At 44.2% G+C, this 70,179-nt stretch overlaps 3 protein-coding genes and 2 pseudogenes across 8 annotated transcripts in view; 1 reads left to right on the top strand and 4 right to left on the bottom strand.

Annotated features, from left to right (window-relative positions):
- The window catches only part of HEBP1 (heme binding protein 1), a 23,040-nt gene extending 21,736 nt beyond the window's left edge, over positions 1 to 1,304 (bottom strand). The window contains exon 1 of the mRNA XM_084879985.1: positions 967 to 1,304. Coding sequence (XP_084736111.1) covers positions 967 to 1,044 — 78 coding nt within the window. The 5' untranslated portion in view covers positions 1,045 to 1,304. The remainder of the gene's footprint in view (positions 1 to 966) is intronic.
- A 2,061-nt stretch (positions 1,305 to 3,365) lies between these two features.
- On the bottom strand, positions 3,366 to 4,086 carry LOC311620496 (ras-related protein Rab-9A-like; annotated as a pseudogene). Its single transcript has one exon. The product of its transcript is annotated as a ras-related protein Rab-9A-like (transcript).
- A 16,641-nt stretch (positions 4,087 to 20,727) lies between these two features.
- Positions 20,728 to 23,807, bottom strand: LOC311619755 (ATP synthase subunit alpha, mitochondrial-like; annotated as a pseudogene). Its single transcript has 2 exons — positions 22,617 to 23,807; positions 20,728 to 21,119 (listed from the first exon to the last, which is right to left on the bottom strand). The product of its transcript is annotated as an ATP synthase subunit alpha, mitochondrial-like (transcript).
- A 1,554-nt stretch (positions 23,808 to 25,361) lies between these two features.
- FAM234B (family with sequence similarity 234 member B) lies at positions 25,362 to 52,505 on the top strand. Of its 3 annotated transcripts, none has more exons than XM_084876992.1 (13): positions 25,362 to 25,458; positions 32,772 to 33,170; positions 34,145 to 34,243; positions 38,177 to 38,365; positions 39,371 to 39,501; positions 40,724 to 40,868; positions 41,250 to 41,391; positions 42,419 to 42,562; positions 42,725 to 42,806; positions 45,211 to 45,366; positions 46,963 to 47,080; positions 48,968 to 49,188; positions 49,976 to 52,505. In XM_084876992.1, exons 1-13 carry the CDS (start codon positions 25,422 to 25,424, stop codon positions 49,979 to 49,981), a joined length of 1,869 nt encoding a protein of 622 aa, XP_084733118.1. In that variant the 5' UTR covers positions 25,362 to 25,421; the 3' UTR covers positions 49,982 to 52,505. The 3 variants fall into 3 exon arrangements, with proteins under 3 accessions (XP_084733118.1, XP_084733117.1, XP_084733119.1); XM_084876991.1 differs by having other exon boundaries at positions 40,721 to 40,868; XM_084876993.1 differs by lacking the exon at positions 25,362 to 25,458 and adding an exon at positions 25,475 to 25,609 and having other exon boundaries at positions 40,721 to 40,868.
- A 500-nt stretch (positions 52,506 to 53,005) lies between these two features.
- Positions 53,006 to 63,405, bottom strand: GSG1 (germ cell associated 1). Of its 2 annotated transcripts, XM_084876994.1 has the most exons (5): positions 62,197 to 63,405; positions 59,505 to 59,835; positions 57,200 to 57,370; positions 56,352 to 56,504; positions 53,006 to 53,643 (listed from the first exon to the last, which is right to left on the bottom strand). In XM_084876994.1, exons 1-5 carry the CDS (start codon positions 62,203 to 62,205, stop codon positions 53,525 to 53,527), a joined length of 783 nt encoding a protein of 260 aa, XP_084733120.1. In that variant the 5' UTR covers positions 62,206 to 63,405; the 3' UTR covers positions 53,006 to 53,524. The 2 variants fall into 2 exon arrangements, with proteins under 2 accessions (XP_084733120.1, XP_084733121.1); XM_084876995.1 differs by lacking the exon at positions 53,006 to 53,643 and having other exon boundaries at positions 55,601 to 56,504; positions 57,323 to 57,370.
- Positions 63,406 to 70,179: the final 6,774 nt, after the last annotated feature.

Below are 70,179 nucleotides of genomic sequence, written 5' to 3'. Positions count from 1 at the left end.
GCTGAGTTCCCAGGCATTTGAATGTCCCCCTTGTTCAGGGCTAAACTGCTCATCCTCTAGCTGAGGAGACAAATACAGACAGGTGAGGTGACAGCCTCTGGCTATGGCTGCTTGGAGAATCCAGAATCCAGTTGAGGGTCTTTTGTGTGATGATCACTGTACTAGGTACCAGAACTTTAGCCCCCAGACAACACAGTCCTTGAACAAACGAGACACTGTGTTGGAAGCTGAGTATACAGCCACTAAGGGCACAAAGCACCCGTCGGAAAGGAAATGATCATCTAGTGGCAGACTCCTTGTTTTGAGGGGGCAGTCCTTTTTTTTTTTTTTTTTTTGCCTGGGTTAGCAGTGATGTCAGTCTCAGGGGAACACAGCAGTTATGCCCTACTCACTCATCCTGAATTGTAGGCACCCAACTCTGGGAGTTTTACTGGGCCTTTGCACATGCTTTCTCTTTTCTGTGCACTCCTGCACGTTCCTGAGGCCCAGCCCACCACACTTCCTCCTTGAAGGCTCATCTCCACCCCCAGGGGGAATGACTGCTTCTCCCCTGTGCTCCGGCCTTGCACATTTACCACTATCTTGTTCTTAAGCATGTGTCTTAAGGACAGCAGTTTTTTAGTCCTTTCTACCACCGAGAGTTTCTCAGCAAACCAAAGTTCAAATGGATGCATTCAACAGGCGCTGTCCACCTCGCCCAGCTGGGATTCTCCCCGCCGACCAACCTCGCCGGCGTGTGTCCCCCTCCCTGCAGCAGAGCCCCGAGCCCCGAGCACCGGACCTCTCCCTCCCCTCCTTCCCAGCCCAAGCCCTGGGCCATGGAGGGCCGTGCCCAGGGCAGAAGCCACAACGCGCAACCTGGGGCGCATTTCCGTCCCACCGGCCCCCTCAGAACCCGCTCCAGCCCCTCCAGGGTGCGCGGAGGGTGGGGTGGGGGCAGCCCCCCTGCACGCCCTGCGGGCCTACCTTGGCCCCTTTGCTCAGGACCTGCCAAGGCCACGTCTCTACGCTCCCGAACAACGAGTTCCTGATCATGCCCAGCATGGTGTCGCCGCGGCAATCGGGACACACGAGCGGACGTGGGGTGGCGGTGGCAACCGGGTGACCAAGGGGCGACCAGTGCAAACTGGCGGCGTGAAAGGGGCGGGAGGGCGGGGCGCCTCGGGCTCCGCCCTCGGAACAGCGCCTGGTGGGGACGACCCGGGACACTGGGCGGGGAAGAGGCGGGAAGAGCCGCGCTCCGCCTCTGCCTGGAATGCCTCCAGGTCCTGGGAAAGTCCCCCAGGCAGCCTTCTCCGCTGAGTCTGACTGGTTTGTGGGACATCTGTCTGCAAACTGATTGTCTCTCTCCCATTTCCGCCCCCCACCCCCACCCCATCCTCTAAAAAAGGATTTAGGCTGGGGTGGTGTAGAACTTCCTACCCCCCCCCCCCCCCCCCCATCCTCTGTTCACCACTGTGGCCTCTCTCATGTACCTGGGAGCCAAACTTGGAGGGCAGCCCTCTCTTCCCCGCCCTCCACCCCACCCTTCCATTCTTTGCGTGCTTTTCTGAGCCTCCGCCCTAAGGCTCCGTCAGGTCCAGGGCCGGTACTGCGCCTTCCAGATTCACAGTCTTGTTAATCACCGCAGCCCCCCTCACCCCCACAAACATATGACTGCCACATCTCCACCGACAGATATTCTTAAGTTTGTCACTCTCCCCCACTCCCACTTCTGGATGATTGAAAAAAGCATCTTAACTAGCTCTGCACTTAGCAGTATTTCCCCTCTCATCTGTTTTAATCACAGATTCTACATTAATTTTCCAAAGCATGGCTTTGTTCATTCACTCCTTCTATTCTAAATCTTCTAACCAATGCCATTACCATTCACTGAGTGCCTACTGTCCCTGCCAAAGGTTTCACAAGTATAATTTCTACTCACACAACTAAACAAATATTTTACTTCTAGGGAGGAACTCGAAGCTCAAAATAATTAAGTGACTTTCCCAAGGTCAAAAACCAGTGTGCAGCTTGGGCAGGATTTGGATCTCACTCTGGTGTCAATGTCCATCACACTTTTATTGCACACTTTCGCCCCACCTGCTACCTGTCCACATATATTCTCTGTATATTCCTGACTGCCACACTGATGCCTCCTAGGACATCTCCCCCCTCTGACTCATGCCTTGAAATCTGACTTCTCTGAAAGTACTTAAAAAAAAAAATAAGGGGGACATTCAATAATAATATATATATATATTATTGATTTGTGAAAAATCAATAATATATATATATATATATATATATATATATATATATTATTGATTTTTCACAGAGAGGAAGAGAGAGTTAGAAACATTTATCAGCTGCCTCTTGTATACCTGGGCATGCCCACAGTCAAGGTACATGCCCTTGACCAGAATCGAACCTGGGACCCTTCAGTCCGCAGGCCGATGCTCTATCCACTGAGCCAAACCGGTTTCAGCTAAAAATACAACTTTTATTGTGCCTCCAGGAACACTGGGTCAGGTCCTTCTGTCTGAACTCGTGCTATCTTGTTTATTCTTCTCACAAGGCAGCGCTGAACCAAGGCTGAGGGACTTCCTGCTGTACGTGCATCTGAAGAGAAGGAACATTGAACTTGAGCCAGGTAGTGAGGATCAATAATGGCGATACTGATAACCTCTAGTTTTGTGGTAACAGATATTAACTTAATTAACTGCATACAAAAAAGGTTTGCTTTTTGACAAATAGATATTTGCTGATTGCTATAAAATAAATGGCCATTTAATTATTTTATATTTTCTTTTTTTTGCACTCAATTTTAATCTTTAATATCTAACATAATTGCTGTAGGAAACTTGCCCCTGAACCAGGAATAGATGCTAATTACATTATATATATATATATATATATATATATATATATATAGTCGTTCTCCATTTTCCCAGGAAAAGAATTTCTGGAATATTCAAGTGTTTTGTTTTAATCACAAAGTCAAAGTCTTGGTCATCTCGTTTGTTAGCTCTGTAACTTACATATTTAAATTAAATGTTATTAGACAACCCTTACAACTTATAAATGTAAGATGCCATTGCTGAGTAAGATTCTTTGAGTGAATGTGTCCCTTTTCCCACACACGTATAGAGCAGCAATATGATTAGTTTAATTTTATGAATATATGATCTATTGCTGCAAATACTAGTTCTCCTCTCCCCATGTGTGTGTGTGTGTGTGTGTGTGTGTGTGTGTGAGAGAGAGAGAGAGAGAGAGAGAGAGAGAGAGAGAGAGAGAAAGAGAGAGAGAGAGAGAGAGAGAGAGAGAGAGAGAGAGAGAGAGAGAGAGAGAGAGAGAGAGAGATGGTTAAACCTCTCTCATCAGGATCAACAGCAAGAGGAGCGGGGTTTGGGCTTTCAGTGCAGACTGACGGTGTTGGTCTGAGGTCTGAATCAAGTGATCTGACTCTTTGAACTACTTCCTCAAAGGTCACTGCCGCATTTGTGGCATCTTTTGCACTTGTTTTGAAGTAAGGGTAGTCGCTGTTGTCCCTGCACCAGGCTTGGGCTTCTTCTGCAGACACCTGCCATTCGTTTATGTCAATCTTGTTACCCAAAATCATAAGAGGAAAGCTTTCAGGCTCTTTTACATCAGTGTAATACATGCATTGTTTCTTCCAGTTACTCAAGTTCTGGGAGCGCTGAGAATCATCGACACTAAAAGTGAGCAGGCAACAGTCAGAACCTCTATAAAAAGGTGTTCTCAGGCTTCGGAATCTCTCCTGAACTGGCCGTGTCCCAAATCTGCATGGTCACAAAGTGTCCATCTAGCTCTTTATTTTAAAATTCCACACCTATTGTATGGTAGAGCTGGGTATCAAACTTATTAGTCACATATCTGTTCAATAGAGAACTCTTCCCAATTCCATCATCTCTAAGGAGAATTATTTTAAAAAGTGATGATTTTCCTGCCATTATTAGTCTTAAGATCTCTGACTTCAGAACCCTTAGTTGTTCAGTTCAAACATCATCATTATCTCTCAGTCTCTTGGGAAAATTCACTTAGATGTGGACAACAGGGAGAAAGCAATTCACCACTGCACCAGGCTCCTCATAGGAATGCATGCAATTTCTGGGAGTCCATGAAGGAGCTGCAGGGGGATAGGCACCTAGAATCATATGTGAAATAAGGATGAGTGCAGGGATGGAAGCACGTGAGCTGGAGCTTATCTCTCGCTGCCATACCCAGGATGCCCGGGAGCTCTGACCTGGCCCGGCCAGGGCACCGAGGAGAGCCAGACAGTCGGACATGGCTGCAAAGGTGCTTCCCGAGCCCAACTCCTGCTGCTCCCGCCCAGTGCTGAGGGAACAACATGGTGACAAGCCCATTTGATATTTTCTTGACTCTAAGATGCCATTGATTATAAGAGACACTGTATTTTATGTGCCACCAAGAAAGAAAACAAATGCTACCAAGTAAACTATGACATTCAATTGACTTGAAAGCATCCAGAGACCTCAACGTGTGAACTGGCACACAGCTTACAATTCGTAAGATTGTATGTTGCTTTGTAAGAGTTCCTGAGTATCTTTCCTGCTCACAGCCACATCGTCTCCTTTACAGACTAATCTCTTAAAGGGCAAAGATGGATTTTCCTTTAGCTTTGAACTCACTCGCCACACCTATGAGTTGCTTAATAACTGTGGAATGATTAACAAGACTTCTTGGTATTAGATCTAATTATCTATTTTAGTTACTGAACTAGGTACAGCGAAATGGACCTATTACTCAGCATAGTCAAGTAGCAAAGGCATTTGGGAATCAGAAGACATTGGGTCAGAAGATCTGGATTGCAACCTGACTCTGTTCTTCTGTGACTAGTGTCTTTTCTGCAAATTTCCTAACCTCTGCAGGCCTCATTTTCTACATCTGCAATATTGGGGTAATAAGGTCACCTCACAGTGCAGATGGGAGGATTAAAGGAGCTCAGGAACTTAAAAGCGCTCTGTATTCGGTTAGGGGATGAACTCTCTCCACTCCCAAGGTCAAGTTGGTTCTGCTACCAAGAACTGAACCCAGCTGCTTCAAGAGCGTTGCATGGATACATCACTTTAAAGCACAGATTACTAGGTATTTTCCTTCATCTGAAGGCTTTGATATGTTGTGAAATGCTTTCTTTTGCAATTTATTAGGTATTATGATTGAACTAGAGGCCTGGTGCATGAAATTCGTGCACTGGAAGGGGTTGTTCCTTAGCTCAGCCTGCACTGTCTCCAATCTGGGTCCCTTTGGGGGGATGTCTGACTGCTGGTTAAGGCCCTGTGCCATCAGGCCTAAACTGGCAGTTGGACATCCCTCTCACAATCTGAGACTGCTGGTTCCCAACTGCTCACCTGCCTGCCTGATTTTCCTAACTGCTTCTGCCTGCCAGCCTGATCACCCCCTAACCACTCCCCTGCTGGCTTGGTCATACCTAACTGCCCTCCCCTGCAGGCCTGGTCCCCCCTGCAACTGCCCTTTCCTGCTGGCAGCTGTCTTGTGATCATATGGGCATGGCTATCTTGTGGGAGGGCGTGATGGTCAATCTGCAAGTTACCTTTTTATTATGTAGTATTATATAGGATACTGCTGAGTGTGTATGTGTGTGGTGTGTGTGTGTGTACTGTGGACAAAAGAAATTATATATGTTGTTATGCAATGGTTTTAAGAATAATTTTAGCCGAAACCGGTTTGGCTCAGCGGTAGAGCGTCGGTCTGCAGACTGAAAGGTCCCAGGTTCGATTCTGGTCAAGGGCATGTACGTTGTTTGCGGGCACATCCCCAGTAGGGGGTGTGCAAGAGGCAGCTGGTCCATGTTTCTCTCTCATCGACGTTTCTAGCTCTCTATCTCTCTCCCTTCCTCTCTGTAAAAAATCAATAAAATATATTTAAAAAAAGAATAAAATTAGCCAGTAAGCATTGTAAGTGCTCTGCTTGGTTTATCTCATTTAACCTTGACAGTAATCTTGGAAGGAAGGTACTATTATTTTCCCAATATTGTAGATTAGGAAATTGTGGCATAGAGAGGCTTGATTATCCAGCTAAGAGCAGACAGCCAATAATGGTGAGGGCAGATTACAAAGGCAGGTATTATAGGGCCAATCAAGCTGCTCTTTTTATTTTTATTTTTATTTTTTATTGATATATTTTATTGATTTTGTACAGAGAGGAAGGGAGAGAGATAGAGAGTCAGAAACATCGATGAGAGAGAGTCATCGATCAGCTGCCTCTTGCACACCCCCACTGGGGATATGCCCGCAACCAAGGTACATGCCCTTGACCGGAATCGAACCCGGGACCTTTCAGTCCCCAAGCCGACGCTCTATCCATTGAGCCAAACCGGTTTCGGCTCAAGCTGCTCTTAATGCTTCTCTAAGCACCTAGGGCAGCAGGGCAGGAAGTATGAACCCAAACTCCCAAATCCCTGAGTACTGAAGAGGGTGGGAAAGAAGACACTAGGGGACTTCACAGTTCATCAGAGCAATTGCTGCTGCTGCTTGTAGTTGTTTCCCTGGAAATAATACCCAGGAAGAGAGATTAGTTCAAGGGATCTCAGGTGAGAGGTGGGGGCTGGTATCTGCAGCAGAAGAACCTACTCAAAATATGGAGCTTGATGGGCAAGGCACTCAGAAGCAGAGTAGACCTTGCCTAGAGGGAAGTAATGGAGGTGGTAATATCTATGTGCAAAGCAGGACAAAGCAGAACCCTATCAACAAAGTTGTATGCATGTTAAATGGTCTACTAAAAAGTTACAAGGGCAGGAATGCAAGACCAGGGGCTGTGGGAAGAGAGGCTGCTGAAGAAAGTGTTAGAGAGCAAAGTCAGCCCTGAGAAAAGAGGAAGATTTTGAAGAAAAAGACTTTAGGGGAAGGTTCCCTTCCTGATACATGAGATGATTTTCCCTTTTGTCTGACTCTTTCCTCTAGAATGTACACATCATAAGAGGAGGAACCTTGATCAGTAATCTGTCCCCAGTTCTTAGAATCATGTCAGCTCTAGCTGGTTTGGCTCAGGTGGATAAAGCCTCCACCTGAAGACTAAAGGGTTCCGGGTTCAATTCCAGTCAAAGGCACAAACCCAGGTTGGGGTCTTGATCCCCAGTGGGGAGCATGGAGGAGGCAGCAGATCAATGATTCTCTCTCTTCATTGTTTCTCTCTCTTTCTCTCCATCTCCCTTCCTCTCTGAAATCAATAAAAAAAAAATATATTAATAAAAAGAGAATCACACCAGAAATATAAGCTCTCAATAAGCATTTGCTGAATGAATGAAAGAGGGATGGTGTGGGAGGGGCAGGCTATAGGAAGGAAGGCAACATGAACAGGATTATTGGAGAGCGTGTGTGTGTGTGTATGTGTGTGTGTGTGTGTGTGTGTGTGTGTGTGTGTGTGTGTGTTAGCATCTAGGGTTTTGTCCTACACCAAATACATTTTATTTTAGAAGGGAGAAGGAAAAAATATGTAAAATTTGCTTATATTTGAAACTTAGAGGCTGATCACAATCAGCAATTTTAGAGAAAAAGAGGAATCAAAAGAGAGGAACTTCATTATGTCCATAACTCAATTGTAACATCAGCTATTTAATTTTGATGACAGAGTCTATATTAAAATTGCAGCTAGAATGGTAGAAGGATCTAGTTCCCTCTTACATCTTAGATCATAGCCCCAGCTTTCTTTTCCGCTGGATTTTTCTGATGCCTTTCCCATATTTTGTTTTTAACTTTTTCTGAGTTTGGAGCACACATATTTGAACTACGGACAAAGAATCCTACCTCTGCCTATACGTTCTTTAATGTACTCTGTATCTGAAAGCACACTTTTCATTTGCAGAGATCCATCCATAAATGTATAATCAGTATCAGAGAAGTTTCCAAATCGATCTGTGAAATCCAAAGTTAATAGAGGGTCAGGATTATCTTTAGGGGTAGCATACTCCTCTTGACTCAGCTCCTACTGAGCAATGAGAGATTCATTTTCAAGTGGTCAAAACAATATGCAGTAGAACATCTCCACTATATGTGCCCTTATACAGAGCAGAGTTTCACTTTGTGATCTAATCTGAAAACTTTTTCTTTTAAAAGGTGAGTTTAGTAATTTCACATTAGGTACAAGACTAATGTTTGGTTGCAAAATCTTAAGTTATATTTTCTGTTTTCACAATTTATAGCATCTTTGCTTTTTGTGTGTTTCTTCTGTAAACACTAAAGTATTTGTGTTTCTGTACAAGTGGTTTCCTTTATAACTATGTTAATTATAGCACTTCAATTCACCTGTATTTCTTGATATAATGCTTATTAACTCCCTACAATGACCAGTAATAAATTTAGAATATTGGTTTTCCATCTCCCTCTTTGAATTAGTGTGTTAGAGCTGCTGTAACAAAGTACCACAAATGGGGTGGCTTAAGCAAGAGAAATTTATTGTCTTATAAATTTGGAGGCTAGAAGTTCAAGATCAAGGTGTTGGCAGGGTTGGTTTCTTCTGAGGTTTGGGAGGAAAAGGTCTATTGTAGGCCTCTTTTCTAGTTTCTGATGATCTCAGACAAAAGAAGGAAGGATGGAGCAGAAAAGGAGGAAAAGATAACCCAAGAACACTTCACTGAGTTGATCCCACTGTGGGGAGCTAGAGGTTAATCCTTCTTGGGATTCTTTGGGAAGCGATGTAGAGTGCATGTGAGAATTGTCTGCTTGAGAAGGAAGAAGGGAATGTTTATCACTCACTCCTATTCTTGTATGAGTGTGGCCCAGGTGGTATTAACTTTCTTGCATTTCCAGTTTTTAGAAAAGTTATTCTGTTTTTTTATCTGCTAAAGTTTAGTTTTTTTTTTAAAGTATCATAAACTTATGGACTTTACCATATATTATATGTTTTTATTGCAATCATTATTCTTATTGATAATGTTCCATATTTGGCTATTGGGAGCCCTTTCAAACTGTTTCAATTTTGACCATTGCAAGTTTCTTCACATTGGTTCCTGTGACCTTTCAAAGTGACCCCAGTGGACTTCAATAGCACCCTTGTTTCCTAGAAGGAGTAGGTATTTCATCTTATTCCTGCTCCCAAGGAATGCATCCATTTCCCCAAGAAGCCCAGGTTATTTTTCTTGAGAAAAGTATTTAGAGATTACAATCTGGGCACTAGGGGTCCTCATTGGGCTGGTCATTGCTTCAAGGCTTTTTCCCTTGATAGAGCTAGAAATATGTATTCTACGAAAAAGGAAAATACGTCATGAGTTAATACTCATATTTCCAATTCAAATACAATGTTATAGTTTTCTTTAACTTCTTTGATTTTATATTTATATCTTTTTACTCTTACTCATGAACATAATTACTTAATTTCTTGAGCTTATTCTGTGTGTATATATGGTAGTTTCAAACAGCATTACAGATTTCTTAGTTTCATTATAATAGTTTCATACTATTGATATTAGTACTATGACTTCTGCATGGAATTTAAGATTCTTTTTGCAATTCTAGTTTTCCTTTTGGAATGTATTCCACTAGGATGGTATAGTGCAATAGCTGAATTTTAAATTATCAAATTAATTCTTCTCTATATAGTTAATCTATCAACATGATATATTTGACATTTTGTTTTCCATTTTCAAGGATTGATATTCTATTTTGAGTTAGTTTTGTTTTAAAACTATTTAAATGGTTTCTAAGTTAAAAGCTATAAAGCAAAGTATATTCAGAGAAGTTAATTTCTGACTCTATTCTTTCTACCTGTCCTTCCTCCATTTTCTATTACATTTTAATATATTCTTCCATTTTTGAAAATTTGTGCATTTTTTCATATTTTCTCCATTTTTAGGTAAAAAGTGGAGTCTGTATACTTTATCCTGCACTTGCTTTTTTCACCTAACCACACATCAGTGAATTCACTCCATACGATGTGAATTCCTTTCTACATCTGCATAGTTCTCCATTGTGTGAATTTATAAATTGAATACAGTACCAATAGATTTGGAATTGTTACACCCAGACTTTGTGATCCCCAAGGACCACCAGGGAGCCCAGTCCGATGCAATAAACAAAAGAGCCTTTTCCATGCTAGCATGGGCTCTGTCCCACTCATGCCGGCAGCATGGTGGAAGAGCGCGAATTTCGCCAAGTCCTGGGGTTTTACTCCAGTGGAGATGTCACTGCTTTGGCTGACCCCGATTGGGTTAGGGTCCAGCCAATGGAGGATAACTCCACCCTGCCCCACAGTGGAGTCAGGAGTTTTATCCTCGCCCTCCCTGCTCTCTCAGAATCAGTAACTAGAAGGATCGAATTGTCACATTTTGCAATAGGGAAGGCTGCAGAGGGACTAGGTTTTAGGGGGAATATCAGGAGTTTGGTTGAGGATACATTTTGTTTGAGATGCCTAGTAAACATCCACAGAGAGTTATGAATAGACAGTTTCGTCTGTATGAGTCTGGAGTTCAAAAGCAAGATCCAGACTAGACGTGTCACTTGGAAGTTAATGGGGAAGCATGGTGAAGAAATGGAGGAGTCCATGCTTCAGGCCCATCTGCTTTCTCCTGTTTTTATAAACTCCTCATTCTGGCTGAGAGTTTGGTTGCCTGATTTTATTTGCTGGTCCCCTATTCCACCGATTTCCCTGGTGAACACAGAAATAGTCATTGCCTTAAAGCAGAGTAGGGAAGAAGCAAAAGGAAGTGTAGTTGTTGCCACTAACCTACTTCTCTCTGCAATCGTCTGCCCCAGCCTATAGCCAACCCCTGCCCCACCCCCTTCAGGTGTACTGTTTTCATCTCCCCAGAAGTTTCTTACTGTCCACGTCATTAGCTTCTGGAATTCATGTTCCCTTTAAGCTTTTCCTTTTTGGATTCTTGGGAAGGGAGTCAGCAGTCTGCCAGGTTTCCATCTTTACAGGAACCAGAATTTATGTTTGATTTTTAATCAAACAAGGAAAACAAATATTTATTTATTTTTAAGAGTAAAAATATGGGGACGCTGTGGTTTATCATCTCTTTCAAACATCCTATGAAAACATAACAAAGAGATTGAACCTGATTAGAGTCAAGTCGAGGTAAACAGAGATTCAACAAAGCTGGAAACTGCATACTGGGTCAGAAAATGAAAAACTGTTAGAAAAAAAAGTCTTCTATGTAAAGAAATGTTATAACAAAAATTCTGAAATTCTACCACAAATAAACTTGTGTAATGTCTCCTCAGGAGATACCTTCCCTGTCTAAATATGCAAGAGTAAAGATATCAAAGTTCACCACGGACTATTTCATAGAAAAGTTACAGTCAATGTAAAGTACAATCACCTATTAAAATACACAGGAGAGGTAGATTATAAAATTAAACAAGATAACATAATCTGAAGGTAAAATTTTAAAAAGCTATTAGAAAAGTATTTCAATGGAAATGTTGTTGGCAAGTTAGATGTGAGCAAAGCAAGGACGATGGGCCAAATACAAAAGATCACCAGGGTGGAAAGCCCCAGGTACCTAGCAACGGAAGATCAATTGTAGGGTGGGACCTCACCTCCAGGGTGACCTTTCCTCCCCTAGCATATTGCTGGTCTTGTGGTTTGGACACCCTGACTTTCCTTCCTAGAGATAATATCTAGGCCTCAGTTGTATTTTAGCTCCAGGCCCAGATAAGCAATAAAACCAGCCATGCTGAAGCCAGGGCCCCTGCCCTGTTGCCAGCCAATCAATCAGTGGAGACCACAACCCCGAAAGGACACACCTGGAAAACTACTGAATATTCTAGTAAGATCTTCCCCCTGGAACCTTTGCTAAAATCACCACCCTTAAAACCCTTAGGACAGAGGACCCAGGGAAAAATCTTAATAGAATATTCAGCAGTTTTTCCAGGTGTGTCCTTTCAGGATTGTGGTCTCCATTGATTGATTGGCTGGCACCAGGGCAGGGGTCATTATTTGATGCTGCTGGTCCCGAGGCTGGTTCTCGGCTTATCTGGGCCTGGAGCTAAAATACCACCGAAGCCTAAATGTTATCTCTAGGGAGGAAAGGTCAGGGGGTCCAAACCACAAGACCAACAATAAGCTAGGGTAAGAAAGTCACCCTGGAGGTGAGGTCCCACCCTACAATTGATCTTCTGTTGCTAGGCAACCTGGGGCTTCCACCCTGGTGACCTTCTGTACTTGGCCCATTGTCCTTGCTCTGCTCACATATGTCTAATTGCCTCCCACACATGTAGATTTGGTGTCTGGTAAGAACCTGCTTCCTGGTTCAGAAATGGCATATACTTGTGTCTTTTCATGGCAAAGTGGGGAGTGGGCTCTAAAAGAGATAGAGTCTCCTTTATCAGGGCACTAATCCCATCCATAAGGGTTTTCCCTCATGCCCTAATCACCCCCTAAAGACCTCACCTCAAAATATCATCACACTGGGGATTAGGTTTTAACATACAAATTTGGGGGAGGGGAGAAGACAAACATTCAGTCCATTGAATATATGTATGAGACATTTTTACATGTACACACATACACACACATTCTCATGTTAATACATTTAGATCTATGTCATTATTTTAGGTAGTTGAAATGTATTTTGTACATTTTTATTTTATTGAAATGACACACAAAAAGATAACATTGAAATGAATCATACCTTCTTGGTTCTTTTAAAATGAAAACATAAATATAGGGGTGGGGCCAAATTAGGTTTACAGTTGTGAATACACAAAAGTTTATTCTTGAATTATTATTATTATTATTATTTTTTAAAATATATTTTATTGATTTTTTTACAGAGAGGAAGGGAGAGGGATAGAGAGCTAAAAACGTTGATGAGAAACATTGACCAGCTGCCTCTTGCACACCCCCTACCAGGGATGTACCCACAACCAATGTACATGCCCTTGACTGAAATCGAACCTGGGACCTTTCAGTCCGCAGACCAACGCTCTACCACTGAGCCAAACTGGTTTCGGCGAATTATTATTTTTTAACTAGAGGCCCGGTGCATGAAATTCATGCATGGGGGAGGGGTGTGTGTGCAGGGAGTCCCTCAGCCCGGCCTGCACCTTCTCACAATCCAGGACCACTGGCTCCTAACTGCTTGCCTGCCTGTCTGATTGCCCCTAACTACTCGCCTGCCTACCTGATTGCCCCTAACCACCTCTGCCTCAGCCCCTGCACCCAGGACCCAGACTTCCCTTCTCCAGCCAGCCACAGGCAACTGGGACCCGGGTTTCCCTCTCTCTGGCCTCTGCAGGCACCCTGGACTCCAGCTTTGTCAGAAAGGATGTCCTGAAGACATCCAGTCTATCTGCCCTTTTATTAGTATAGATTATTATATTATATTCCATTCGAACATCTGTGAACCTACTTCTGCATAAGTAGTGCATGGTCATTGGCCCCAGTTGCATCTCTTCTTTTCTAAGTTGCTAGTATATATATTTTGCTCATTCACTAAAAAAGAGAACAGAGCCACAGATCCATAATGCTCAGGGTAAGCAGCAATATGTTAGTGACAGAAGCATCCTGATCTTTAAGACCAGTGAGTGGAGGAAAATGTCTTCAACAATTTCTCAGCTAAGGGAACAAAAGTGCAGGATTAAAATGAGCATTAACAAAATAATTTGCTGAAACCGGTTTGGCTCAGTGGATAGAGCGTCGGCCTGCGGACTCAAGGGTCCCAGGTTCGATTCCCGTCAAGGGCATGTACCTTGGGTGCAGGCACATCCCCAGTAGGGGGTGTACAAGAGGCAGCTGATGGATGATTCTCTCTCATCGATGTTTCTCTCTATCCCTCTCTCTTCCTCTCTGTAAAAAATCAATAAAATATATTAAAAAAAAAAAAAAAAAAAGCTGAAACTGGTTTGGCTCAGTGGATAGAGTGTCAACCTGCCAACTGAAAAGTCCCAGGTTCGATTCTGGTCAAGGGCATGTACCTTGGTTGCGGGCACATTCCCAGTAGGGGGTGTGCAAGAGGCAGCTGATTGATGATTCTCTTTCATCGATGTTTCTAACTCTCTATCACTCTCTCTTCCTCTCTGTAAAAAAAATCAATAAAATATATTTTAAAATATATTTAAAACAAAACAAAACAAAAACAAACAAAAGCAAAATAATTTGTAAGATCATATGAGGCAGGCAGAAATTCCTTCATGCAAAATTCCTTTCTCTAAGGTGCTTTCTCTTATTTAAGGTTGACCTACTAAAGAAGAAAGGAGCTTCATGCTTAGAAACGAGGACAAAACCTCAGGTCTTTAAGGTTAATGTAGAAAAAGAAACAAGGAGAGAATTCTCCTGAAAAAACTTCTCTCTGTAGAATGTGAGGCTGATTGCTGAAGGAGAAATTAATGCCAAAGGAAGCCTCTTGCATTAGGAGACAAAACTTCATGTACTTAAGGCAAAGGGAAGGGGGGGAGGAAAAATATTTTTTTATAAGAAGGAGGAAATAACTTCCAGAGAAATTTCTTAAGAACCCTGCCTCATATTTCAGGCATTTTAACAATTGCCATATGGACCAGGGATTAGGCCTTGGAAGGGAGAGTTAATATTGCTGGGTGTGGTCACGGGTAACAGGCACAGTTACCCAACCGTGGATATCCACTGCATGCCGCCCGCTCTCAGGATCTGATAATGTCCACGCAGACATGAAATGACTGAGGATTATAGAAGCAATTCCTACTCAGTGGGGATTAGATTTGAAGACTTCTGAGATCCCTCCCAATATTGAGATCCAATGTTATTAAAAGAAACAACCACACATAGTGAAATCCCCTTCGGCAGGGCTGACCCTGGACACGGGGGTGGGAGTGAAATGGGGTGGCTCTGTGTGGTGGGAGACTACTTGTGGGCGGAGGAGGGGCTGTGGAAATATTTCTTAGCAGCTCTCTTCAATCAAAATCAGTTTAATTAAAAAAAATGAGACATATGCAATACTTTCAACAAAAAAGAATTTAAATTAAAAAAATGCAATGAGAAGTTCATATGGCCACGGAGAGCTCTCCTAAGGAGAGAAACAGGAACCCGCAGGACTATGCTCCCCCAGAATGGCACCGAAGCCCAGGCGTTGGAGGGGACTTGGAACATTTCAAGGAAGATGCTCCAAAGCCTGCGGTGCCTTGAGGCATCAGGCCCAGAACAGTCGTCCCCTTTGCCCCAGTGTGAGGGTGTGAAGGCTGTACTGCGCTTTAGTCTGAAATTGTCACCCTGTTTCTGAGGTCTTTAGCCATCCTGTTTAAGATTGCGCACCCCATGACACTTACCACCTACCACTTCTGTACTTCATTCCCCTTCCCTCTTCTGTTTTTCTCCGTAACATCTGACACCTCCCCTGCCTGGCTCCATACACCATACCATAAGTACAGGATCTTTGTTTATTTTGTTTGATCTTAAAATTCTAGCATTTAGAATAGGTTCCAGAAAGTAGCAGTCACTTAAGTATTTGTTGAATGAATAATTTTAAAAAAAGAATGAATGAATGAACGAATGAATGAGTCCCATAGGGAAATAGAGAGGTAAGCATGTTCTCCTTCCTTCTTCTGACTCATCAATCAGAAAATTCACTTCTTCCATGATGCTCTAACAGAATTCTGAGGAGTGGGGAACAAGCATTCCCCTAAAAAAAATAATGAAGGAAAATATGATAGCTTATTTGAAAATACCTTCGCAAACAAGACCATATCAGATAAGGTGGCATTTAAGATTGAGGAAATAGAAGATTAACTTCATGCATAAATCTTCAAAGTGAAGAACAAAACTCAGGTTTTAAAGATTAACTTAGAAAACACACACAAAATGAGACGATTTGTGTTAGGAAGAAGAAAAAACCTTTACACAAAATCTCATCTTTAAGCAAACCACCTTGGTCTTTAAGACTGGGGTAGGGAATAAAAAGTAATTACTCAGGTGAAAGAATAAAATTCAAAAGTCTTGAAGATTAAGGTATAAAAAGATTATAAGAAAGAGAAAAAAAGGAATGAATAAAATTTTAGAAATTAGAGAAGCAAGAAGAAAAATCTAGAGCCTTTAGTGCTTTAAAGATAAGCTCTTGGGAGGAAAACAAAATAGAAATGAATGAATGAAAATATTTGTGGTGGCAAAGGTAGATTTATTTCTCACAACCTCTGCATGGCTTGTGGCTACATACATCCATTTAGCTCTACATTGTGATTGCTCCTCTCAAACCCTCAAATAGCATCCGAGAGATGAAGTAAGCATCAGATCAAGTACTGTGTCATATTAAACCTCAGACTGACAAACCAAGCTTGTTGCCAAACCCAGAAAACCAACCAGCCAGATTAAATGTTGACTGGTTTTATTAGGTTATTTTAGAGGCAAGATTATAATAAAGATATGTAAGAAATAATTTTTAGATCATAAGATTATAATGAAGGACATCTAAGAAATAATTTTTAGGTCAAATATTTTTAGGTTGAATGTAATTTATAAAATTACATTATAACAATGTGCTTTAAATAAGGAAAGCTGAAAATGTTCATTGTATAGAAATCAGAATAATCTATAGTATTTAATATAATTGTATGTTAGAGAGAACTTTTATATAGTACTAGAGGTCTGGTGCATGAAAATTCATGCACTGGAGGTGGGGGAGGGGCCCTCAGCCCAGCCCATCTCTTCTCACAGTCCGGGAGCCCTCAGGGGTGGGAGGCTACCTGGCAATCAGACTGTGTTGCCCCATCACACCTCTGCTGTTGCAACTGCCAGCAGTGCAAGCCTTGCTGGACCTGGTTACCTGAGCCTTAGATGGCCCTGGGTGGCTGGGCAGCCACCAACTGAGGTTTGCCTGCTCCTCAGGCCAGCCCTGGGTAGCTGGTGGCCTGAGGAGACTGGGGGACTCCAGAGGCAGGCATTCTGGTGGGGCTGAGGGGACTGGGCAGCACCATCTTGTGTCTGTGGGTGCCGCCATATTTGAGGGCGGGGCAGTTAATTAGTATATCCCTTCCATATTGGCTGTGGGCGCCACCATCTTTGTGATGGCATGAGGGTCAATTAGTATATTCCCTCTTTATCGGATATCTCATATCATGACTGTCTAATTTTTCTTCAGGACAGATAAATGTGGAGGGAAAGACATCATGTGTTGGGCTGTCATCTAAGGTGATGGTTCCACATAGCCCAGCGGTATCACTCAGGACTGGAGGGAGCCAGGAGCCTCAGTGTCTGTGGGTTGATCTAGTCCTTTGACAGGTAAAGGCTGCTGGGAGACTGGCTGCTTGAGTGGCAGGTCCACCCTTCAGGCTGGTTATAGGTAAGTGTGCCATCTTCTCCCAGGAGAAGAAATACATATTCTGTAAGGTTTAATAGTTTGTGTAATAAGAGGAAAATGAACAGGAACCACCCTTTCTTTCTTGCCAGGACAGGAAAGCAGGTGGCAAGTCAGAATCTGTGCACGCATTGTGTCAGAGAGACAAAGTGTGAGTAACCTAATTCACTGTGACCTCTTTCTTGTAACTTGGTACGACCAGGAGCAGTGACAGAATTTGAGAACATTTTGGTGACATGAATTAAGGAATGTGAACTTAGAAAAAAAAAAAAAAAAGCGTTTTATTAATTATAAAGATGTCCTCCCCGCTTTTAAAACTTTTCTCTAAATTGATTTCATTTCTCTCCTATAATGTGAATTCACATTTATTCAATAAACATCTGGGGCAATGTGCTCTGCATTGTTTAGGGCTAAAAATATACAAAGATTTCATTTTATTCTTAAGAACTCAACATTTGCCGGGACCGGTTTGGCTCAATGGATAGAGCGTCGGCTTGGGGACTGAACAGTCCCAGGTTCGATTTCGGTCAAGGGCATGTACCTTGGTTGCGGGCATATCCCCAGTAGGGGGTGTGCAAGAGACAGCTGATCGATGACTCTCTCTCATCGATGTTTCTAACTCTCTATCTCTCTCCCTTACTCTCCACCTGGGAGGGAGCGCCTGGGCACTGCCAGGAGGCCCAGAAATAGACATCACATATAAAATCAATAAAATAAAAAAAAGAACTCAACATTTAGTAGGAGAGTTTGAATATAGCAGACATATATTCAAATAATTACAGCACACAGATTCCTGTGATAAATACTTTAAGAAGGAGAGAAAAATGAAGTGCTCTGGCATGCCAGTGACACACCAGTGGCGCCCTTAATTACTGACTTTTAGAGCATTACTTTGGACTTAACCAGTGAGCTAGAAGTGCAGAACTAAAAAGACTTAACCAGGGGTATAGTCTTACAATCCAACGCTGTCTATGTCCTGACCATCAATCAGAACATGTGGGACTCATCATCAGTTAAGACTCCCAACAGAATAGAACAAATGTTGGCCTAATATCATCTACAGTCAACACTGCATACCTACCATAAATCAGGAACGGTCTTAACAAGGGTTGTAGTCTGGTTACTATGATATATGTGAGGCACAGGTTACAAATAACCTTCATTTTTTAGCCAAGTCAAATTGATAGGCTGTGGCCCCTGGGTGGCTGAGTTATAAATTCTAAAGCTGAGTGTAGGCTCCCTGTGAAAGAATGTGGTGACTGATGTGTGGATTCTAAAGCTGAGTGTAGGCTCCCTGTGAAAGAATGTGGTGACTGATGTGTGGCATGGATGAAGAAAGGATAACTTGTAGTACATGTGCCATAGATTTAATGTATTTGTTCCCAATTAAAAAACAGACATCCCTGCATTCAAGTCCTCCTTCAAGCATGTAGACCCTGTGACTTTGGGCAAGTGGCTTTATCTATCTAGCGTAAACATCTTCACAGTAAGACTGGGGTAGTAATATCTGCCTCATAAGATCATCATGGGAATTGAAATATGAGAATATATTGGAAGGGTAGTGTGAGCATGATATGGCAGTTTCCATGCAAATATTCTGCCATCTGTGAGATGGAGGTGAGATTCTAGCTTTATTTTGAGGCTAATTGCAGCAGGAGGCAGGAAAGGGAAGAGGAGAAAGATTAACAGCAGGACACAGCTGAGAATGTCCTGGTGGAGGAAGTTGCAGTGATGGAGCCAGGAGCAGAGACCTGGGAGAAGAGATGTAGCTAACAGATTTAGGGGGCGATGGTCTGTGTGCCCTGTGATCCTTCCCCCTGGTCCTCTTCACTCTTCAGGAAAACTACACAAGTCACATATGCTTGGTTCACTCTTCTTCTTCTTCTTCTTCTTCTTCTTCTTCTTCTTCTTCTTCTTCTTCTTCTTCTTCTTCTTCTTCTGTGGGTGTGTGTGTGTGTGGGGGTGGGGTGGGGAGTGTCGGTCATGGGGAGCTGCTGGTGAACATGGTGGTATTGGTTCCAGGAGGAAGCAGTGAAAGCTACTGGGAGGCTCAGGACCAGCAGAAGTGCCAGTGTCCAGGGAATGGAAAATATTAGATGGCCAGATTTGATCATGAGCCCATGCAGGACACTTAGCGATTCCAAGCAACACTTGGGATATCATAAAGGTAATAAGAACCAACAAATACAGGTTTTTGCTGGAAGATATAGGAAGCTTGGGGAAGAAGACTATAGGAAGAATAGAGGGAGCTCTTCTGCCTCCAGTTGTGATTTTCAGGTACAGAATTTCTCCTCTTCACAGCAGGCACAGCAGTCTGGCAAGTTAATCCCCAACCACTCTTGTTTCACTTGCTGGAAAGGTAAGTCAAGAAGCCCTGGGGTGGGGTGTGACCTCAGAGGATGTTTAGGCAGTAAAGACACTCATGTACTGCCAAGTAACTTAGAGAGGAACTCACAGGTTTTCTTGATGTAAACGGTAGAAATCCTGATACATTTGATGGCTGCTTTAAGTTTGTTCTTTAATTGGAAGAAAAAGAACATTAAATTTGAGAAACACTGTCCTAAACTCTGGTTCCTGGGTTAAATGAAAAACAATGGTGTGTGTGTGTGTGTGTGTGTGTGTGTGTGTGTGTGTAAGAGAGCGAGAGGGAGGGAGGGAGGGAGAGAGAGAGAGAGAGAGAGAGAGAGAGAGAGAGAGAGAGAGAAACAGAGAGAGAAACAGAGAGAGAGAGAGAGAGAGAGAGAGAGAGAGAGAGAGAGAGAGAGAGATTTCCAGAGAGCAAGTAAGGGAAAGAGGAGGAAAGCTCTGAAAACTGGGAATAAATGTTTTCCCCTGAAAACATCTGGGCAAAGGTGGGGTGATTATAGGGAGAGTGGAAATGCCACAGAAAGCTGAGGGGCTGGAGATGCCACATCTGCGAGATGTGTACACACTCACACAAGTCTATGTAGACACATGGGACTGTGTTTATTTATATACACTGGCGCTTAAGGCGACTACATCATTTAAAGCAAAATTTTAAATCAAACTTTAAACTGTATAACTTTATTTTACTTCCACTGCATAGGAAGGGACTCTCCTAGGATATCCCCTTTCACTAAGGATTTCCTCTTTCTTTCTCTCCTGTGTACCCTGGCTATTCCAGTCCATAGTACTGTCTCCTAGAAATGCAAGTTCTTCTGCAGCTAAAATGGACATTTTCTATATCTTGCTCACCTGAAAGGTCCTTTTGATCAATTTTCATATCTCAAGAATGAGTTCAAATGAACTAATCTGATCTGAGGCAAGCCACCACTGACTTCTAGTGTTGCTTCTTCTCCCAGATGACCTACATAGATGTAAGATAAGATATACTGTGTGTATATTTTTTTGCAATACGGAACCTTTGTTTTTTAGGTAATTTCTGTACATCTGGAGTATGAGGGTAATTCTTTTACAAATGAGACTGACTACTAGAAGAAACAATGACAAAACTCCACAGGGGTTTAAGCTCCAAATCCAGCCAAGAAGTTTGTTACAATCTCAGCTTTGCACCTGACTGTTCTGAGACCTTTCCACCAGCCCTGACATTGCTAAACAGGGCTTGGTGCTGGCTGATAACAGGAGACAAAAAAGTACTCTCAAACTTTGTGGTCTTGCTGGGTTCCATTTTACCAAGATTCTCCCTTACACCGACATAAATAGTCACTTGTTCTTCAATGGCCATGGGAGAATACTCTGCTTGCTTCAGAACTTAGATGCACACCAAGAGTTATTAAGTGGCAGGCAGCATTGAGATCAGAACAGTATTGAGCAAAAGCAGCAACTCTTGATACCAATTCCAGCTTCATGGTGCCTGCCACCTGCTTCACAGCCCTGCGTTGGGCAGCAGATACACCTCAGAACATAGACAAACCAATGTTTTGTTTGTCCCTCCCTCCCTCCCTCCCTCCCTCCCTCCCTCCCTCCCTCTTTCTTCTTTCTTTCTTTCTTTCTTTCTTTCTTTCTTTCTTTCTTTCTTTCTTTCTTTCTCTTTCTTTCTTCTTTCTTTCTTTCTTTCTTTCTTTCTTTCTTTCTTTCTCTTTCTTTCTTCTTTCTTTCTTTCTTTCTTTCTTTCTTTCTTTCTTTCTTTCTTTCTTCTCCTCTCCCTCTCTCTCTCTCTCTCTCTCTCTCTCTCTCTCTCTCTCTCTCTCTCTCTCTCTCTCTCTCTCTCTCTCTTCCTTCCTTCCTTCCTTCCTTCCTTCCTTCCTTCCTTCCTTCCTTCCTTCCTTCCTTCCTTCCTTTCCTTTCTTTCTTTCTTTCTTTCTTTCTTTCTTTCTTTCTTTCTTTCTTTCTTTCTTTCTTTCTTTCTTTCTTTCTTCAAGAATATTTTTCCATTGATATTTTTAGAGAGAATAGGAAGAGAGAGGGAGAGACAGAAACATCGATGTGAGAAAGACACATCAATTGGCTGCCTCCCACATGTGCCCTGACTGGGGGCTGGGCATCGAGCCTGCAACTGAGGTATGTTCTGGATGATGAATACACAAGCTCAATAGGCTCCAAATTTCCAGTCCAGTGGTCTCCACCAGAAGTACTTATGTACAGCAAGTTCAACAGCAAATCTGACATTTGGGCTTTTGGGGTTTTGATGTGGGAAATTTACTCTCTGGGGAAGATGCCATATGAGAGATTTACTAACAGTGAAACTGCTGAATATATTGCCCAAGGCCTATGTCTCTACAGGCCTCATCTAGATTCAGAAAGGGTGTATACCATCATGTACAGTTGCTGGCATGAGGAAGCAGATGAATGTCCCACTTTCAAAGTTCTTCTGAGCAACATTCTAGATGTCATGGATGAGCTTACCAATAAGCGTTCTAGTTCTACTCTCTTCCACAAACTCTAATTTCACTTTCTTGAGGCAAACCAAAGCTACAGGCCCTGGAGCCTTTGTGCTCTGGCTGAATACACAAAGGCCCCTTCTCTATATCTAGGGCTGCCTCTCTTCTTTGATTCCCTGGGATAGTACCTTTTGAGCAAAGGCCAAGGAATTATGGTGCCTGGTACTGTCCCCCAGAGAGGAAATTTCCCAAGAGTATTAAGACAGACTGAATTTGGGATGGAAAGTTTTGGGGAGGGAAGGGTATATAGCCTCATGAGGGTTCCAACAGCTCTTTTGGGTATGCATTAGAGCTTGCTGGGAGGGAGGCCGAATTTGGCAAGAATAAAACAGTGTCATAAAAATGGGAGGAAAGGGTGTTTTCATATAAAATTAGTGGAAAGCAAAAAAAAAACCCCAAACAAACACACACACACACACACACACACACAGACACACACACACACACACAAACAAAACAAAACACGAAAAAAACAAAACACAACCCCCCCCAAAACAAACAAACAAACAAACAAACAAACACACCAATGTTAATGGCAGGGTGGATACTTCTGTAGAACAGTTCTGTTTCCAAGATCTGTCTGTCAGCGATGGAAATGGCATTCATTGGATGTAAGCAGACACATGACCAGCTTGTGTTTCTGTGACTGTTAAAGCAGTCAAGGAGCCACCACCAAAAGAATCATTCATTTTGGCTGCTCTTTCTAGCACATGGGAATGCAGACAGAAAACACATGAGAATAGGCCTCACGACCAGGGATTGGCACACAGCAAAAACATCTGGCGATAAGCAACAGCAGGTTTGAATAAGTCGCCATAGATGATCAAAGCATGTTTGCCATTGTCCCTAAAATTCTCTCCTATAAAACAGCCAGAATAAGGAGCCAGGCACTGCAGTGGGGCAGCATCTGAAACCACTATGGTGTTCTTCATGGCATCTGCACTTTTAAGTCTCTTCACCAGCTGGGCACCTGTGGATCTCTTCTGACCAGTAACAGTGTAGATATAGCACAGCTTCTTTTTTTCAGCAGATCCATCATTGAAACATTTCTGGTTAATGATTGTGTCGCTAGCAATTGATGTTTTGCCAATCTGTCGGTCACCAATAATCAGCTCACACTGACAACAACCATTGGCACCAAGCTATCAACAGCCTTAATGCTGGTCTGCCTTGGTTCCTGCACAGAAACTTGAGGAATGATCACAGGGGTTTTCAGGCCAGCTCACCCATGGGTCTTGGAACCAACTGGACCCTTTCCATTCATGGCATGGTTAAAGGCATCTACTACATGATGTAATAGCTCCTCAACAATGGGAACATCCATAATGGCTCCTGTGCACTTCACAATATTTTCTTCCTTAATTAGTTTATCATTTCTAAACACATCACTAACATTGTCGAGTTCAATAACTGAAGAAAATTCTAGCATTTCTTCTGCTTGAACATTCCTCAGCCCATGTACTCAGGCAATACCATCATCAATACTTAAGACATGCCCAGTCCCTTCACGGTCAAAGAGTTATGAGCTCCAAAAATCTGCTCTTCAATAACAGAGCAGTGGCAGTGCCAATCTTCTTAAGACGAGTGTTAGAGACATGGAGATTACTTGCAGCAATGAAGGATGACCCCAAAGCAGTTCTGGAGACAAGCCTGGCCCGCTGAGGAAGAGTGCCGGCCACAGTTACGGCACCGCACATGGACATTTTTCAGCTTCTCAGTAGTTCCTCTGCAGCCGCGGCCTCTGGACTAACTCAGATATGGTTTTTAACTTATCCCCAGAAAAGTGGCAAACAATAGAAATTTTGGGTATCAGAGAAGGCAAAACAACAACAAACCCCCAAAATATTCCACTGCCTATAAAATTATATTTATTATTAAATTGTAAAATATTAATAAATTACTATTAAAAGGAAGAGCTAACACTTATAAAACACCTACTAGGTGCTAGGCACTGTTCTCAGTGCTTTGCATGTATCTATTTAATTTTCAGGACAACTCTATGGAATAAGATCTATTTCACCCCCATTTTGCAGAGGAGGAAATTGATGCAGAGAGGGACTGAGCAGCTAGCCCTAGATTTGACAGCTAGGAAATGGTGAAGTTGGGGTTTGAACTCATGACCTGGCTCTAGAGTCTGTGCTCTGTCAGAGTCAGTGACCTTCCCCCCCCCCCTCCCCCGGGGAAATGGGTGATGGGGATAGCTGTTATGAATTTCTCAGATTTCCACAGAATAGAACCATCTACAGTTTTTCATGGGAATGAGGCAGCTTCCAAGTTGAGAGATATCTTAGAGCTTTTGTTTTGACACTAAGAAGTTAGGTCACTTTTTTTAGAACTCAGTTTTCTCTTCAGTAAAACAAAGAGGAAGGATTAGATATCATCAGCCTTCCTGCACTAAAATGCTGATCTCTAGGTGCCTGTGAAGGAGAAGCAGGCCAGTTTCTGCTTCCTTCACCCTTCAAGCTGAGAGCTGCGGGTAGGGTGTCCAGTGCCTAACCTGGTAATAAGAAATTAGGGTTACAGCTCCAGGAAGCCTCGACCTTTTCCTAAGAAAGAAACAGTTGCCTATTGTGCGCTGTGTGTTTTAAACAGATTATATAATCAATTCTCAGAGTAAGCCTGTGAAGTAGATAGCATTGTCTCCTTTTAGAAAAATGAAGCTAAGCTTTTTCTCCTTCCATTGAGCACGCCCATGTCTTTCCCTAGTCCTTCCCCTCCTCCCCCGCTCCCCACCCCAACCTTACCATTAGCTTCCTCACTCCCAAGCTCCAACGGCCCTTCCTTTACCTCTAGACTTGTTTCCTACGCCTATTTCTTCTAGGAATTACTTTTTCTACCTCTGTAATTTACCCAATAAATCTTCTCTAACAAAAAAGAAGAAAAAAAAATGAAGCTGAAACTTAGTCATACCAAGTAACTTGCCCAAGAGGGCCTTGCTAGTAAGGGATGCAGGCAGGACTGAAATCCCGTCCCTCTTATCTCCAAAGCCTTGGGCGCATTTCTCAATAAAAGAGCCGGTTGTGTCATACCCTTCACCCTGCAAACCTACGTGGTAGGCTTCATCTCCCCACTTCACTGAGGATAAGGTGAGACTCAGGTCACTTGCTAAGTAAGTAAGGGACCTGGCTCCGAGTGGGCGAGAGAAGAGCCCGCGGGCGCTTGCACATGGGCTTAGAGGCCGCCAGCCGGCCCCGCCTCCTGACCTTGACTCTCTCGCGCAGCTCCTACCTTTTGGGACCCGGCGCCGCGCACCCTCCGCCCGGAACTACATTTCCCGGCAGCACGCGGGCGCGCGCACCCGCACCGGGGCCTCCGCCATGGCGACAGTGCTGTCCAGGGCGCTCAAGCTCCCGGGTAAGGAGTTGCAGCCTCGCGACCACCCCGCCTCCGCCGGGCTTGGGGAAACAGGGCTCTGCGGGTGAAGCCGGTCGGGGCCTGGTCCTAACCCAGGCGGAGCTGCAGGCGCGAGGAGGCGAGCGGTGCAGCCTCCCCTGGCTGGGCTGGGGTTAGTGGCACCAGGCGGGTCGCGGGACCGCGGGCACGGGGCGAGCCCAGGACCCTGGCGGGGAGGGACGCGGGAGGCGCGCCGGGCAGGTGCCGGGAGCGGGCTGAGCTGCTGCGATGGCGAATGTCAGCGAGCGCCGCCGTCTCAAAGGAAGGGCTGCGAGGGAGCATCCTTTCCCGAGCCTCTCCAGCTCCTTCTCTCCTGGGTTGCACCTGGGGCGGGGGCGGCCGAGGACCTGTGACCCTCTGGGGCAGCCTCTCCACTTAATGGCAGGCCTTTAACCCCCGAGTGTACAGAAGAGGAAAGTGAGAGTTATCTGGCTGACTTGACTCGTCCAGAGTCGCAAAGCGGTATTGGAAAAAAAACACCTGAACTTGAATGCCGGGAGGTCTTTTTAACGCTAGATCCCGGGCTTTTGATTCCACTTGGTCACCCTCTGGCCGTCCAGGCTGAGCATCTAAAGGAGGGGGATGATCTGGCACCTGCAACTTGCAGGTGACGGTATGGGGTATTCTTTATAAAGAGGACAACTGGTGGCGAGGACAACTTCCCGAGCTCATTCAGTACTTTGGGCAGCAGCTCCAAGCTTTTGTTTGTTGTTTTGTTTTTAACCTTCAGGATGGAACCGTGCTGCTAGAAACGCGCTGCTTTAGTAAATGTGTATTTTATTCTGCCCCAATAAAATGTAAACGTTAAGACTTTAAAGTTTTTCTGCTTCCACCTAAATACATTTAAAACATTAGGCTATACACATTTGTTTGCTGTTCACTTAAGGGTTTAGTGGGAAAAGCAGTTGCTTTCAATGGCATCGTTAGAAGGGGTAGTTGTGCATTTGGTGGCTATCCAGCATAAGGTGCAGGGGTGGGGGGCTGCAGGGTCAAGCGGCTTGCAGCCTGCCCCACTGAGCCTTGGATGACTGCGCTGGGTATGGATTTGATATGAATTTGCTTTTCTGTCTCCAGACTTCATGATCTAAGACATTTCTTTTCACGTGGGCTCATTGGAACATTGGGAGGAACATTGATGCTATCCGTCTTTGGAATGTGTATGTAACATTGAAATAAAAAGGGGGGCATGTCTCCGTACCTGCAGGGTTAATTAACTTTGAAGAGGGTAGCCTTATGTATCCTTAGTGTAGCATGATATTCTCCCAAGGGAGGTAATGAGATGGTCAGCCATATTTAGCATTATTTCTTTTAGTTTCCAGCATAGGTAATAGTTATTCTCTGAGGACAGGAATGCAAGAAAATCTTGTGTTCAAAACTCTTGAGCTTGTCTGCATTCTCAAATCCTGAGGCGGTGGCATTTCTACTCCCTGTAATATTCAGTTTCAGTAACTTGGTCATCTGATAGGGTAGAGAAAACAGTCTGGTCCTTCGGCCTATGTTTGCACAGCAGCTTGCCCTGAGCAGTCAAGCATTTTGATACTTTTTTAGGCCCAGATACAGTAACCATATATTCTTTTATGTGATATATATATATATATATTTTTTTTTCCAGCTTGTACTTTAGCTTGGCTCTCTCTTGCTGTTTCTCCCTTCCACTCCAATACATTTTTTATTTTATTTTGCTTTTATATTAGATAAAAGTTGCTTTCTTTTAGCTTTGTTGGATGCACTGTAATTATTTGGCCTAGGGATTACTGTCATGTTACCTTAGTTAATTTACTATTTTTTTTTTAAAGGGGCAGAAGTGGCGTATAACATTATTTTTAGGTGCATAACGTAATGATTCAGGATTTGTATATATTGTGAAATGATCACCACAATAGTGTCCTTCCTATTTTTATGTGTAAGGAAGCCAAATAGAATGGAGACTAAGAGCTTGAGACAGACTTGATTTAAATCCAGTCTTTACCAGATTAGTTACTTAATCTCTTCAAGCTTCAGTTTCTTAATGTGTAATTATAATGTTTTTATGGAACACTCACTGTATTCCCCACACGCACTACATATTGACCTCATGGGGGTTATTTGGCAAAGTATAAGAGATGAATATACTTGAGAGGTTTGTTAACCTTCGACACATGTTATTCAATAAGGGTTAGCTGCTATTATCATAAGCACCATGATCTTTTATGAATGTGACCCTTGAAGGAAGGCCCGATGTAATGGTGAGGTAATGACATATCCTCATCCTCATGAAGAAAAAGCAGCCATGCTTCACAGCCTCAAACCCTTCCACCAAGCTCAAGATGGAAAGATGTTTGGCTCACGTGCATAGAATGAGGTTAATCAATAACGGAAGGACAATGTGACATTCACAAAGCAGCCTGTGGGACAATTACCTCTTAAGTATATATTTTCTTAGTTCATTTTAAAGTTTGAAGGTCAAACACTGAAGGGAACATCAGAGCATAATGTTACTGTAGTGATTTGTTTTACTATGTGTAACTTAGAATGATTATGTGCCCTGGATAAACTAATTATTTACCTTTCATTGCAGTAGAGTTAATGTAAATTATAGACTCTAGAGGAGCATATATTATATTTTCTTGAAACCTTTGTGGATGGTATAGTTGCATCTCTGTGCTATTTATGGTTTCCTTCGTACCATTTTGGGAATGGTTATGTAACCAGCATCCTCAGTCTTTATATGGGGAAAAGTGATAGCTATGGAAAGCTCATGTATATTGGTGTATTGTGAATTATAATATTCTTATTTTTTGAAAAATTCTTTGAAAACCTTCTATTGGTTTTAAAAATATGGTGGTAACTGAAATCATCAGAGAAGAGAGTGTTAAAATACCCTGAGCTTAGAAGCATGGTTTTGATATTATCTCCTCAACTCATGCTGTTTTTCTGTGAAACAGAGAAAAAAATTTACTTAGGAGTTCTCAAACCAAAACTTGCAGTCCACAATAATTAAGCTGAGGTTTGCCTTTGAACTACCTGGAGAAATTTATACTACTAATACTGTAGAACTAAATATTTATCTTAAGAGTTTGGACAAGAATTGATCCTCATTTTCTATGATCTTTAAAAAAAAGACACAAGAGTAGGATAGCCTCTGAATTCTTGCATGCTTGCCTTTATAATTCAGAAATGTCATGCCTGGATGAAAGTTCTTGCATTGCACACCCATGTTTTTTCTCTCTCAAAACTTTTTACATATTGTGGCATGATCTTTTAGGAATGTATGTTATTGAGGAGAAGTCAGCTTGATATTTGTTCCCATTATTAGTGATTTGATTCTTTTTCCTTTGGCCTGGTTGCTCATATGATTCTTTCTTTGTCCTTGAAATTCAGTGTTGTAAGAGTTTTCTTATTTAAAAAAATAGATTTGTATTGATTTCAGAGAGGAAGGAAGAGGGAGAGAGATATAGAAATATCAATAATGAGAGAGAATCATTGATTGTCTGCCTTCTGCATATCCCCACAACTGGGGATGGAGCCTGCAACCGGATATCAAACCATGACCTCCTGGGTCATAGGTTGAAGTTCAACCACTGAGCCACGCTGGCAGGGCTGTATCAGTTTTTCTTTTTATCTTTTATTCTGCAGTGTTAGGTCTTGCTTTATTGCAGGAACTTTTTTTGTGTATGTTTTTAAAGTATTGTTTTTCTTCCCATTTTCTTTTTTGTTCTCTTCTTCAGTTATGCATATACTGGATCACCTTTGTTTTCCATAGTCATACCTTTCTAGTTTTCTTAAAAAATATTTTTATTGATTTTTTTTAGAGAGAGAGGAAGGAAGAGGGAGAGAGAAACATCTACATGAAAACAAAACATTGATTGGCTGCCTATTGCACGCTCCCTACACAGGGGAGGGGGATGGTGGAATTGAGCCCGAAACCACAGACACGTTCCCTGACCAGAAATTGAACAGTCAACCTTTCCGTGCATTGAATGAGGCCCAACCAACTGAGCCACGCTGGCCAGGGCTCTTTCTCGTCCTTTTAACAGCCTTGCTCTTTTCTGTGGGAGGCACATAGGTAGTAGTCAGTACAGACTTCAAAGCTGGATTTCCTGGGTTTGAATTCTTGCACTATCACTCTTGCTGTTTAGCTCTGGGCCAGTTAGATAAATTTCCAAATCTCATTGTCCTCATCATTAAAATGGAGATAATAACGTGTCTACCTTTGTTCTGAACACTTACTGAGGTGAGAGTGAAAGGGCTTGAAAGGTGCATAGGAAGGGCTCAGAATTGCCAGCCATTGTTACATTTCACTTTTCTTGATTTTCACCAGTCTGTTCTTTATATCTCTGACTCTATTTTCAGAGAGTCTGTTCTTTTTTTTTTTTTTTTTTTTTTCTGATCCCAACAAAGATACCTTAAAAAAATTGTTTTATTATTGTCTTCCATTTTTCTGAGCCCTGCTTGTTTACTTATTGAACTTTCTCCTTAGAAATATATTTTTTTCTTATTTCAGAAAAGGCTCTTTAATTTCTTGAATTCCAGGGGAAAGCAGCTATTCGTTATTTCTTACATTTCATGGTATCTTTTGTCCAGCATTTGTTCTTGAGTTGATTTTGTCTGAAGTGTTGTTGTAACTTTTTTCTTGAATATTTGTAGAACTTTGTAGTATCTTACAGAATGACTACTAGTGATGGCTCCTTTCTGATTGCTATTGATATTTATATGGGCCTTTGTTGAACAGCTAGCTACTGGCTGACCTGTGAGCAGTGGCTGGGGCCAGAGGAGTGAGCTAGGGCAGTTGTAAGCTAGAATTTAATGGAAGTCTGTTAGCTCAGATCTCTCCTTACACCCCCCACCTGCCCCCACTCTTCTTCCTTGGTTGATGTCACTGTCCTGCCTAGCTGGGAGCCCCCAGTTTGTCCTAAGGCCTTAGGCATGCTGGTTTTGCATTTACTTGTCTTTGTTGTCAGTATATTGCCCCTGAACTCCAAATTCACCTTTGCTGCCTGATGTGTGAAAGTGGATCTGGGCCCTTTAAATGTCAACTTTGTCCTTCTTTAGCCCTCTCTTTTCAATTGTATGCTGCCTTTTAGAGTTTTCTTCCCCTGTTCTTCTATTAAATTTGCCCTCTTTGAATTACTGTCTGGTTTCTGTCTCTTAATTGGATCCAGACTATCAAAAAAAAAAAAAAAAATCCACCTCTTCTCAACTGACTGCGTCACAGCTGCTTTTCTAACCTGCCGTGCTGACAGCCTGCTTCTTGTGAAGATAGAAACCACAATTCCACTTTCTGTTTCTGTGAATTTGACTACATATACGTGGAATTATACACTGTTGGTTTTTTTTTTTTTTTTTTTTTTTTTTTTTTTTTGTACCTGGATTATTTCATTTAGTGTAATGTACTGAAGATCCATTGTGTCAGAATTTCCTATGGGCTGAATAATACCCATTTTTGTATATAGGACATTTTAGAGATCCTATTAGGTATATTCATTTAGTTAAAAGAAGCACTTAGAAAGATAGTAGGGTTACTGTTATTACAACAACCTGTGGTTCTGTTTGTAAATTATTATCAAGTTACCTGAGATGGTTAGGGCATGAAATGCCCTAATTAATAAAATAATTTGGCTCATAGAATCCTCCTATATAATAAAGAGCCAATATGCTAATTAGACCAAGCAGCAGAATGACCGTCCAGATGACCTTCCGGACGAAGCTGGGGCTGCGAGGGCTGGCCAAGGCTGCGAGGGGCTGCAAGGGGCTGCAAGGGCTGCGAGGGCTGACCCCTTTGCACGAATTTTGTGCATCAGGCCTCTAGGTGATATATAAACTAGATGAGATTAGCTTGAACCTGTAGTGATTCTATGGTGGTATATCCTGAAGTACTATTCTGAATGAAATTCCTAAAAGCTGTTTTTAAAAAATAATTTTTGCCTTTAAAATCAAATATAATATTTATCAGACAAAATGAATAGCTTTGAAGAAAATATATATAAATTTGTAGTTAACAGACTGCCAGATTACTCAGTATTTTCTGTGTGTGTGTGTGTTTTGCAAAGTACTTAATGTTAATAAAATTATTCTGTGGAATGTTCAGTTTTTAATCAAATATTTATTGACTTTTTATGTAACAAACACTAAACTTTACACTAAGGACTTTACTTCCCATATGGGTCTCCCTATAGTGTTCTATTGCTTCATTTCACATCTTGAGCAAACTGAGACATAATGTAGGAAGTGACATCACCAAGATCACAGTGACCAGAGACAGAGATTAGGATCGAGGATTCTTCTTTTTCCCTTTTTAATTAGATTTTTTTATATTTCTTCTTAACAAAAGATTTAAAGTAGCATTTACATTAGTAACAGTTTACCAGGTAATTTCCAAAACAGAAACTTTTTCTTGTTTTTTACTTGGTTATAAAATGAAATAAAGGCAGAAAATCATCCAGTCATTGGCATCGAGGGCCAAGGGGTGGCTTGCAAGGAGGTGTGCTTAAACCCTCCTGTAATTTCTGCCTCTTTATTACCCCCAAATAAACATAAGGTTTAAGTAAAAACAGGTCCTTGTTGTGTAAATCAACTTCAAGACAAGTCCTTTACCTCTGTGTTCCTTTTCCCTCCTGGAATATGTGCTCAGTATAGCATTTTTAGAGATAAACACTGTTGACTGAAACATGTACTGAAAGGCATTGGAATCCCAGTGAGGTCCTTAGGAGTGAATTTCCAGTGAAAATGACCAGGTGGCATTTGGTGTTCAACTTTCTAAATTGTTTCATAGAAACAATTAGGAAGCCACAAATATTGGACTGTGAGAAGCAATGCATAGAGAATCATTATTCTAAAGGTTTAGGGAAGTTCCAGGAAAGATCAGAACATCACCTATCCAAGAACAGCAAAGAGAATATTCATATTAGGCACATGGAAGTTTGATGATATAAGAACCATGGTGTTTTTTTTTTGTTTGTTTTTTCATTAATGAGATTCAAACAAATTAGGATGGTTTAAAACAACAACAAAAAACCTGAAAAGGTATTTGAAATTTTCTTTCTCCATTTCTTTTCCAGTTTCTTAAACTCCTGAGAGCAATGATCCTAGAACACGGTGATTTCTCCCCTCCCCCATCCTTTCCTCCATGCTGATGTCTGTTTTGCAGAGCCATGAAGGTCCAAGGTTATAAATCTAGATTTGTTTCGGTTTGCTTAGTTCCGTGTGTTTTCCTAGGTGTTTGTAGTTGCCATGTGCTTGGTGAGGGTTCCTCCTTCCTTGTTCCTCTGTGAAGCCCTCTCTTTCTGTCTTTTCAGGGAAGAAGAGCCCAGACCTAGGGGAGTATGATCCCCTCACGCAGGCCGACAGTGATGAGAGTGAGGATGATCTTGTGCTTGACTTGCAGCAGAAGAATGGAGGGGTCAAAAATGGGAAGAGTGCTCTGGGGGAAGCCCCAGAGCCTGACTCAGATGCCGAGGTGGCAGGGACCGCAAAGCCACATGTTTCAGAGGGCCCCGCAGAGGGGTACCCCTCGGAACCCCTCGGAGGCCTGGAGCAGAAGACAACCTCTTCCCTTGTGTCCTACGTACGCACATCTGTGTTTCTGCTGACCTTGGTGATCTCGATGGTCCTGGTGCTCGTATGTGCGTTCCTGATCCCCTGTCCCCCCAGAGATCTGCACAGCACCTGGAGCCGCCACTTGGGCCCCCAGGGAGGTGAGTTGTAGGATTTTTATCCCTAAGTCTGCAAAGCTTCTGATTGCATTGAAAAGTTCCTCCAAGTCTTTAACGTGTGTCACATAGCATTTCTCCCCCTGTGTGTAGAGCTGCCTTCAGGAGGTTAAGATTGGAAGTAAAACAAAAAGATGGATTGATACAGCTCAGAAAACTTGGGAAGATCACTGCTTTGTTGTGTTTCTGTTTGGCATTGTATTTTTCAATTACAATTTAGTTTTAATATCATTTTGTATTGGTTTTAGGTGTACAGCATAGTGGTTAGGCAATCATATGCTTTACAAAGTGTTCTCCCCACTATTTCTAGTACCCACCTAGCACCATACATAATTACTACGATATTATTGACTATATTCCCTACGTTGTACTTTATATCCCTGTGACTCTTCTGTGACTGCCAATTTGTACTTCTTAATACAATGGAATATTACTTGGCCATGAAAAAGAATGAAATCTTATCATTTGCAATAGCATGGACCTAGAGGGTATTAGGCTCAGTGAAATAAGTCAGTCAGAGAAAGACAAATGCCATGTGATTTCACTTACATGTGGACTCCAAAGAACAAAATAAATGAACGAACAAAATTGAAACAGACTCATAGACACAGAGAGGTGTTGGCATTGGTCTTGATTAGATGTAGACAGGACAGAGCATTGGCTTGCTGGGTTCCTGCTATGCAGGGGAGAGCAAAGCTGTAGGAAAGGCGATTTAAAGAATAAAGTAAGGCTCAAGGCCTGGCCAGACCTTCCAGAGTCTTCTCGTATTTGCTTTATGTATAGTGCCCAGGGATTTTAGCTGTACTCAGTGAGAGGAATAGGCAGAATTGTACCTACTCTCTCTTATCTAGGAACTGAAAGTCAGCCTGTTATTTATGAAGGACTGGCACTATGCATCCCTTTCTTTTTTAACTGGTTTGTTGCAAGTTGCTAAGGATTTTTTTTAATGTGTTTATCAGGTGGGGACCTGTCTCCATTGGCGTTGGCTGATGTGAATGGAGATGGCCTGCGGGATGTGCTTCTCTCCTTTGTAACTTCACGGAATGGCAGTGCCGTCGGTAAGAGACGTGTCTTTTATTTATTTATTTTTATAACTTAAAAAAAATATATTTTATTGATTTTTTACAGAGGAAGAGAGAGGGATAGAGAACTAGAAACATCGATGAGAGAGAATCATTGATCAGCTACCTCTTGCACACCCCCTACTGGGGATGTGCCCGCAACCAAGGTACATGGCCTTGACCGGAATTGAACCCGGGACCTTTCAGTCTGCAGGCCGATGCTCTATCCACTGAGCCAAACCAGTTTCGTCAAGAGATGTCTTTTAGAGGCTGCTCCAGGAGAAGCTCAGTGATTTGGCCAGAAAGCTTCTCCCATGTAGAGCCATGTAGGAGCCATGTAGGAAAGGGCCTCCCCTGAATAGGAAGGCACCATGAGCTGTCACACAAGATAACCCCCAGCAGGAAGTTCCTGCTTCTAAACACCACTCAGTCAAGGAACCATTGAGCCCTGCAGCTGGGAGGAACTCTTCGTGGTCACCAGTCCAGGGAGGAAGCTGACCAGAGAGGAAGTGACTTGCCCACATGTCTGCAGCACTCAGCATTAGTACTGCGGTTTCTTGAGTTTTCTCCCTGTCCGTTTTCCATTGCCTCTTAGATTACAGTAGATGTTGACTCTCCTATCTCCCCATCCCCGGCAGAAAACTTTTGTTCACATCTTATATAATAAAAGCCTAATATGCTAAGTGTCTGGTTGACCTGTTGGTCAGTCAGCCAATCAAAGAGTAACATGCTAATGATATGCTAAGGATGCTCAACCACTACCTATGATGTGCACTGACCAGATACACTCCGACCGGTAGGTTAGCTTGCTGCTGGGGTCCAGCTGATCGGGACTGAATGAGTTGGGCCAGACATACCCTGGAGCCCTCCCACAATCCCTCTCTGGCTGGCCAACCTCCTGCATCCCTCCCCTGCCCGTGCACCAGTGAGGTTCCTCAGCCTGGTCTGCACCCTCTGGCAATCTGGGACCTCTCAGGGGATAAGAGCCAGTTTCCACCTAATCCCACAGACCAGGCCAAGGGACCCCACTGGTGCACTAATTCGTGCACTGGGCCTCTAGTACTAATATATCACACTTACTTCTGCTTACTTTACATCCTTGTGATTCTTTTGTGACTGCTACTCCTTTTACTCCTTCTGCTTATTCCCTTTGTCTCTGTTCTCCTTTCTGCTTTCTAATTGGGGAGGATCATGCATGGATTATGTCAAGGGTCTCCCTTGCCTGTGGACTTCCAATGAAAGAGAGAGAAAGGGAGAGAGAGAGAGAGAGAGAGAGAGAGAGAGAGAGAGAGAGAGAGAATATGAGAGAATTCCTCTGGTTCTCTGGTTTCCTCCCTGCTGGATTACCTCAGCCTGGCTACGTCCTTGATTACAGATTGCAGCTCCTGCCAAGGTGGTCCTCTTACAGGACTTGCTTTTTCTGGGTTCCAGTAATCACTTCCTCTACTGTCCCTCTAGGCCTGGGGGGCTTTATAGTATGAGGGCTTTACTATTCCTGGTGGTTTTCCTATACCCTGATGACATCTTATCTCCTTAGTAAACCTTTCACAACCTACCCTAGTTGAGTGTCTGTTACACAGGTAAACTGCAAGAGGAAAAAAAAAAGGTGTTGGTTTTCAGCATAGGCCCACGGGAGCTTTGGCTTGTCTTGCGGCCTCCGTTAAAGGGGATTAGAACTATAGTCTGTGAGCTGATATAGGAACTCAAGGTTGAGGTTGAGGATGCACTAGTGATTACTTTTTAATCATTCAGGCCCTGGAATAAACATCCAAGTCTATTTTAGAAAGTTCTAGGCTATGTCCTCCTCTTATAAGAAATACCTTTTTGGAGCTTGTGCACAAAACAGAAGCCATATGGGGATAGATCTGTTACAGAGAGAACCTCCAGGCAAAAAGCTGACTATGTGATTGAACCTGAGTTATATTTTTTTCTGCTTATGTCTCATTAGCTGGGCTTTGAAGTAAAAATTTCCCCCATCCATGCTTAGATTTAGAGATTTCTTTTTGGTCATTTGTTATTTGATGGTTTGCTACATATCAGGATTCATAGTGACAAGCTCATGGGTTTAAGTTGGATACAGTACAGACTAGCCTGATTTGGCCATAGATTGTAAAAATAATAACATCACTAACGTATGTGCTATGCACCATATGAAATCTATAACATTTATTATGGAAGAATTTATACCTTATCTTAGTCCCATGAGATAGACGATATAATTGTTCCCTGTTTGCAGATGAGGAAACTGAGGCATTGTGAGGCTAAGGAACTTGCCCAGTGTCCCCCAGCTGATAAATGGCAGAGATAGGACCCAAATCCTGGAAGTCTGGCTATGGAGTTCATGTTTTTTGACCCTTATATCAAATTGCTGCCCTTAACCCCAGGTTCAAAGCTCTGTGCCCCTGAACATAAGAAGGATTGTGTTTTTATTTGTTTGTTCTGTTGTCCATCCATTCATTCAGTGATTACGTATTGAATGCCTGCTGTGTACCTTACGCAGAGCTCTGCTGGTTATATTGATCTAAACAAAATGAGTGTGGTCTTTGCCTGAGGGAGTCATGGACTAATGGGTAAGGGATAACCCATCATGATCCAGAAAAAGATGTCAGAGAATTGATGTAGAGTCAGTAGGGCCCCTCAGGGGGAGGGCAGCACAGTATGCCAGAGCATCCATGAGAAGTCAGAATGCTAACATTTATCACCATGACTTTTCATGGGTGCCACTGCTTCTGGCAACCAAGGCTGGAACTGTGAGCTACAGTTTGACTCTTGTTTTCAGGTTGTGATTTTAATCAGCAGCACTGAGGACTAGGGGCCCCAAAGCTGTGTTAGTTGTTGCTGAAGGTGGAAAGTGTGAGAGATGGGTCAGTACTGAAAGTGAATGTAAAACTGGCACCAGAGAAAGTTACTATCTGCTTTGGATTGACATGAAGGATTACTTATTAATGACGTTAGCTGCCCCAATCCTTTACCAGCTATCCTTGGACCTACGTCAGTGGTCGGCAAACTGCGGCTCGTGAGCCACATGCAGCTCTTTGGCCACTTGACTGTGGCTTTTCCACAAATACTACAGCCTGGGTGAGTCTATTTTGAAGAAGTGGCGTTAGGAGAAGTTTAAGTTTTAAAAATTTGGCTCTCAAAAGAAATTCCAATCGTTGTATTGTTGATATTTGGCTCTGTTGACTAATGAGTTTGCCAACCACAGACCTAGGTATAAATATGCCCGGCTAGTATTTTTTTTTTCTCTTTCTGATTGGGGCCAAATCAGATGATTCCAATGAACTCTAGGCCAGGAAGATCTACCTACTAATTTTGTTAAGTGTCATCTTAAGGTTTATTTAAACAAATAATTTTTCTGCCCTCAGGGAGCATTTGCTAGTGATAATTAAAATTCAGGTATTTTCCTCCCTGCTCTGCAGATGATCTAGTTTAGTAGACTCATTTTTCTGAGTATACTTTTCCCTCCTGTTTTTATTTTTTATTTTTATTGTTGTTGTTCTCAACTTTTTCAAATTCTCAATTTTTTTTGTTTTGTTCCTGTCTTTATTCAGACAACAATTAGTTGCTATGCACCAGTATTTTGTAAAGTACTACATGTACAGAAATTAATGCAACAGTCTTTATCCTTAAGGATGTCAGTATTTTGTTGGGCTCAGGTGACAGGCATGGGAACAAAGGTATAGGGAGAGGTGCAAGCGTGGAGTTGCATAAGGCAGCCTGGAGGAGGTCCAGGGCTCTTGTCCTGGACAAGATGTGTTGAACAGACAGGACAGGAAGACCTTGTTACCAGAAATATGGGAGGGAGCCAAGTACCCAGGTGTGGGTTGCTGCCTCACCACCATTTACTTTTGGTTTTCTGGCCTCCTGCTCGTCTCTACTTCTTCTTTCCTCTGCCTCCTTTCATTTCTCCTCTCTTTTGTGTGCTTTTAGGTGTCTCAAGGCCTCCTGCTGTTCTCGTGTGCCTTTCGGGGATGAACGGCAGCACGCTCTGGTCTAGTCCACTCCCTGAGGAGGCTCGAGATATTACATGTTTGGATCTGATGCCAGGAAGCGTGGCCGGGACCATCTGCCTTGTGACAGGGATGCACAAGATGTTCAGCGCATTCAATGCGACATCAGGTGAAGATCATTTGCCACAAGAGATCTCTGCTCCAGTGAGCCATGGTCTTGGATTAGAACGGTCTGGTAGAGGAGGAGCTTCCACTCTCACATGGTGGAAAATCTGATTTACTGCCTTGGAAGGCGGTTATTTTAGGGAGATAACAGGAAGGGTGGGAATAGGTTGAGTGCTAGATCCACAGTGTAGCCCGAACAGGAACCACCTTGAGGCTTTTGGCTTCTAGATAGTCTCCCTACTCTGTTCTTTCCACAAAAGACAGCTGAGCATTGCCTCTTCCTATTTGATAGCTTTGAGGTCTGTGTGTGAACCTGGGCATCAACTATTTAAAATATGTCAGTGAAGAAAGTAAGATTTGTTGAGGCATGTTGTTTGGCTTTTAATCTTTCTATTGCATTTAGACATACATGACAAAAGGTATGAAAAAGAATCACATGTAATGAAGGCTCTTTACAGAGTCATAAGTATACTGTTGGTATGCTTGTTAACACCTTGGACTGAATAAATATCATCCTTCCCAATTTTAGAGGTTGGAGTTTGGTCCTGGGTACTTCTGAATGGGAAAGGATTGCCTGAGAGTTAACTCTAGAGCTGAGGTCATGTTGAAAATCCATGATTGATTGATTTCTCTACTCAGGTGAACACATGGTAGGAGAGAGAGTTAGTTTTCTGTTGGCTGCCCTGGTGGTGGTTCCTTAATAGTTATAATAATCTCAGATCAATTCCTCTGACCCAGACAAGTGGGCTCCTCTCTCTTGGGAAGATGTTAGTACCTCCATTTATCTAAAACGTCCAGGTGTGAAGTTATTACATGGGCTTGTTAGCTAGGCACTTGGGGATTTAATCTCACACTCTGCTCCATTCCTCCCAGAAAGGAAAAAGGGAAGTAGGAGTTACTATCTGTTGTTCAGCCACCGAGTTTCTCTTTTCTGGCCTGGGAGCGTCGTGGCCAGCCTTTTCAGGAGGCAGAGAGCCATCATTGTGATCAGCCTATTGTCCTTCCCTAGGGAAAGCCATTTGGACTTTACACCCAAACTACCTATCCAACGGCACCCTGGCTGCCCCAGGGGTGGTACTGCCAGATGTGGACGAAGATGGCGTTCGAGATCTTGTGGTTCTGGCTGTTGGGGAATCACAGGTATGCTCTATAAAATGGCCCTTGTGTTTCCTACTGGGAGCACTTCTACTTTAGTTGGTTCCTAGTGTTGCTGTTAGAAATGCTGCTTGAAACCTCTTATTACAAGGGCTTAGCTTTAAATAAGTTTGCTTTGTCAGTTTAACTGGATAAATTACCATTATGAACCCATTTCCCTTAGAGTCTCATTATGGCTCCACTAACTATGGCAGGTGGAGCTTTGCAGCCAGACAGATCTGTGTGTGAATTCCGAATAATTATCACTTTGTAGTTTTGTGGCCTTGTTATAGACTTATTGTGGTAATGTTATTATTTTTACAATCTATGGCCAAATCAGATTTGGTTTGTATTGTGTCCAATCAAACCCATGGCCTTGATAGGAACGACGAATAGGACTGGGACAAAAGCAGATTGCTGTGACATTCCACTAAAACCTCCCTCTGCATGTCACTGACTCCTCCTCAGGTACACTGAAATCACTTGTCTTTATCTTATGCATAAGAACTCAGGATGATAAACTTCATCAAAAGCTTTACTGAGGTCAAGATATTGATACAGTCCTCATATTTCCCAACCAGTGATTCTCCCCAAAAGCCTGCAGGCCAGATTTGGCCCATTGCTTGTTTTTATAAATAAAGTTTTATTGGAACACATTTATATATTACCTATGGCCGCTTTCACACTGTAGTGGTCGTGTAGTTACTACAGAAACATTTGGCTCGCAAAACCTAAAGTATTAACCATCTGGGCTTTCACAGAAAGTTTGCCCATCTTTGTTTGAGTGTAAGGTTGAGCGTGGCCAGGTCATGTGTGTGATGTTATGATCGGAGATCAGTATCTGTATTAATTCTTGCTGGGACCAAATATTACTGGGGATTTCTGGCTATGAGAGCAGAGACCAGAGGTCAGCTGTCCTGTGTTTAGCTCTGGGCTAGAATTCTGGTCTCAAGAGACTGTCCATCAGCCAAAACTGCACTTCAGAGAAATTGCCTGAGCTACTGTCAACATGCCCTCTGCGGGTGTCTAACAAGGGGAGGGGACAGTTGCCTCTCTTTCTTCCTTCCAGGGAATAAAATAAAGCAGTTTTGGCTTGGTGCTTTCCAACCAGGAAAGTGTTTCTGAATCCTTAGCTAACAATGAAGCAATGACTATGTGGAGAAACTGTTTGATTGGGAAACAACAGGGCTTCTGTTGACTGGACCCCCTTCTTTCAATTCTTCAGCAGGATCTGTGCTTTCTGCTGGTGTCTGGCCGGACAGGGAGTCCAGTGGGCCGAGCTGTGAAGTACAACATCGTGGGAGTGGGGAATCTCATTGGTCCTCAGGTCTACATCACCGCAAATGGGGCTGTCTACATCCTGTTTGGCTTTGGTAAGAAGCGAGGCTGGTTTTTGCTACTGTTCCCGGTAGATGTAGGTGATTAGGCCTCTTTTGTGAGACTGGGTGAAAGCTGAGGAATTGCTGACACCAGCCCTTTCATCACCTCCTGTAGGAGGGAGTGCTCACTGCCTCACCTGTTGCAGGTCATTCACTCTGCTTCCTCTTTGCTGCCTTCTCCAAAGAGAAGATTCTTTGTCCAGCATCTGTATAATCACTTCCCAGTTCACTCCTTGTTGAACCCGTCTGGGTGGGGGTCGGGGGGAGAGCTATGGTAGACCCATCTCATCAGGCTCTAAGTCTCTCTCAGATCCTCATCCTGGGGGAGGTCTATTCAATTCAGCTTCTCAGTGTTGGCTCTTCCTGTGGTGCTAGGAAATATCCAAGCTGTCACCCTGCGGGACATTTTTGTTCAGGCCCAAAATCGAGACAGCGCGCCACCTTCTCTGCAGACGGAAGAGCCGGAATGGGAGAAGCGACGATCCATCAACCTGTCAGAACTCATTGACATTTACAGGTAGGACCTTGTCATTGAGGTTTCCAGCTCTCACGTGCCATGGAGTCTCTGCGTTTGGTTGGGCTGGTGAATATGTGGGCAGAGGTTTTGGGGGAGGCAGTGATAGTCTTAACTTATTACCTTCTGATCTGGTTAAAGTGAGTGAGGAATTTTCCTGATAACATACTGTGTTGATATCTGTGTTTTAGTGATGATGATGTGTGATTCCTTTGCACATAGGTTGGGACGAAGGATATTTGTTTAGGTTCTGAGTCAGGGTGAGGCTGGGGAACTTTAAATTAGGGAGATAGGTTTATTTAAGAGTCTCATGCTCTACCACTGAGCTAGCCAGGCACTTGTGAGATAGGTTTATTTAAAATAACTGTCAAACTGCTGACATATCTACCCTACTTTCCCTCTATTTTTTTCTCTTAGTTGAAGAATCATTTTGGCAGAAGCAAGAGTAACATCCATGAAATCTTACTTTTTATTTTTGTTTCCTTCTTAACTAAAAGCATGTAGTTTGTTTGTCACATGCAGTGGATTTTACCCATTTAGTAATAACTGTCTTCATTCTTTAATACTAGGAGTTTTCAATCATTTTTGGAGGCAGTGTCCTATGGTTCCAGTGAATTGGACAGATGTTAAATAAAATGGTCCCAGTTGTGCAGAGAAAGAAATAATGTGATGCAGTGTATATTTACCAGGAGTCGCTGTCCACGCTTAATGGCAATATCAGGACTCCTGCCCAGATCCGCACCTCCATTCCCTGCTGCTCTCTTTGGCTCTGTTTTCTTTCCCAGAGTGTCCAATGCGAGTGGTATGTGGCACCTCTGTGAGTTCCTTATGAACTTGTGTGGATTTTCTAGGGATTCCTGGTTTCTAAAGGTCAGGAAAATGGGAGTTCACTGAATGGCAGACTTCCCCCAATGGTCGGAGGTGAATATAGAAGTTATATAAACGTGTATACCAAGAGAAAAGGACAGAACAGGTGGGTCAGGAGCCTCATCTAATCCAGAGACTGACTGTCGGGGTCTTGGTGATTCAGCGACGGTGTTGAGCTGCTCCAGATGGTGAAGGCACCGGATTCCAACTGCAGCAACCTCCTGATCACAACCAGACAGGCCCTGGTCCTGCTCCGGGGGCAGAACCTCACACCGCACTGGACCCTGAGTCTTCCGGGCCTACCCAGGTTAGCATGCACTCCTCCTTATGTTTGCCGCTTTGAACCACTTTCCTGTCTTTAAAAACTGCCCAGAGCAATTGTTTGGTATCTGGGATTGATGCAGGAGAAGGGAGGGAAAGAAGTCCTTGTTTTCTCACTGTCGCTCTCTTACCTTCTTCTCATTTGTAGCCAGCCCACTCCTGGGTATTTCACTGACGATCAGACGTTAGACTTCCTCCTGCAGATACAGGATGGAGTCGGGATGAAAAAGGTAAATCCTTGGGACTCAAATCAATCAAAACACATATAAAGGATATGCATTGTGCATTGTGCGCAGCTCTGCGCTAGGCACTGGGAGAAATAAAGAGAAGCCAAAATATGTTCCTTCCTTCAAAGAACTAAAGTCTAGCTGAACGGATAAAGTGAATACTCACAACTCGGTGCTCAGGTCTGTAGCATCGGAAGCTTTTCTGGCTAACCTTCTTCCTGCACAGAAGACCTTCTCGTGGGTTCCTCACTTACAGCGAGGCAGTGGGAGCCTTCTGACGTGGGGGAAGGCAGGCATAAATACATGTAATACTTCTGTGCATCCAGTATACACCTAGGATTTTAGCGAAGGCAGATGTCTGTGGGGGCTAGGTTGTTATGGAGGACTTTATAGAAGAGGGAAGGATGAGCAGGGACTTGAAAGTTGAGTTATATCCTATGAGAGGGGTGGATGGGGAAGCATGCCAGGCCGGGAACACCAAGACCAGAGGCCCAGACAGAAAGGCATGGCCTGTCCCAAGGACACGGAATAGTTCTTTCTCATTGCATAATGTGAGGAAATAATGATTGGATAGGCAGTTTTCATTTCTTGAACATTAGAAGCAGAACAAGAGTTTTCATTTTTACAATTGACCTAGCTTTTTGGTTTATCTTCACTGTAAAATATGTATCTATATATTGCACACTGTTCTCTGAGAGCGAATTCATCACCTCTCAAGTGTGCCAAATTCTGTGCTGGATTCCCAGATGATGTCTGTGGAGGACACAGCGTGAATGAAGGCCAGGCCACAGTCCATAACTCAGAGTAATCGGGGGGCTGTTTGTACACAGCTCTGCCACGTTGTGCTGTAACGGAGGCTCACACTGCTGCGGGGACGTGGAGAGCAGATGGAATGAAAAAGTCAAGAGACGCTTCATGGTGGTTGGGGGGTCAGATGTGCAGAATCATGGGGGCAGAGAAGAGGTTTTCCCGATGGACAGATAAGGATGGGCTGAGGGTTCCCACCAGAGAGGTCAGGATGAAGTCAGTTGAAAGCAAAGCTGCAGACTTTGGATGAGGTATGGACGCAGTAGGGTTTTTGGGTCACGAGCAGAGGACGCATCCTGTGATCAAGTGTCAGTTCAGGGAGAGCCTTCCAGAAGCAATGTCTGATTGTCTTTCCAAGGAACTTCAGGTAGAGATTGGAATGCTCATTGGCATTCCTGGCAGGATTGAGGGAGAGGGTATATATATATATATATATATATATATATATACACATATACACATACAGTAGGGTGGTTAAGATTTGGGTTTTAATCCTGGCTCCACTGTTTATTGGTGACCTTAGGCCAATTACATAATTTTGCCTACCTGCAGTTCCTGCAACTGTAAAATGGGTAACAACACTGCCTACTGCTTCACAGGGTTATTGTGGCAGTTAAGTGAGATAATACGCATGACTGGATAAAATTGTTCAGTGCTGTGTCTCTAGACTTTGTTTCTTCCCAAAACTATCAAAGGGAATCTTGGAACTGTGAGCCCATTTTCCTGTCTGCTCACTCAGAGGAGTTTGTCTCCCTGGGACCTATGCGAGGCTGAGTCTGAGCATGGGCGGAGAAGAGCGGGCCCCTAGAGACGGGAAGGACAGGGAAGTGATGGTAGAAAGAGGTGTATGTAGTCTTTCCACACCCTGGGGAGCAGAGACACTGAGGAGAAAGGGTGAAAGACACTGGGCTAGAGGCAGACGGGGGAGTTTTGGCAGGTGACAGGCGCTAGAACTGTTGGGTGTGAGGTGTTTGTGGGGAAAGGAGCTATATGCCAGGGTTTATGAATTCAGTTTCTTTATTTATTTAAAAAAATATATATTTTATTGATTTTTTACAGAGAAGAGGAGAGAGGGATAGACAGCTAGAAACGTCGATGAGAGAGAAACATCGACCAGCTGCCTCTTGCACACCCCCCACCAGGGATGTACCCGCAACCAATGTACATGCCCTTGAATGGAATTGAACCTGGGACCCTTCAGTCCACAGACCGACGCTCCACCACTGAGCCAAACCAGTTTCGACTGAATTCAGTTTCTTTAATTATCCTTTGAGAGATGCAGCTAAGGAGTACATTTTCTCTTGATTTATGTTTTGCCTGTTTGGACGGTGCTCTTTAAAATTTGAGACTACCCTAGGGCTGAGCTACGCATGCCACGGAAGCTCTCAGCACAGCATACAGGAGACGGCGCTCACTTAATCATGGTTCTGAAGCGTTGCTGCCGCTGTAGGAGGGAAGGAGCAGGAGGGAGGCGATGCTGTTGGCGTCTGATTCAGCCTGTTCATAAATGTTATTTGTGTGTGTGTGTGTGTGTGTTTGTGTTCCTTGGGCCTGCTGCCCTTCTGAGGATGGGCTCTCCTCACTGTCTTCTCTCTCACAGATGATGGTGGTGGATGGGGACTCTGGCTCTGTTATTTGGAATTACACCGCTCCAAGTCACTTGAAAAGAACACCAACCACCTCCGCTGTTACTTCGGACCAGAAGTCCGTCTTCCTCTTTTGGGCTGAAGGGCTGCCAGCTGCCCCCTCCAATTCTGTGAGTGAGCCTGGGAGGGTCCCTCTGTCACTCTGCCGGGTGGTGGCTGCTCTGTGGGGCTGGCTGGGTCTGAAGGTGTCGTTAGACAGCCACACCTGCTTAACATCAAGATTATACTTCACTCTGCTATTCCCTAACTTGTGACCATGGGCAGTTTACCTAACATTTTAACTTTTGGGGTTTTCTCATGTAATAAAATGAGGGGATTGGACCAGATGACTCACATGTAAGCATCTGAAAATAACAAAAGGCATGCTACAAATGTGGGAATAGAAAACACAAGTAAGAATTTTAAGTGGAAGCAAAAAAGGAGATACCCATTTTGTCTGGGAGATTAGAGAGTTTTTCAGGAAAGAGGTGGCATCCAAGGCGGGTTCCTAAGGACACATAGTATTCTAGCAGGAGCTAGGTAGGGGAGTTAGTCTGGGGGCGGGGCAGTAAGATAAGAAGTTAGAGCAAAGTGGGACATGTGTTTAGATAGTCACCAGACATTCTTGAAGCATGGGGTAGGCAGGTAAGTAATTGTGGGAGGAGGCTGGAAACGACAGATTTGGATTAAATGGTGTAAGACCTTGGGTTTTCTTGCCAAGGAATTTTGGCCTGTGCTGTAGGTGGTGAGGAAGGAGTTTGGCTGTTCTCTTGTCCTGGTAGCTAAGCCAGAGATCGGCCCCATCATGCCTGGGCCCTAAGGGTGTGTGGAAAAGCCCTCTTCTGCTTTGTGAGCTTGTGGTGGGAGTGTGGTGGCCACCGGCTGCCCGCCCACGCTTCTCCTCAGTGGACTTCTTCCAGAGCTGACAATATGGAAGCAGGGGGGATAGTCATTTTTCAGGGTTTCACTTCCTCCTCGAGGGGAGACCCAAGAGGATCCCAGGGAGCTCTGTCGAGCAGCCGTTTACTAACCCGCGCCGGCATTTCTGTGCTGTAGCAACTGCATGGCTGCCCCGCGTGCTCCTGCCAGATATCGTCTGTGCACAGCAGTTACTCTGTTAAAGGAAGTCCCAGTGTGCATTTCTCCTGCTACGGGGAGCTTGGAGACTGACCCTCAGGCCTTGCAGTTTTTGTTTTATAATTAATGATGTGCTCTGTCTGGTCAGTCTTCTCTTTATTTCTGTAAATAAGATTTTTGTGACTCCCATCCTGACACTTGGCAATTGGCTTTAGTATCCAATGAGACAAAACGTCATTGGCATGTTTTCTTACATAGATAATGGCTGTCTGCACACACACACACACACACACACACACACACACACACACACCCTCCTGCTGCAGGGGGTGACCAGCACCCAGTGCTCCCAGAGGGGGAGACTGTGAGGTCTCTACCTCAGATTTCTGTCCCAGGCCATGTATGTTTCCTTTCTTCCTTTTTTCTTAAAAGGGAGAAAGCATTTTCTAGCTACAGTGGTTTGAAGAAGTTAGTGATGAGTTAGGATTTTGAGCCCTTAGGGATATGTCTCCTATGTCTGGGACTTTCTATCTCCTTGAAGTTGGGATCAGGTCTTAGGATCTGAGAGAAACGAGTAACCTCCTCTGAGGACCATCACGTGTGGGAATGCAGAGTTACTTTTGCTTTTCCTTTTTGCTCCTCATTGTCAGGATGTTCTCCTGGGAACCGAGCCACCCAGCCTTTACCACCTTTACCTCCTGCACCCGGCATTCCCCTCCATTCTTCTGGATCTGGCCAATGCCACGGGCACAGTGACGGCTGCAGAGGGTCAGTGCCAGCGACGGTGGGAGTCTGTGTATACAGAGTGGGGAGAGGATGTACTGGCTGTGTGTGAGAAGACCATGTCCCCAAGGGGAGGATGTGTGCTGTCAGACACGGGGTGTGCTGAGCCACTGGTTTTCCCTGGTGTCCCTGGTGCCCAGGGCCATTGCGGGGGCATGCCCTCTGGGAAGCACACCCGGTTCATGGGGTAAGCACCCACCTCCTCTGAATCTGCTGTAAATTGAGGGGAAAGTGTGGTCCCATCCCCAGAGGGTTCTTAGTGGTGGTGATTCATGCATCCACTCACTCAGCTGATGTTTATTGAGCACCAGTTGTATGCCAGGCACTACACCAGGGGCTGTGAGCACAAATAAGAATAGTTTCTTGACTCTTTAGGAGCTCAGAACTTAGAATTAATTGGAGGCATATGATGGAGGTAGACTGTCTTCTCAGGGTGTTGGTTTAGGATCAGTAGAGACTCTCTTGACTAGTGAAAGGGAACATGCCCATTGCCTAGAAATGGCAGCCAGGAGAAGCAGAGGGAAAAAGACCACTCATCATGACTGTTAACATTTGGGAAGTGTTCCTTTACTTCATATATGTATCTAAATAGTATCATATAGCCAAATTGGGGTCATATATTAGGGACCTTTAACTCAGGAAACTGAGCCCTGAAAGCCTAGCCGCTGCTACTTGCTAGTCTGGAGGTGTCTGATGGTCTCGCCCCAGAGGTTCCCTCCCCAGGCTGGCCTTGGGGAATCTGTTCCTGCAGGGGCGGATGGGGAAGACCAGACTGGCCACATTCCTTACGTCTTCCATATTCTCTTGCCCTTCGGAGACTTGCTTTCTCTGTAGAAACTTACTTGCCTTCAGGTCGAAGCGAATGCATTCTGAACTTATCGGGATGCATCGGGAGCTTGCAGCACGCCTGTCCACGGGCTTTGTGTGTGGTGGGGGACTAACTAGGGAGCTGTCAGCTTACAAAATCCTGCAATTTGACCTAATGAGTGATTTTTTAATATTAGCATACTAATTACTCTTCGTGCACATTTAATAACGGTAATTAAGAAGACCATTTTTAGTACAACACATATTTTAAAGATGAGGAGAAATAGGTAATAGGCAATAGCTTATATGATCATGTGCTGACAATCTAGGAATTCTCAGACTTTTCTACCAAATGGTGACCATAGTTGAGAGAGCCTCCAGTTTCCTGACCTGGGGCTTTCTTAGAAGCAGCTGAAGAGAAACTATGGTTCCGTTCGGTGACCTTCCCGAGGAGCTGGCTGTGCGGGTCGTGGCAGCCTGAGCAGTTTCGTGGCAGCCTGGGCTGTTGGTCCTTGGCGAGATGTTTCAGAGCCTCATTAAAAATATGTGGGTCCCCATAAAGCTCTACTACTCCCACGTTTACCAGGAGATCTGGGTGAGGATGGGGCTGTCAGGCCTCATCGTGTACAAGACCAGGAGTGCGGATGATAAAGCTAAAGCTCTGAAAGGTTTGGGTCCCGCGCCTGCTCATGGTCATCACTAGCAGCTGAGCCTAGTGCGCAGCTGGGGAGCGTCAGCCCGGCTGTTAGATTGGGACGAGGTTCACATTGTATCTAGACGTGCCCTTTCCTTGCTGGCATGAATAATAAACATACCTGTGAGTGGAAAAAAAATGATGGTACAAAAACCCAGAAGAATGTGCTGCTTTGCCGGCATCCAGCCCTTCGCCACTACACCCCACTGTTTAGCTCAGTGTCTTGCATCTTTTAGGTGCTCAGTAAACTTCTTGTATGAGTTAGTGAAGGAGTAAATGAACGAATGAATCTGGCTGCTGAACCAAACCACTCTACTGTTAGTGGAAGTCTCCTGTCCTTGTTAACTGCTCTTGTTTTTGTCCTTCCTCAGTTGGAATTAACGACATCTGGAAAGATGCCTTTTATGTTACCAGGACAACGGGGCCAACCTCCAGAGGCCATCCAGCACCCCTGGTGGTCAGCAAGCTGAGTCTGCGGTGGGCACTGATGGAGGGCCAAATGGTCCAGCTAAAGGAGACCACGCCCAAAATTGGCCGTGGGGAGCTGCGACGATTCCTCTCTAGGATCAAGTTTGTTGATTCTCCCTTGCAGGTGAATAGCTTCTGACACAAATATTTGGTTACTTTGGGGGGGTTTAGGACAAATTCTACCAACTTCAACATTGATCTTTAGGAAGGAGTGAGAATGGGAGCCTCTTGAGTAGTTGGGTGTCAAGACCAGTGTTCAGACCAGTGTTATTTTCTAAGGGTGCTTTATTACCACTGAGAAATGATACTCAGTTGTTTTTAGAGGGAGATGGTACCATCTCCCTTAGGGGACATTGGTGGGACCATAGTTTTTATTGTTCCAATGACTGAAGAGGGTAGATCCTACTGGTATTTTTTGGGTAGAGGCTAGTGATGCTAACATGCTGGGCTTATGGCAGTTGCATTAGAGTTATCTTGCTCAAAATGCTAAAACCCTCATCTGTGGTCTTGTTCAGTTGTCGGCAAACCACGGCTCGCAAGCCACATGCGGCTCTTTGGCCCATTGAGTGTGGCTCTTCCACAAAATACCACAGCCTAGGCAAGTCTATTTTGAAGAAGTGGCATTAGAAGAAGTTTAAGTTTAAAAAATTTGGCTCTCAAAAGTAATTCCAATCGTTGTACTGTTGATATTTGGCTCTGTTGACTAATGAGTTTGCCGACCACTGGTCTAGTTTAAGAGCTTATCATGGAACAAGAGAAAGTTTCTGGGCCTTTATGGGAGGGACACTTAGCAGCCAGTTGGAGCTGCACAGAAGAACGGGAAAGTAGAGGATGATTCTGGCCTTTAGGTTTCCTCCATTTCTCCAGCATGAAGAACAGTCCAGCCGCTGATACTTGCACCTTTTTCCCAGATCTAGTCGGAGGCAGCCTGTAGTTTGAGAAGAAGTGAGCAGAATGGATGCTGTTTCTCTCCTGTCGGTATAAAATCAGTGCTTTGGAGAGAAGGAAGACTTCTTCAACCTCCTCTCATCACCTCTGCGTGGTTGTGGCAGAGTCCTTCGGAAGGCACGTTGGAGTTCTTCAGTAACGGCACGAACCCTGTGGTTGGGGTGTTTGACCTACTTTTTCAACCTGTGCATTAAGCCCCACCTCTAGGCACTCGGTGTGGATAGTTTGGAAATGTGAATCTAATAATTGTTTTGTTTTTTGTATGTCTAACTTATAAACTCCTGCTGGGAGATTCCAGTGAAGTTCCTCACTGGAGCATTTTTTTTTTTTTTTTTTGCATCATGCCATGTGTGTGTAGTTTTCAGCATTGTGATGAAATATTTTCTAGATATTTCCTAAGCTCAAGGGACTCAGTTTCTTGTCGTGAAATACATCTGGTTTGTATGGTCATCTTGAGGCTTCCAGATGGCCTGCCTCTGGTTATCAGGGCCACTCATCATTCCTCTCCTTATACTTTCCCCACCTGTTCCTCGGCTTTTCCCCACCCTCAGCAGAGTGAGAAAGACTGATAGCAGGAGCCACAGTGAGCCACCCCAGCATTCACCTCTTCCTTATGCATCCTGTCTCCTCACACTTCCCACGTCTATGTATTTAGTGACCATAGAACCGCGATATTCCCAGCAGAAGGGGAGCAATGATGAGGGCCATATGTTACCCTGTGGTGTTGATTGTTCTGCCAGTCCTGACTTTTTTTTTATTACTGCAGTAGCTTTGAAAGTGCTTATGTGTATGCTGTCCTCAACATCGAGGAAAACTGAAGTCGGAAACAACTGAGGCAGATATGCTCCTCTCTGCTTCATCTCTACTCTGCCTCCTTAGCGTTTTCTATTGGGCGTCCTCCTTACCACTTCTCTTTTGCCCTCCTTTCTTCAGGGATGTTTTTGCTTTGCTTGCATGAGAGCAAAGCTGTTCTGGACTTTTCCTCTCACTCTTGAGCCCAGGACGCATCTCTTTTGCCCTGCACACCTCTTCTCTCGTAAAATCTTTGAAGCATTGTATTTTGAGAAAAAATTCCTATGTAAATGCTGTAACTTTTATAATTGGTTAAGTTCTTTAGAATTTTTCTCCAGTGGTTCTCCCTTCTTAAGTTCTCCCCTAAACTAGGCCATTGTGTATTTAGCCAAGATCCCGTGTTAGCTGGAGGAGAACTGCTTTCCCTCGTGAATAGTTTCGCTAGGTCATCTCTGAGTGCCACATAGGTTCTCTCTTTACTTGAGGCCGTATTTTTTAACTTGTGTTAATAAAGGAATTCAGAATAGAAAGCGATTGTAGGAAATTAGGGAGCCTGCATTGATGGGATACTAACTGCCCCACTGTTAGGCATGATGACATCACAGAAGGTTGGTAGCAGTAGCTCCCCTCGGACATGTAGCCAGGCCTGAGGTTGGCCTTGCCAGGTTTCTGGGCACTTAGCTAGCTGCTTTAAGTCTGTGAAAGCAAATTTGGTTTCAACACTTTGGAAGGCATGAGTTGGGGCATGAGTAGGCCAAGCTTATTACAAACTTGAGGGACCATTAACAGTGTACCCTGTATGGGTGATTCCAGATATACTTCTAGGGTTTGAATCTACCTGGATAGATGAGAGTAAGGTCTAGTAGAGAATTCTAAGACTCATTTATAGTTGACAGAATACCTAAAACTTGGGTGCTGGTCCTGCAGCCTGGGCTGAGCCATAGTAGGCTTAAGCCTGGTTCTTTACTCCTTTAGGCAGGAGTAACATGTGGAATTGTTTCTGAGGACCTGGTTTAGGGGGATTGTTTTAGGTAGCTGTGCTGGGTGAATCCCAGAAACAATGTAAGAGGAAGCTAGGAAAAACACAATGCCCCTAAATTCTTCATGGTGCGTTTGTAAATAAGCATAGATTGTTTTGACTGTGGTAAGTTTGACTCTCCTTGCTAAACATGGTACTAGCTCTAGGTTTCCTCTCCCTCTTGCAGCCCGTACAGAAGGTATAAGTGGTGGCAAAGATGGTGGAAGCTTTATCTGACCAGTGTGGCTGCGGGTTTCTTGTTCAGTGTGTCTCTAAACAACTATTCCTCTCAGGCAACCACCCACCCAGATTTCATTCCTCATTCCTAACATGGGGCTGCTTAGCAAGGCCAATGTGATAATTCCCTAGAAACAGTACTGACTTCTGCAAACGCAGGGGTGTTTCTCCTCCCAGTCTCTTATCTTTCCTTCCCTTAGAAACCCTCTCAACCCCCCCAGATGGTGTCTGCTGTCCTTCCTGGTATAGTGTGATGACACCAACCCCTTGAATGTGAATTGCTGTCCTCATTGCCCATGTTAAAGAAGAGCCAGCTGGAGTATCATCAGGAAGTACTATTTAAAATGTGAACTGTTAGGTCAACGGGGGAAAAAGAGACATATGTAATACTTTCACAATAAGGATTTAAAAATAAATAAAATGTGAACAGTTACAGAACAAATAAATACCATGAATAGGAACATACTTGTGTGCCATTCTCATTCTTAGCTATCAAGAATGTTTTCCCTTGTGGATGGGTGAGAAGGTGGGGATCGAGAGAGGAGCACATCCCACAGCCTGTTCACTGGGGAAGTCTGTGTGGTTCTCCACTGGGGAGGCATAGTCCTGCCTCAGTGGGCCATTCCTGGAAGTGAGCCTGTCCCTGCATGTGGTTGGAGCCTTCTCATCTATATTCATCTCCTTCTGGCTTCTGGGATCATGTTTAATTAAACTTTTATTTGGTGTTCGCAGAGTGGATGCAGAGCATGTAAGAGACAGTGAGAAGGACATCTATGTGTCAAAGCCCCTAGAGTTGCTTTCGTCTTCCCTTCTGTGACTTCCAGGACATTCAAGTGCACCATGCAAAACTGAGTCACAATCATCGACTACTGATTTGCCCACCTCCATTCCTCCAAACCGGAGACAGATGACCAGATTGATAAGCCCCTAAAGGGAAAAAATTGCATTTTACTCCTCTTTTTTATCTCCATTGCTTAGCCCAGAACCCAGCACATAACAAACAATGAGTAAGGAGAGAACGAATCTGAATGCGTGAGGTATAGACCATGAAAGGAGATCGAGCTGTGAAGGGAAAGGGAGCAGTGGCACCCGGCAAACCCCGCTCTCCCCCTCTCTGCCCCCTACACACTTTGTACTTGTTCTTGGACATACCCTCGTCCTTAACCTCTAAAAACCATGCTCAAGAAACAGACTTTGGCTTAAACACGTGTTGACAACAAGCAAGTAAGGTGGGGCTCTCCAAAACCCACTTACTCCTAACACTGTTCTACAGGAGACCCAGCCAGTTCTTTGAGCAGCTGGCTGGTGTCTTGTTGGAATCCCTGGTTGCGTAGCTCTGCATAGAGTCACCTCCTTCAGAGACAGAGTGGCTGGGCTGATTGTGGTACTGGTGGTAGCTGGTCAGAGGGTGGGCTGCACCTGGGCAGCGGTTGGAGGAAACACGGGTGGTGGTGTGGTAGGCAACTCAAGTTTCCTTCAAAGCTCTTCCTGTGCTTGCACTTGAACTCCAGCACCAGCTTGGTGTACATGTTGAAGATGGAGACAGATGATGCCATGTGGCAGGTGAAGGAAATTCAGGCTGTCCTAGGAACAAACATACAAAAAAAAAAAAAAAAAAAAAATAGATGGAATCTTTCTGACAGGTTGAAAGAAAAATGCCCTGATCCCTTCCTTACTAGTAGACTAGGCTGATGCCTCTTAGGGACTTAGGGACCTGACTGTGCTGTCTTCCGTTGTGTTGCAGAGAAAGAACTGTGGGTAAAAAGACTTAGTTTGGTCTGTTGTAGTAGGTTACACTCTGGATGTTTCGTAGTGAAAGAGAATGACACGTGATATTAAAGGCCATTGAGGAGTTGAGCAGATTCATTTTCACGGGATTGATTACTTGTTAGTGCTGTGCTTGTTTATACTCGGTGTGCCTATTTTTTGTATATACACATACACACTTAACATTGTTGCCTACCGTTTCTTAAGCTGCAGTTACCCTTGTGTAATCTCCAAGACTCCATAGACCTGTGGCTTGGCTAAATACAGTGGGCACCACCCACTATAATAGTTCCCTGCCCCCTTCTCACTCTTCTCCCTCACACACCCTGCCAAAGATTTTTCTTCACTCGGATGCTGGAGTGATCCTCTCTCCTCCTTCTTCCTTTGTTCTGAGCTTAGCAGTTTTAAGGGCCCACAAAGTTGAGTCTCAGAAAGCACTTACAGGTTGGAGGTATTACAGGTTGCACTAGTGGAACTTGCCTATTATGAAAACAGTTTGGTTCTCGACTTTAGGTAGTTTATAATGGATGGAAGGGACGCTAGAAATGAAGAGAAGCTGTATGGATTCAACAAAGAAGAAAAGACATCAGGGAACTTGATCAGACACGGCCCTAAAAACTTGGAAAGTCAAATCCTAAATCTCCCTGTGATTCTGGGTGGCCCAGGAAACAGGAAGTTGTGTGAGGTTAGTGAGAGATTTCATGAGGCCAAGGGATGGCTAAAGCCAGGCCACATGCTGGTACTGTGTGTTCCTGTCTGCAGCCTCTGGCAGACGAAGTAGACTCAGGCTGGGGAGGCTTCTGATGGGAGTTTTGTAGACTGAGTTCTACAGTAATGCCAGCAATGGCTTGGAGACAGGCAACGTTGAGAAACAGTGAGTCTGGGAAATGAGCTAAACTGATAGGGTGGTTGGAGAAGTAGACCAAAGACCCAACCTGAATCAAATAGCATGCATTATGCAGCGAGAAAAGGGATAGGATCTTATAACCAACATGTGGAGCTTTCCATATTGACTTCTTTGGCATAGAAACTTGAGCTGGTGCTGCATCTTTTCAGCACTGTTCGAGTCCATAGCACTATCCAGATAGTTACTGTCAGTTCAGGTTGCCCCTGTGCCTGAATCCAGCATGAGCTTCAAGGGAGAAAGTGAGGAACTCTTAAGCAAAGGAGATGTTTATCTTGACTATATTTGTTTTGTCATGGTTGCTGCCTCTCATTTTTAAAGAGATCTCTAAAAACCACTGATTCCTTAGTTTTCTAAGGATTAGAGAATAACTGTAGGGGAAGCTTTATTTCTAACACAGTTTGGTGGAATAAGAATGGAGGTAGGAAGAAGTCAAGTCTTCATTACAGGAGAATAAGCCATTCACAGGGGATAGAATTCAATCCAAATTTCAAGGCCCATTGACCATTTCTCTGTTCTCTAATACCTCAAAGCATAAAATATATAAAATATAGAGCATCATCTCCATAAGCCGTACAAAATCAGTCTTGTTTCCCAGAGGCAACATACTTATCAGGTAGAGAAGCGATTGCACAGCAGAAAAACCAGGCAAGACAACAGCCTCACAAAACAAACTAGAACCCTCTCTGTACCTGTTCAGAAGGTGGGGGAAGAATGGGTGTGGTCTGATGGTCCAGCCCTCTGACTGACAGGCTTCTGGGATGAGGGGGTGAAGAGAAGGTAGAAGAACATGAAGCAAGTGTCTACTTGAGGGAAGCAATTCTAATGAAGGTTGGCTGGGGGAAAGCCCAAAATCTCAGGAGATGATGGTAAGCACTTATTAGAAGGCCCACCCATAATTTCAAGCATGTGACCTCCAGTCTTCTGGACCCAAGTTGACCGTTGCCTGGAAGACTTGTGAATATATCATGTGGGCCACCATCCCCAGGAGGCCTACAGAGGGAGCAGGAAGGCAGCACCTTTAGAGGAAGGCTGACATTGCCATCTACAGGGAACTAGACTTCAGAGCAACCTTCTCATTGTGTATCAGGTGCAGTCACAGGTCCAGGAAGATGGGAAGAGGAATCTGTCAGAGGGACTCCCTGAATGCAGGGGGACTTTCTGCAACAGGCTGCCCCAGACTTTAGAGCTACGGAGAACGTCTGAGTCAATGCTGCACTCAGGGCTATGTTCCCCTTGACTTCTGCCCACCCATAACCCCAATGTGAGCTTTATTCTTGATCTGATATAGGCATCTCTTACTTCAGCCAACAGTCTTGAAAAGCTCCATGTGTCACAATGGAAAAGTAAGCCAAGTTAACTTACACATCGAGGCATTTGCAAAGAAAAAGAACCTAGGGTTAAACCATTTCACAAAGTACACCGTGGTCTAAGATGACATTTCACATGTTATCTCAATTTAAGATAGAAAAGGCTCGCAATGTATCTCATACCTTTTCCCTCCCACAGGTACCCCACCAAAGGTTCCTCTTTCCTCCCCTCAGGGCAGAGAGCAGCCAGCCAGCTAGTGCTTCAGAGGGCACAGAGGACATCCATCCTCTCCTGCCTTGGGGACGCTCACCTGACATGACAGAGGAGATAGCGGCAAAGGTGCTCAGCTTGAGCCAGCAGCCAGGCTTCCTGGTGAACAGCAGGTCCATTAATAGGAGGAGGAAAGCGACGAGTTCAAGTCCGTTGCAGGCAAATTGGGCTCCCAGCAATAGCCATAGGTTCTCTGTCGGAAAGCAGAGGAAGAGGCATCTTCACCCCGCCAGTTAAATAACTGGACGGTGAACAATCAGATGGGAAATTAGGTGATGCCTATTGAAAGGGAAAAGCCTTGCAGCATCAGAGAAGGAGATGGCAAGACAAAGCTGAAGCCAGCTGGGAACATTCCTTAATTTGGGGTTCTTTGCTAGCACCCCACAGCTCTCACTCTCCTCGGTACCCAACATATAATCAAGAAAAATTGATTGACTGTTAATACTGTTGAGAGGTTTGAGTAGTCATTGAAATCTTGGAGTAATAGGCTTTGCTATTTATCATTGTTGTTTCTCTTTTTTTTCTTAATTTTGGACAGTTTTGTTTCTTCCCTCTCTCCATGTCTCCCCTTTTCCTTCTATTTTACACAGACACAAAAAAAAATATTGGAGGGGGGGGAAAAAAAGGAAAAACCTAAGCTTTTCAGCATGGTTACTTGGCAACAGGAGTAGGTCAGAGCTGTGGTTTTCTATTTGTGAACTTGATTTGTCCCTGCTGTTCCTTTCCTCGCATTCCTGCATGTGAATGAAAGGCCGCTCTAGGAGGAATCTGTGTCAGCCCTTAGGCGCTCAGAAGAAGAGAAAAGCAGGAGTTCACAGTACGATTTTGATCCAGAGAAGCCCCCAAACTCAATGGCAACTAACTTTGTTGTCAGACCCACACACATACTTGCCACAAGCCCCAAGGGAGGGTGGGGGAGGAAAGGCTTCTCCATTAACCGCTTCCCTCCAAATCGGAGAGTGGGGTGATGTAGGCCTTGCAACGTGGCATATTCCAGTAGTCCTTTCTCACCTCTCTTGGTTGGTGGTGTGAGTTCAGTGGAACTTCGGTATTCCTCCCCTGAAACAGACAAGGGTCAGTTACTTGGAGGTGCTTCTTTGGGACAGTTGGGAGGAAATCTGTCCCCAGTCCCACACCCAGCACCACTCCATTTGTTCTGATGCAGTGCCTGCCCAGCAGACGGTAAACGTCTCTTTGAAAGCAGTTAAGAGTGCATGGAAGAATGAATGGCATAGATAAGAGTCACCCAAAATTAATTTCTCAATTCCTGATAATGAAGATGACAATGTTTCCCTGAGAGGGAAATGTTCCTGCTCCTTTAATGTCCCCAGGAAGAGTTAATGACCCCAGTGTTAACCCAGGCCATTTTCGGAGGCTGCCCCACTGGTCTGAATGGCTCTAAATTGTTTAGGGGCTGGAGTTGGAGTGGTATTAAGTGGCACAATGCACATTTATATTCCTCTTCTGGCTCCTTTTCCCCTTAGCCCAAGCCAGGAGAAGGAGCAGATCGCAAATTGTCTGTCGTTAGAAAAGCTTCACTATCAGGTGACATTTGAATGCTTTGAGCAGAGAGCAAGAAGGGTGACCTCAACCTAATTGCTCCTAACCTGAGGATCAGGTGTGAGGGTGCATGCTGACACTGGAGCCCTGAAATCCTCATAGGTCCTAATTATTCTCTCTGAGCTTCAATTACACCCTGCTTTTAACATTACAAGTAACTAGAGGCCTGGTGCTTGAATTCGTGCACATTGAAAGGAAATTATTTAGAATATTTAAATTTCACTATTTCCCCTTTATAATAGAAGTGTCAACAGTGACAGATGGAAAGACATGCATGCTATTATGCCAGATATATATATATATATATATATATATATATATATATATATATAAACTTATTTAATTAGACCTGTTTTATGGTTTAGCTAAACTTTTTCCAGCCCACTGAACCACCCCAACTTCTCTTTCAAGTAATTGTCAGGAACACAGCAGTAAATATCAACACGAAGCAGATTATTATTGTGGATCACACGGGAGAACAAAGGGTGAAATATTTAACTATATTTTGTGTATTTAACTGAATATAGTTTGACTATATTCTGTGCAGAAAGAAAACCTGAAGTCATTTGCAAGGTTCACCATTTCTTACTTCATTTCAGTCAGGTCAAGTTTCTAAACTTTCTAAATCTCTGTTTTCCAGCTAATTTAAAGAAAATAGGATTCTACCAAGTCTCATATGTGAGGATCAAATGAGATGAGGCATGTGAAAACACTTCACAGACATTTGGTTAAAGTGTAAAATGTTTGCATTTGGCTACAAAGCAAGTGTATCCCTGGGCTGAAGAAACTCCAAGGAGGCTAGTCACTAGGGAGAGGAAGCTGGGCATTGCTATTACATGACATCATTACCCAGTGCCCACAGCCACTGTTTCCAGGCTGGGCTGTGGGCAGCATTTTGTGCCATGGGGTCTCGGCAGTGTTGGCTGCAATTTGATAGGCTGCCACTCCAGGGTGGTGGCGGGGTCTGTCTCCCATTTGGGGAAAGCCAACTGTTGCTTTGTCAGCACCATGTCTGCAGTGCCATTTCTTTGTAAATGGCCAGTGCATGTCACAGCAGCTCCTGCATTGAGTGTCTGCCCCCTGGTGGTCCATGGGCATCATGGCGACCAGTCGGACAGTTGGAGGGATACTTAACATATTAGACTTTTATATATCGATACTTAGAATGAGAAAACCCTTTTTTTCAGGAGCGAGGGAAAGGAAGGGGCTTTAAGGGCAATCTACTCTGATCCATCTCATTGATGAGAAAATCGAGTCCTATAGAAATGAAGTTATCCCGATAAGGTCACAACTGGGTAGAGCAGGGCTGTTCCTGTAATATCATCTCTCCCTTTTTGTTTCTAAACAGCGACTTTAGTTTGCTAGAATAGAAATTCTTATACTGTTGAAAGTCTAAATGGAACCCTTTAAGGGTAATGCTATTTTAACCCAGTGAGTCTACTAGACAGGCAGGAAGTGAAAAGCCATATGGACTTTCATCCTTATTAAAAGAGGGTCCCCTAAGGAGAAAGCACACAGTACAGTGGTGGGAAATGCTGAGCTTGAGGGTGAGGCCGATGGGGTGTAGAAGGGCTATAAGATCCCATGTGGGGAGGGGGCGGTCAGGCAGATGGGGATGAGGAGGATCATATACCTGGTTCTTCCACAGTTTCCTCACAGGAGGATAGCCACATGCCACTCCGGAAGGTATGGCAGGAGAAGAGGTCATCCCCAGTCTCCCAGCTGCATTGCACCACCTCCTGGGATGATGTGCTGTCGCCGTCGTGGTTGCCCCCATCCAAGGGCACTGGCAGGTCAAAGCACTTGGTTGCCAGACCTTCTCCGCACAGGGGCTTGGGCACCTTCTGTGTGTCCACAAACCAGGAGTTGCTGAGCAGGGATGCTGTGGAGAAGCTGAGTGATAGCAGGTTGAGGAAGGCAAATAGGAATGTCCGTTGGCCAGAGAAGACCTTCGGGAGCTCCATCTGTAACAGACAGACAAGGGGAGAACCTGCTTTCAGAGCCTCCTGGGAGATCGGGACATCCTTCCCTGCGGCTCCCTATGCTCAGGCCCCTTTCCTCCAACCTGCCGCTTTGAGTTTCCTCCAAGGAGCCGTGTGGAAAGTGGGCTTCAGGTGACCCAGGGTAGGCACAGTGATGGGGCCTTGGGGATAAAAGGAAACAGTAGGCCCACTGGGGTGGAGAGCAGAGAGAGCTGTGGGTTCTGAGAGACCTGGTTATCTGGGTCCAGCTTTCCATCCACGGCCAGTGAGATGCAGGAATCAAATGGGAGTTGGCTGCTTGGTGCCCATGGAGGCTGCTCACCAACTGCCCAGGCCATAGAGCCATGGAAAGGGTGACTTTGGCCTGTGGAGGGGCACTGCCTGACTCACAGCTGGGACACAGGGTGTGGCAGCAGAAAGGTCTGTGGCCCGTGTGGCTCTGGGGAGAGGCCCTGACCTCGTTATTTTTAGTCTAAGAGAAGGGCTAATTGAAGAATGACCAATGCTAGATGTTTCAACTTTGGGGAGTGGTGGCTTGGAGCCAGATTTAACAAAAATAAATTTGACAGGTCTTGCACTTTGTGTAATGGAATGTTTACACAATTGTGTTAATACGTTCTGAATGGAAAGGAAGCCCATACTTAGCTGCTGACAGATGCTTCTTAAAGTAAACCATTTTGAGCTTTTTCAGGGGATCTCTCAAAGCAGAATTAATCAGACCCAAATCTGTTTAGCTTAAGAGACGTAAATAAAACTATAGCTAAATGTGATAGGCCCATTAATCTGCCTCTTTCATCATCTCCAGCTTAACATTTTCTACATTTAACAGAGAACTTTATCTCAGAAATATAACAGTTTGTTCTTTAGACTTTCCAGGGACTAAAACAGTGCAGGCTACAGACAAAACGTGGATTATTTTATGGCAATAAGAAATACACACTACTCATATGTATATGAAAACCAATATACAAAACATGATAAACTGTTTCTGGAAAGCAATCCGCTAATTCGGTTTTTCTTTTTTAAGTACTCAAAATAAATTAAATCCAACAAGAATTGTCAAGACTCTGGGTGACCTTGGTAAGGACTGACAAACCACAGCACCTGGAAGGGAGAAACACCTTACATTGCTAGATATGGGCATCATATGTTGCCTCATCACCCCTGCTACCCCCCCAAAAATGTTTTAATCTTGTTTTTAGTCATGAAAATCCTATTGGTTTTAGTTCTTATTCTGTTACACAAGTTACCCTTTCTAATTATCTTCCTGTCTATTGCCTGGATAGGAAATAGACTTCCAGATAAAACACTTCACTAATCATTTTGTCTAAGGATTTAGGCAAGTCTACATTTTCAACAACTTTATTTTCAGTCTTTGGTGGCTTGGAAATTTATCACCATCATATCACATCAGATTTTAATTCTACCCTTAATCCATTTCAATTTACACATATTTTTAAGTTCTGCAGGTTATTCAGAAATCAGAATAATAGCCGAGACCGGTTTGGCTCAATGGATAGAGCGTCAGATTGGGGACTGAAGGGTCCCGGGTTCGATTCCAGTCAAGGGCATGTACCTTGGTTGCAGGCATGTCCCCAGTAGGGGGTGTGCAAGAGGCAGCTGATGGATGACTCTCTCTCATTGATGTTTCTAAGTCTCTATCTCTCTCCCTGCTCTCTGTACAAAATCAATAAAATATATTTTAAAAAAAGAAAAAAAAAAAAGAAACAAGAATAATAAACCCCACACCATATACCACCACTTTGCAGCACTGAAGTGACAATGAATTTAAGGAAAGGTAATTTGAGAAACAAAAGATGAAAAGAAGCTTCTTTCAGAAGGGGTGTCCATCAAGGATAGACATAAGGACCCTCATTCAAGAATTATCTTTTGACACCTATAGTCCCGTACTTCCCATCACATACATATTTTATTTCTCCCCCACAATATGCCTTTTCCCCCCTCCAGGATCCACAAACCTCTTGAATGGAAGAATAAATCTAATTTTTCAGGGGTTTCCTTAAGGTGATCATGAAGAAGCAGCAGCCATAAGGAAAGTTATATCTTTGCATGTGCTGACAAGCACCATGCCAAGGTGATTCTACTCCACAAAAAAGGGACAATGAGTGACTTCCTGACACTTGGGTTCAGATCATTAAGAAGTGTATAGGAACCAAAATATCACTAATTCTTCCATCAACATTGGTTAACAGAAAAACTCATAATTAACATAGGCTTAACATAGACAACAAATTGATGAGACAGACACACCTCTTAGAAGAATCAGGTGCAAAGTAACTATGCAATGTATGCTCTGAGTAATAAGAGGGCAAAGCTGGTTACCTTGGCCATGGTCAGACTCTTGCAGCTTGTGTGGAAGGACTGCAGGATGCCATCTGGGTTCCAAATATTTTTGGTTTAATGTTGAAAAATTGAAAACCAGCCTTCCCACCCTCTCCTCCCACCCCCTACCATCCCTCCTCTTCCATTTCTCTCTCTCTTTGGAGTGCTGCATGATTAAAAGCTGCCTTGCAGGAAACTTGGGCATTTAATAATTGACAATACAATCATGGCCCAGCTGTTCTGGGAGATTACATGGGAGCGTTTGCCAATGGGGATCTGGGATTAATCACAGAAAAGCAAAGACCTGCACCCACAGAGGGACATTTCTTTACAAAGTGATGATTTAGTTTCCATTCCACTGCCATTCCCTAGGTAACTGGTGTGAATGGATTGGGCCTCATTTTGTGGTAGACACACAAATATTACAGGATCACTATTAATGCAAAGGTTTTCATTCCCTTATGTAGGGCTTTCCATCTCTTTAATAAGCTCTATTATCTGCAATGTCAGAGCCTCATAGAACTCATGGATATGAAATAGCTTCCTGGTATCTTGGGTGGTCTCCACCCTTCAGTTAGCATCCTTACTAAGGATTATTAACATTATCCTTTTGCATGGAATGCTGAGGCAGTCAGAGTGTTGGATGAGGATGTGGTGAAGATGCAGATGGAGTAGGCTAGGAGACAAATTCCAGGGTCAGCAATGCTACAGCTATCTACCATTTCTCCCTGATCTCCAGGCAAAGGAATGACAATTTTTATTTTAATTTTAAACTAGAGGCCCAGTGCACTGGTGGGGGGTGTGGCCTGTGGGATTGACCCGCTGTGAGAGTGCCACTCATCCCTGTCAGCTGAGGGATGCACCAGCAGGGGGCAGCTCCTGCATTGAGTGTCTTCCCCCTGGTGGTCAGTGTACATCATAGAGACTGGTCAACTGGTTGTTCCACCATATAGTTGCTGGGCTTTTATTATATAGGATGGTTTTTAAAGCTTAAAAAAAGAAATCTGACAAATGAATAAGGTGTTGATTGCATATATTCTTGTTGTTCTTTCTGTCCTCAAAAATCATACTAATTAGGATGACAAGGGTGGGAGACATTCTGTATTACCTTCTTACTTGGTGATCTGTCTCTTATTAAGATTACTGTGAAAGTCACTCATTCTTTAAAAATGAATGGGAACCATTCCCTCCTCTCTTTCCTTGTCACACTGTACAGAGAGCAGTACTCCTCCATTCTGATTAAGCACCAGAACTATCTGAAACTTTGGAAAAGATGTAGATTTCTGGACCCCTATCAGATTCCATAGTAGTTCTGGGGTGAGGTCCGGAATCTGTAATTTTAGGACATTCTTACTATATACCCAGGATTGACTTCTTGTTTCTGGCTCCACATGTAAGCAACTTGTATGCTACCACTCTGACCTAACAATCAGTAAAAATCTGAACAGACTGAAAAAATATATAACCAGGGAATTAACACCTGGCTTGGCTGGTATGGCTCAATGATTGAGTGTCAACCTATGAACCAGGAGGTTCTGCTTCAATTCCAGGTCACGGCACATACCCAGGTTGCAGGCTCCATCCCCAGTAGGGGCTGATCAATGATTCTCGCGATTGATGAGAATAGTGTTATCTGCATTGAAGTAGCTGATAGCAGGAGGTAGCCGATCAATGATTCTCACCACTGATGTTTTTATCTCTCCCTCTCCCTTCCTCTCTGAAACCAATAAAAGTATATTTTAAAGTAACACCTGTTGGACTCATTTTGGGCTTATATTTAATGAAACCCTCTATTCCCTGCCCTACCCTTCTCCCACCTCTTCCAGACTCACCATCAACCAAGTGAAGGTTTTTCCCTATTCTGTGTTTGTGCAGTCAGCTTAGGGAATCAAAGGCAGGCTCTCCTCAGAGTGTTTGAATTATTCAATTAGTCTACTTTTAGCCAAAGGAGCCACTCTGGATCTCACTTCTGTCACCCAATATGTTCTCTGTTCTTCTCACACTGATGTGAGCAGCCTCTTTGACGCAATATGCTTGTGCCCAGGCACAATTTCCGAATCACCCAGTGACCCTTTTATTTGTTGTGACAGAACTCCCTGTCTGCCGGGACAAGGGAGCAGGAATTCTGTGGTTACAGTTCATGATGGAATTGGCTGCTGGTTTCTGGCTACAGTAGTCATCACAACGCTGGGTGGCACCATCTCCTCAGATTCTTCCTCTTTAGTCACGTGCTCCCCACCAGTCAGCCACTGTGGGTGAGGTGGCGGCTCCTCCCTTCCGGATTGTTCTCCTTTGCTCCGTTGGCCTGCTCCCCACGCTAATCTATAGAGCACATGTGTCAGCCTTATGGAATTCAGGGCTCCACATAAATCAGGATTGTTTCCTTTAGCACATTTTTTTTGTGTGGCCAATGTCAGATTTTGGTGATTCAGTTGATCCTTAAGTACTCCCCATGGGAAATGCTACACCACAGTATCAAAAGATACAGTTGTCGGTGTTCCCCAATGAATTCTGTGCACATTCTTATTTACTTAGCTGCACCCTCATTCTCTGTCCACCCCAGAACAGTGAACAATTCTTTCCCCCTCTCTCTGCTGACACCCTTCAAATACTTGCAGGCACTCTCATATCCCGCTTGAGTCACCGTTTGGCACAGCCTCATGTCCTTGGTTTTTATTGCCTCTGCTCATAAACCGCACCCCCTGTGTCTTAATAGACTGACATTTGCCTTCTCCAGGGAGAAGCCGATGGGAGTGGCCGAGTCTTACATGAGGAGGCCTAGAGGTGGATTTAGAATATAACGAATGAAACTTCAACTTCATCATTCCCCCTCTTTTGCAGGCCTCTCCCAAGACCCTGCCACCTAATTTGTACTTGTCATGTTGTATTCTTTTTCTTAAAGAGTGCCTCCAAAATTATATTATTTTAGGCCTCTCCAAAGCCCAAATCTACCCCCTTAGGAGGCTAATCATTTTGTGTGAGTGCTTGGCTGGCTGGCTACTAGTTGTGCTCCAGTTTGAGATCCCACACCCCCTTCCCCCCCCCCCCCCCCCCCCCCCCCGCCCCATCCCAAGGATCCTGGGCCACAATGTCTAATTTCCTCTCTCTGGGAAAACATGAGTTTTGTGCCTGGCCACAAAAATCAGAGCCTAGCATCCCACTCACTTCCTTTCATTGTAATTTAGGCATGTTAATATTTTTTTCCCTCCTCTTTCCTCTCTTAGAACAGAAGAAATAATTGCTAGTCAACGAAACATAAATATAATTAGGTTCAGCTCAGAAGCTCATGATTCAGCACAGACACGAAGATTCCACATCTCAAAACAGTATTTAACTTCTGTATGCTGGACTGTTACCATCTCAGGATGAGCCCCACAGGGATAGATATGCAACTTAGTGTTGATGACATCACAAAGCGAAGGGTTGGGACCAACCTATATTTGTAAGGTGCTCAGTCACTGTTCCTCACATGGTACAAAACCATATTTCATCGGCATCTATAAGAGAAACAATGGTCTCTGGACACCCACACATACTGTGTAAACAGGAATTCAATTTGTGACTCCACTGTAGATAAGAGGGGATTAGAACAATGGGCAAGCACGCTGAGCCAGAGGAGACTGTATAGCACACTGCTTCCCTAAGGACAAAGCCTGGGGCTCAGGTTTCCAGCTGTTTTTTTTGTTTTGTTTTGTTTTGTTTTGTTTTCCCCACTATCCATACAGACGTATTCTCCCAACAAAGGTTCACTTGCTCTTCTGGGCAGTAGTTCTCTGTCCTCCCAGGAGTCAGATTTCTGGCCCATGCCCATTAACGCCCTCTTCTCTGTTACTCGGTAGGTAAAAGGCTGGAGTGGGATGTACATGTGTGGGCTCTCACTGGCTCTGATCTACATGCACCCGTTCCTGCATGTTCTGTGTGTCTCTGACATGTAACTCATCACATGGTTTGTTTATCTGTTAGGCTCGCATGACTTTAGCAGTTAGATATGGTAGCAGCCAGGTTTTATTCATTGTTGATCCTCGGAGCTGAGCCCTGTCTAACATCCGTGAATGAGTGAAGTGTGTAATGGAAAGGAGGCCCATGGATACAGTTAGGGAATCTATCAGGTGAAGATAAGATGTGAATAAAGAAAAGTGTCCCAACAACCTCTGGTTGCTGAAGGAGACTGGAATCCTCCTGATTCACATACATAACAGCAGCGAGAGTCCACAGATCCACAGACACACCCTCTGCCTTTCTACACAGATGCACCCCTAGTGTCACCAAACAGATCCCCAGCCAATGCATTTCCTCCCACCTGTGGAAACATTCCTGCTTTTGGATGACCAAAGCCCAGATAACAGCAATGATCTCATGAACGAGTATTATCTTTGGTTCACAGAGACCAGGGTACAAACACATTGCTCAAAAGCCAGTGAGAGTTTGGAAATGTTTTGTCCTTTCCCAAGCTCGGTGATTCCCTAGGGATCGGAGCCCCGTATGGATGATGTATTTTGAAGCATCTGAGATATTGCTGCTGTAATGATATCTATCTGTACTTCAGTGCCTCCTATTTCAGTGTTCACTGATGAGGAGAACAGAAGGTCTTCACACAAGACATTTTGACGATGGAAGGGAAGAGTCATGCCAGCAAAATGCCCATGCTGAGTGTCCAAATTATTCACGTCACTCTTGGACACTTAGCTCTGGGGTTTCCCAGCTTCGGGTCAGTCTCCACTGTAACCATGTTTAATGTCCACATGGCCTCAAATGCTCACAGAAATAACAACGACTCCTTTCTTCCTCACATGGGTCCCACATTCTGGGAACACTTCTAATTATGTTCAGTGGTAAGGACCACAGAAAAAGCGTTTGGGGGCCTCTCCGCTGCGTCGTTGCCTTTCCCTTTCCGCTTTTTAAATGTAATTGTTTGAGGGCTCTAGCTCCAGCAGTCATTTCCAGGAGAGGAAGCCGCCTTATTCAACGTCCCAAGCATCTGGAGTGAATCAGAGGGTCAGCCACATTTGCACATCCTGTGGGGCAATCGCTCACGCGCGGGTCACGGATCCCTGGGCACTGCTGGGCCCTGGGCTCTTGGGGAAGCGGGGCGGGGGCCGGGGTGCGGGCCCAATGCCAGCAGCCTCTGGAGGGGCGATCAGGGCGCCCCATTTCCGTTCCTGGTGAGCCGCCCTCATCCCTTCTATTCCTGCCCTTCCTCTCTCCCTCCTCCCCCAACAGTCTGGTAGCGGGAGCCCGGCCCAGTCCTCGCCAACTCCCCATCTCCCCCTCCCTGGATGAGTAACACCGCGCACGGGTTTACTACGGCGCCGGGTCGCCTAGCAACGGGCGCTTGTTACCACGGCGACGCGCCGGAGAGTGTTTTGCATTGTTTGGCTGGTCCCGCCCTAGCGGCCGGGGCGTGGACTTCCCGGAGGGCGGGGCGGGGAGCGGGGTCCTTTCTTCCTCCCTTCACCACCCTCCCGCGTCTTGGGAGAACCGCGAAGGAACCTCCCAGCGAAGGAACCATCGGGAGTGGCCAGAGGGCGGGTGGTCTTGGGGCCCGATCGCTGCCACGTGGACCGCCGAGTTGGGTGGGGGCTGCGAGTGAGGCCGTTGGGAGGGGCGGGTGGCGGGGAGCGGGTCATCCGAGGAATTCCCCCCACCCAGGCCTGTGGATCCCAGTGTCAGGCATCGCCCTGCGCCTGTCGTTTCTGGGCCCCTAGCTCCTGCACTATAAAATCAGGCCATGTCTTTGCCTCACTTCTGTGAAATGTTGGGGCCACGAATCCCTAAGACGACCTGAGCTCTAGTCCTTTCTCACCAAGGGACGATGTCCTCAGAGTTAAATGAGGAGAACGAGCTGAGGAAGGGAACCCATACCGTCACCAAACACCTGGCCAGACTGTTCACGGGCATCTGCTGGAATCCTCACAACCTGAGGGATCAGGTTCTGAGCAGCTGACTGCTCAGGCCACGCGCTAGTAAGCGCCTGACTCCTCCGCAGGCTGCCCCTTGGGGAAAGGGGAAGGCATGGCCACCTTATCAAATGGTTCACGTTGCAGGCCAGAGTGTGGAAACTCACCCAGAATGAGGCAATGGATTAAGTGTGCTTTTATACTTCAGGTAAAACTGGTAACCAGACTCTCCCACACTCCCTGAGTATCTCCTCATAAGCCAGTGGTAAATAACATTTACTCTGGCTGGCCCTTTCTGTCATAGTCTTATCCGATTTTGAGGATTCTTCAATTGAGCATCTAGTCACTTTGGGGCTGCTTCTGAGGTAGGGAGCAGTGAGCACACTCGGATGGCTCCTCAGAATGAATCATTAGCTCTGCTCTGCAGTCGCACAGTGTCCCTTTCTTAGGCCCTATCTTATCCTTTCTTCTGAGACTCCTAACTTCCAGCCAGAGAGCAGCATACCACATTGCTCTGTGCCTGTGTGTGTGGTGTGTTATTTCTCTAGCTACCAGCTTCATTTCTCTCTCTTGAGAATAGCAAGATATATAATGAAAACTCTTTCTTAGGAACCTTTGAGCTGAAGTTTGGTAGTCCCCAACTTTTTCAAATGGGGGGCAAGTTACTTACAGATATAGGTTTTACCCTAAAAAGCCAAGACGTCTTTGCTGGCTGTGAGCGTCTTCCAGCATCTGGGAGGACCCCTGCAGATTCTCACAGATTCTCAGAGATCAAAAGATCTTAAGGTTATGCTCTCCTTAGTTCCAGCAGATTGGAGCTGGCTTTCAGCAGGACCATGGGGGTGGGGGAGTGGGATGGGGTGTGGGGTACCCCATCATTCTTTGGAAGAGAACTTAATATCTACTCTTTTAGTTCAATAGGGTCATATGCATCTTTTTCGTTCCCACCACTACTGGGTCTTTTAGCAGGAGCCAGAATTTGGCCAACAGGAATCATACAGATGGAAGGAAAAAAAGAAAAGCTAGGGGCTATACGAAGCCCTGGGAACAGAGAGGAAAAGTAAGATGAAGAGGCAAAGGAAGAAGAAATGGAAGTTTTAATAGAAGAGGATGATAGAGCAAGAGGCCAAGGTATGGACATCTCTGGGTTTATCCATAAAAACTGGGCTTGAGTAATATATTTTTATTCCGTTCTGTGTAATCCTATAGTGTGTTCTCAAGGTCTTTACCGTAAGCTTGTGAAAGAAATTGATGAATTTGTATAACCTGTATTACAAATCCAATATTCTGGGATACACATGAGAGAAGGGATAACACATGAGGTAGTCATGAGATTTCAAAAATAAAGGTACCTACCTTCTGGGTGAGACAAACATTTTGAGTCAGTTGAGAGAACTTGTTCATTCACTTTTGAAGTTCTGAGTCAAAGATGTTTCAGTTTGTCTTCTCTGTTTTAGCTGGTTGAGTGGAATGAGTATCTGGTGTGAAGATGAATCAGGCTCCTCTTGCCTGCAGAGGGCTACGTTGGTGTGAGGTGGTCTGGAGAGGATGGAAAGGATGTCCCGCAGCTAGAACACCAACCAGTCAGGGCGGGGCTGGATGACACATGAGGTTTACTCTGTGACATCACAGTGGCAGGCAGGGATCTCTCTGCTTCGCCCTCTCTCTCTCCCCTCCCCCAACTCCCCAAAGGACAGGACCCACTCTAGGGTGTACCTACAATCTAAGGCATCCAGCTCAGTGCTTCTATGACTGAGCATGAGAATCATCTGGTTGGGGGAGTGTCTTTGTAAACTAGCAGATTCTGAAGGTCTGGGATGGTTCCCACATGATGCTGACCAGACCATACCGAGTATTATTTATTTATTTATTTATTTATTTATTTATTTATTTAATTTTTTAAATACATTTTTTAATTAAATTATTGTTTGTGTACATATTTTAACATTGTCCCCTCCCCCTCCCATACATACCCTTTCTACCCAGAGTTTTGTGTCCATTGGTTGTACTTATATGCATGTACACAAGTCCTTTGGTTGATCTATTATCTCCCCCAGATCTCCCTACCCTTCTGGCTGTAATTTGA

This window comes from Pipistrellus hanaki (genome assembly GCF_964339955.1).
Source record: "Pipistrellus hanaki genome assembly, chromosome: 3".
NCBI classification, from domain to species: Eukaryota; Metazoa; Chordata; class Mammalia; order Chiroptera; family Vespertilionidae; genus Pipistrellus; species Pipistrellus hanaki.
The sequence above is the reverse complement of the archived record's forward strand: the minus strand, read 5'-3'. Positions and strand labels throughout refer to the sequence as shown.

What these genes read in the sequence shown, in the direction of transcription:
- FAM234B (XM_084876991.1), top strand. Translation starts at nt 25,422, where the DNA reads ATGGCGACAGTGCTGTCCAGGGCGCTCAAGCTCCCGG. An exon ending in AGTCTTCCGGGCCTACCCAG is followed by an intron (nt 42,563 to 42,724) that starts GTTAGCATGCAC and finishes TCTCATTTGTAG; the next exon opens with CCAGCCCACTCCTGGGTATT. An exon ending in CACAGTGACGGCTGCAGAGG is followed by an intron (nt 47,081 to 48,967) that starts GTCAGTGCCAGC and finishes GTCCTTCCTCAG; the next exon opens with TTGGAATTAACGACATCTGG.
- GSG1 (XM_084876994.1), bottom strand. An exon ending in TCCCTTGGGGCTTGTGGCAA is followed by an intron (nt 56,505 to 57,199) that starts GTATGTGTGTGG and finishes GCTTTCCGACAG; the next exon opens with AGAACCTATGGCTATTGCTG. An exon ending in TATCTCCTCTGTCATGTCAG is followed by an intron (nt 53,644 to 56,351) that starts GTGAGCGTCCCC and finishes GTTTGTTCCTAG; the next exon opens with GACAGCCTGAATTTCCTTCA.